The sequence below is a fragment of the Phocoena phocoena genome, chromosome 12 (genome assembly GCF_963924675.1).
Source record: "Phocoena phocoena chromosome 12, mPhoPho1.1, whole genome shotgun sequence".
Lineage (NCBI taxonomy): Eukaryota > Metazoa > Chordata > Mammalia > Artiodactyla > Phocoenidae > Phocoena > Phocoena phocoena.
In genome coordinates, this window is record NC_089230.1 from 30,010,795 (window position 1) to 30,082,288 (window position 71,494).

At 40.3% G+C, this 71,494-nt stretch overlaps 3 protein-coding genes and 3 non-coding genes across 7 annotated transcripts in view; 2 read left to right on the plus strand and 4 right to left on the minus strand.

Moving 5' to 3' along the window:
• Nucleotides 1–3,396: 3,396 nt before the first annotated feature.
• Nucleotides 3,397–6,004, minus strand: LOC136131982 (small ribosomal subunit protein eS12). The gene is made up of 6 exons (XM_065888764.1): nt 5,960–6,004; nt 5,784–5,834; nt 5,485–5,601; nt 4,442–4,544; nt 3,888–3,989; nt 3,397–3,480 (listed from the first exon to the last, which is right to left on the minus strand). Exons 2-6 carry the CDS (start codon nt 5,795–5,797, stop codon nt 3,418–3,420), a joined length of 399 nt encoding a protein of 132 aa, XP_065744836.1. The 5' UTR covers nt 5,798–5,834; nt 5,960–6,004; the 3' UTR covers nt 3,397–3,417.
• Nucleotides 3,602–3,731, minus strand: LOC136132401 (small nucleolar RNA SNORA33). Its single transcript, XR_010656477.1, has one exon. It is a non-coding gene; the product is annotated as a small nucleolar RNA SNORA33 (small nucleolar RNA).
• Nucleotides 4,072–4,148, minus strand: LOC136132404 (small nucleolar RNA SNORD100). Its single transcript, XR_010656478.1, has one exon. It is a non-coding gene; the product is annotated as a small nucleolar RNA SNORD100 (small nucleolar RNA).
• Nucleotides 5,187–5,260, minus strand: LOC136132394 (small nucleolar RNA SNORD101). Its single transcript, XR_010656470.1, has one exon. It is a non-coding gene; the product is annotated as a small nucleolar RNA SNORD101 (small nucleolar RNA).
• A 19,537-nt stretch (nt 6,005–25,541) lies between the features above and the next one.
• On the plus strand, nt 25,542–51,754 carry SLC18B1 (solute carrier family 18 member B1). The gene is made up of 14 exons (XM_065889134.1): nt 25,542–25,584; nt 26,772–26,911; nt 34,128–34,223; nt 34,540–34,613; nt 35,336–35,483; nt 37,402–37,558; nt 41,512–41,648; nt 44,766–44,867; nt 46,179–46,270; nt 48,677–48,772; nt 50,471–50,545; nt 51,222–51,315; nt 51,412–51,464; nt 51,688–51,754. Exons 1-14 carry the CDS (start codon nt 25,542–25,544, stop codon nt 51,752–51,754), a joined length of 1,374 nt encoding a protein of 457 aa, XP_065745206.1.
• A 10,509-nt stretch (nt 51,755–62,263) lies between these two features.
• Nucleotides 62,264–71,494, plus strand: part of LOC136132289 (pantetheine hydrolase VNN2-like) — an 18,158-nt gene continuing 8,927 nt past the window's right edge. The window contains exons 1-4 of one of the 2 annotated variants that reach the window (XM_065889182.1): nt 62,264–62,434; nt 63,124–63,355; nt 63,474–63,604; nt 70,188–70,380. In XM_065889182.1, coding sequence (XP_065745254.1) covers nt 63,143–63,355; nt 63,474–63,604; nt 70,188–70,380 — 537 coding nt within the window. In that variant the 5' untranslated portion in view covers nt 62,264–62,434; nt 63,124–63,142. Of the gene's footprint in view, nt 62,435–63,123; nt 63,356–63,473; nt 63,605–70,187; nt 70,381–71,494 lie in introns of those variants that run through there. The other variant, XM_065889183.1, reaches the window with a different exon arrangement.

Genomic DNA, 71,494 nt, shown 5'->3' on the forward strand with positions numbered 1-71,494 from the left:
AACCATTCTTTCACTTGTAATTGGTCAATGAATGGGTTAACTAAATTGATGCTTTATAATTTTTCTCACCCTTTATCAGAAAATGAAAGGTTAACAGAACCTCCCGGGTTGGTAGGGCCACAAAATAACCACCACTCTCCACCTTCACGTTTCATAACTGAGTTTAGTTCCCAAAGAGGAAACCCGAGACTCAGCTTCTACCTATAAAAGCACTTCCCTACTCTTGTTTATCCCATTCCCAAAGCCAATTTGCCACTGAAAACAAATTAGGAATGCGGTGATGAAAGTGGCCAGTGAACAAGGGGCAAAAGAAATGTCAAGAAACAACACTCTTAAGGCATGTTTCATACGAACTAAGAGAGCTTAAAAGATTGCCCCTTTAGTGCAGGTCTTAATAATTCCTAGGGTCACCCACCTCCCTCATTTCTAACCTTTTCAAGCAAAAGCCAGGTTGTAATGCAACTTTAACCAGCAGACTCGGCCCTGTTATGTTTTGGGTAAAAAAACTGGCTGAGACATCTCACTTGTGGTATGATAAAGTTTTAATTTAGGTGTGCTTATGCCATTTGAAGTGTAAGCCACTGTTGTTTAAAAAGGACTGATTTCTGCCTGGGGAGCACCAGTACCACCAATCCTTCTGAACACTGATGTGTTAATATTTATGTAGCCCAAGCCCTAAATACCTGATCACCCTCTGTACAATTATTCTTCAATTTTGACTGTGACCATCCCCCTCTGCCCCCAGCACCTGGCCACCGGCAACGAGTCAGACTTCATCCAAGTTTCTCTCTAGGAGGCTGGGGAAGCCTGGTGGCATCTCTTGGGTACCTGCATAGCCCAGCCATGCCTCCATTGCTCTTGCTAGAAATTACTCCTGCAAATGCCATATTGCCTTGTGGACTGGGCTTTATGAGGACCCCAGCTGGGAGGACAATGCCCTACCCCACTGAGCCATCACCCTGCCCCACCCTCAGCCTGGAATGAAGACTGTGATCTTACTTCCCCTCCTTGGTTAAATATCCTCTCCTTCCTCCTCTATGTAGAGGGCAGGAAGACACAAAGCTTGCCTGTGCTTAACATATTCCTTGAGCCCAACTTTTTGCACTCTCATCCATAAAGAAAAAAGAAATTCAAGCTCCATTTCAAGGGCTAGTCTTCAGTAAGACAGATGTTTCCCCATTTCTAGGGTTCATAACACCTCTGCCTATGTTTTCATTGCCTCAACAACCCAGTTTAAGATAGACAAATTCTTGTTTTTAATGGACACCTACCTAACACAGCCTTTTTACAATTTTTCTATGGATGTCCTGATTATTTTTAAAAGAATTTAAAGTGGTTTACCAAAAATACACGTAATAGAAATTTTAATAAAATCAGGACCAGGCAAAAATTTTTTAAGTATAAGAGTTAAGAACAAAGAAAATGGATTTGGCTTGGAGGTTTCCTTGCAACCCAGTGAAAGGGGAGTCTCACGAGGGATGCCCTCAAACTATTATTTTCCCCAGTAAGAGAATGAAGACATCTGCTTCTGCCCTGGCACCTTTGCATGGATGGCCTCCCTCATGAATCCCATAGAAGCTATAGACAAGTCACAATTTCAAGGCTAAAGCTATGTTCCTTTGAGCTGGGTTTTGAAGACTGCCAGGTAGACAAAAAAGAAAGGTACTTCAGGCAAAGGCAGAAAGACCTAACAGATTTAGTCATGAGAAAAAGGATTATCACTTCACGGCAACTGAGCAGTGCGGATGAAAAACTGGGGCCATTGCCACCTGGAGTCTACAGGCTATAAAAGGCAGAGGTGGGGCAGAGGACATCCGAGGGCTCTGGCTTGGGAAATCGACAGGAAGTAACACAAAAAAATGTTAAAACTTGGTGCAGAGCTTGGCATACATTAGCAGGTCAACAGCTCTTCCCCTTCCTCTCACAAAAAGCACCGACCTTAAGGGGACGATAAAATCACTGAGGCACACCAAACTTGAAGGTTTTCACAGGGTGCTGTCTAGTGTGCACCATTAGTGTAGTGCTGATAAAAGACAAACGAAGTGCAAACCGTCCCAGGCTGGCCTTAGAGAAGTGAACAGGACCAGCCTGACCTCTGGAACTATTACAATAGAAGGGGTGGGCAGAGGGAGAAACAAGGGACTGAGGTACAGCATGGCAAAGGCCAAAGTAGACCACAAATAAAATTTTCTAAGAAGTCAGGAAGAGGGCAAAAGAAAAAGGTCATCAAGAAGCTAGTTTGACCGTAAGTGTCTTGGTGACCGTAACATTCTAGCAGACAGAAGCCAGAAAACACACTGAAAGTTAATTTTCAACAATGGACTTAGCCAGGTAGTATCTACAGTAAGATAAGGTCAAGGGTAGAATATTTCTTTAAGTGTGTTTTGTAGCTCAGCTGACAGCAGATATGGAAATATCGAAAAACCAATGCTGATGTAATCCCAAATCAGAGTTAACATTCAGCAAACAGATTAGCTTCAAAAAGTCTTCCCAGCACTAATTTCAAAAAGGGGTGAATATGAAAATGCACTTTGCTGTAATCCAACAGTTTTCCCTAGCCTGAATTACACAATTTCCCATAAAGGATCAAACAAAACTATGGTTTTCCCACTGCATCAACAGACTCAAAGAGCACCAAATACAGCATAGGGACTCAAAATGTTAAGCAGACAGTGATATAAAGAAATCACAATTAAAAGCAAACTAAATTCATTTTCCCTTCACATGTGCCCTATAACTGTATAGTAGGACAAGCAAACCAGGGGAGAGAAACTCAAAAGTACCCCCAGTTGGCAATTTACGAGGGATTCCAATTTTAAGACTTCCATTAGTCCTACCTGGTTCAACGTTTCCTACTCACACAAACAAACCCAACTTGATCCAGGCTTGAAGTACATGGGTCACCATTACTTCTCCCTACTATTTTTAGAGGGACTAGAAATACATAGAAACACATCTTGTTTCTGTGGCTAATATTTAGGTAAATAAGACACTCTTGACCTTCCCTAACGGGCATGTGCATTAAGCACACCTGGACTTCATGTACCTTCTAGTGTCCCACAGCCTAAATCCAATCCAGCTTTAGGATTTTAAGTTATTGACACCCACACTTGACTAGCCTCAACCCATTTCTCTTGGTCCTAGGATGGTCACAGTCGTGATAAATGTCCACACCCAAGAAACCCTGTCACCAATACCTCACTGTAAGCCTATCTTCACTTGGGCTCTTCTACTTGCCAACACTGAAGTTACTTACTGGTTGGGAGAAAAGGCTTTCAGTTAGAACCAGGCGACAGAGAGCATGCTTCCAGTTATTTTGCAATGAATATCTTTTGTTCTTCATTAACAGGGACCTTACTTTACTGCCCCAAATAAAAAACCAGAGATAAGGAACAAGAGCCTAGTTTTTTTATTTGATCATTTCTTGCATTTGAAGTACTCCTCGATGACATCCTTGGCCTGAGACTCTTTGCCATAGTCCTAAAAAAAACATATGTGATTTTACTAATTTAGAAACTCAACTAAATTGTTAGCACTAGTTATAATGAAGCTTTTAAAAAAATCAGCACGCCTCGTGAAAATGCTTCCCACCATTAAAATGTCTTGTAGCCATTTTCAGGGACCTTAAAGACTTCAATGTCTTTAAGGCTCGTAACACGGCTTTCCTATTGCCAGCATTTTCTAAATTTCTGCAGAAACACATTCAGGTAAGCAGATTCATTGGCTGGCTTAACTATGTCTTATTTCCCTTTTCTGCAAGGCAGAAAGCTTTTTCTAAGTTTGCTGAGGATTACGCGTTTTTTGCTTCGAAGAGATTCTTGACTTAACTCACAGTGAAGCGCGTCTACCCAGCGCAGCCTTCACCCCGCACACCGGTACCGACTTACCTTAACCACCACACAGCTGCAGCCAACCACTTTACGGGGTTTCCCCTCTCTGTCAATTTTACAGAGGCCTACCCATTCCCCTAGTTTCTTGTTGTCATCAACCTATCAGGGGGGAATAAAAACAAAGATCACCACACTCCAAGACTTTAATGCTATTGGTAACACAGTACGTTATATGAAGGTAGCTGTAGTCAGAGAGGGTGACATGGCAGTTTCCTCATATCAGTTCAGTAGAGGGAGCCAGTTGTCATCATGCACAGCACCAAGACCCCCCTATCAACACCCTACCTGTCTTTTGTTCTGTACCAACATAAAATTAGCATTTAATTCTGCAGGAATAAAAATGTCTCTAGAACTAGTTTTATCGTATCCAACAATGCCAAATTTGTGACGCTTTTCACAGCTGCAGGAAACAAAGAGCTCGTTACAAAATTTGCTCTGCTATGACAAAAATCACTATGGATAGCATTTATGTGGACACATGTCCCTAACTGGCCCAATTTCCATTAAGCTACTTTCGCTTTCAGAAAAACCAAATTCAATGAGAAACTTACCTTAATCAGGTTGATTTGGTGCTCAGCACAAAGGGCCTCCACCAGCTTGACATACATAGGCTCATCACAGTTGGATGCAAGCACACAGAGATGGGCTTGGCGCCTGAAATGCAAATCCAACAGTAGATGTTAAAATTCAGATCTAAATCCACTACTGTGCTTTAGAAGAGTTATCTTTGCACTGGCTACACTGGCAAAACATAAGCAGCCACTGAAGAATACAACTTTAGTTTGACGTAGCTACCACCAGGCATATGTTCCTTAACTTCATCTACAGAATCACCCTGTCTTCAGTAACTCTTAAAACTTCAAATGTTATATATAGGAACTAGTTTACTAAGTTGTTACCTGTTACTAGCCCAGACCCTTAATATTGCAGTGTTTTCAAGTTACAATTAGTAGACTCGTATCAGGAACTTTCCAACAAGTGCTGTCTTCACTGGATTCAACTGGCCAACCTACACCAAATTGAATAGACTTAAATTTACCTAATAACCCTTTCACGACATTTAAGTTCAGCTCTAATAGTTAACAGCTGTTTTACCAATGTTACCCACCCAGAGACCTCACTGAGTAAATTTAGTTATCCCACACCCACATTGGTCTCCACAGCTACTATACAAAGTTCATACCAAAACCAGATGTTTCTGCCACTTGATTATAATGGTTTTAATTTGCAGAAGTACTAAATAAAAGTTCCCACCTATCCCCTAAATAACAGTGAAATTAGCCCCAAAAGCTACAGGTTTGTCAGACTATTAGTTTTCACTCATAAAAGGAGTGAAGGGGTATCCGACAATTTTAAGTCATCATTCAAACACTGTAGTTTCACTTTAGGAATCAAGTGCTCATCCCCATTCCAAACCCACACGCCTTAGGTGGGTCATTAGAGACCTGAGTTCTGATACCTTTTCCTAGGTTTCCTGTAGAACGGATGCCATTCAGAACCTCTGTGCTAACACCATGAACTTCACGCTTTCTTCCCTCGGCTGCAGTTTTGTTCCGGTTCCAACACCCCACCGTATTGAGACTGATACACGTACTTGTCTAAGGCTTTGGCAGCTTCGCGAATTCCACGTGCTAGGCCATCGTGGATGAGGGCGGTCTTCAGCACCTCTTGCAGAGCAGTATTAACGTCCATTACACCTCCAGCAGCAATGCTGAAAAATAAACAAATTAAGCTATTAATAAGTTCCCGCACACCATCTAACGCCTTGCACTTAGCAGTCATCAGCGAGGTAGGTCAGGCGCGCTTTAAGGCGCCACGGCCGACCCAGAGCCCCGCACTACCGGCTCGAAGCCCATGCCTGGGCCGCACCACCACCCCGGGCCCTGGGCTCACCCTTCCTCGGCCATGGCGGTGGGTTACGGGTGGAGCCGAATCTTGAATGCACTACAACACAAAAAGCAAAAAAGGGGTTGATAAATAGATTCAATTTAAGTGTATTCATTGTCAATTCCAGACAAAAAACAGCGAGCCACGCTTCGTAAACACCACCCTCGCTTCCCTCCACTCACCCCGCGCCTCGGCCTCCGCGCGGTTCCGCGGCGGCAGGGAAAGAGAACGAACGTAACCTCAAGACGGTATTTAAGGGTTTCCCAGGACCCCTAGGCGCATGTGCACTCCCTTCCGTGCAAGAGCTGGCTCTGGCAGTGCCGGTCTCGAGAATTTCTGTTTCCGGATTGAGGTGGCTCTGAGACAGGGGTCCTGCTAGCCTTCTAGCAGGACCGGTCACGACTCTGTTCGGCAGTCATTGGACCGCACAACAGGCACTAACGCGGGCAGCCTCCCAACGTCATTCCCAGCCGGGGCCCGCGGAGGCCCAGAGAACTCGTCCTACGGAGCGCGAGAAGGGCCAAGCTCTCCTGTCTGCGCGATCTTGTAAGTCCCGCGGAGCCCAGGCTCTGTCGGAACACCAGTTTTAACCCCTTCTGACACTATAATTGTAATTTCCTATCGACCCCACCAACTGGGCCTCCCTGAGCTGCACACTCTCTCCCTTCAATTTTAAGTCATTCTGAATGTTCATGAATTTTTCATTCTGTGGGTGGTCTTAGCCCGCGCGCGCGTCTGTCTGTTTTCATGAAACGAAAGCTCGCTACTTCTGAGCGCATTGCAAATTCCACTTTCCCGGCGACTGTTAGTTAAGTGGAACCTCTGGCCAGCCCGGTGGTTGGTTACGGTTTCCTAATATAGTTCGTTCTAAAAGAAGGTTGGTTTGTTTGTTTTCTTTTTCTTTTTAACACTAAATTGTCCCCTGGATTCGTAACCCCGTCCAAATCGGGATTTAACAGGTGCATTGAAACACCTGCAATGTACCATACGTAGGGACAGGGTCTGGAAATACAGAGATGAAAACGTAGTCTTTGAGAAATCCGGCGTTAATTTCGCCTTCCAGGACTGACGGAGTTAGTGCAATCTGAGAAGTCAGTTTTAACTCTGATTTTCCCGGGAAGCAGCATTCTGAATTTTGCATTCATTGGCCATTCCCCTACCAGCACTTGCAACGCAAATACATGAAATACAGCCAAATGTAATCAGTAACGTCCTTTTTCTAGTGTTTTGTCTTTCTCTTCTGACAAGTCGCCAAGACAGCAATTAAGCAGTTCATAGGTGCCAGCACTGTGCATACAGTGAGCAGCCAAGAGCAAACAGATAACGTTAGATTCTTGAGTGCTGTGAAGAAGGCAAAAATGTGTAACGTGGTAAGAGTGTGAGGTAGAGTTAGCCAGAATAGTGATATACTGGAATTTTAATAAATTAATATCTTTCATTTTTAACTATTAAGTTTTCATTTTAAAAGTGTTAAAACTGCTTCTTTCCATCCATGACTCATCCTAAAAAGTTGTTCACTTTACTTATTCATTTAACTATTGAACTTTTGCTTTAAAAAAAAAAAATACTGCAGGGGCTTCCCTGGTGGCACAGTGGTTAAGAATCCCCCTGCCAATGCAGGGGACATGGGTTCGAGCCCTGGTCCGGGAAGATCCCACATGCCGCGGAGCAACTAAGCCCGTGCGCCACAACTACTGAGCCTGTGCTCTACAGCCCATGAGCCACAACTACTGAGCCTGCGTGCCACAACTAATGAAGCCCAGGCACCTAGAGCCCGTGCTCCACAACAAGAGAAGCCACCACAATGAGAAGCCCGCACACCGCAACAACGAAGAGTAGTCCCCACTTGCCGCAACTAGAGAAAGCCCATGCGCAGCAACAAAGACCCAACGCAGCCGAAGATAATAAATAAATTAATTTTAAAAAATACTGCAGAGTTTATGAAGATGAGAATGTTTATTTCTGCTGCTCTCATGTTTGTGGTGGGATTAAGATTTGAGCCAAAGATGAGGATACCTAAAGGCCTCAGGGGATGTACAAAGTGGGAAGGTAAGAGAAGGCCTTTAGACTGTGGCAGCGTTAGAAACTGTCTAAAAAAAAAAGAAACAGAAAAAAGAGAAAGGATTTCAAACAGGAAGGGTAGAAGGAAAGAAATTATTCTAAGTGAAGAAAAGAGTAAGGCCAAAGGCATGGATACCCCCTTGTCTTTTTTACCTTAACATGTATCTTTGAAAGGAAATGTGATAGTGTTTCAGCAAATTTTTCATCTAAAGTTAATAAAAGTTAATATGCTAAGCATATTAGTAGATTTCTAACCCACCCACCCCCAAAAAAATCTTAAGGAGGGGGCACGGAATTTGGTAAAGACATGGGAAAATAATCATTGCCAAATAACGTATTTATATAGGGGAAAAATGATTAAATACCTTTTAGACTCAGGTATCATGGGCCTTAATATTTCACCTTAATAAATGCTTTTTCTATCAGTTTGAAACTTCCCTTCTTAGAACTGGAGCTGCATTTTTGTTTTGATGTCCTAGTCATATAACTGGTTCTAATCTCAGGGATAAAGTTAAAGGGCACACTAATGATTCAAGGATTCTCTAATATAGATTCTCCTACTTCACTATTTTAAGGTCACACCCTCTCCATTTTAGATATTGCCAAAGGTGAAAGGCAAACCAAATAGAACATAATAGGTAGAGTCGCTCTCATACCAGCAGATCATAATATTACTTACGTAATGATTACATACATAATCAAAAAAAACTTACATAATGTACACAAATGTGTATCTGAAATACACATGAAAAATAAATTCTAAAGTTTATTTTAGAAACAATAATGATAATAAGTAATTTTGTTTAGTACTTTCTACATGCCAGTTTATGTGCTAAATTATTATCATATATTTTCTCCCTTAATCACTGAAATTCCATGTGGTAGTGTGGTGTTAGCCCCCTTTAACAGGGAAAGAAACTCAGAGAGTTGCCCAAGATCATACAGCCAGTAAATGTGGAAACTGATATTTGAGCCCAATTGACTTCAAAGATCATGCTTCTAACCCTTCAGCCATTTGGATGATTGCCCAACTGTGGGAGGGAGATCATAGATTTCAAAGATAACTCTTTGCACCTTACATTTGGCAACGGTATGACTGGTTCTACCTTATTGTGCTAAAAAGTCACGCAATTGGAGAAAGGGAATATTGGAGTGTTAGAAAAAGAGAGAGCAGTAGAAATTTGGGTTTCTGAATCATCCAAGTGTAGATGTATAAGTTAGCTAGGGCTGCCAGAACAAAGTATCACAAACTGGTAGCGTAAACAACAAAGTTATCCTCTCACGGTTTTGAAGGCAGGAAGTTTGAAATTAAGGTATCTGCAGCATTGGTTACTTATAAGGCCATGAGGGGGAATCTGTTCCATGCATTCCTCTTTATTTTCTGAGGTTTGCCAGCAAACTTGGTGTTCCTTGGCTTGTAGCAGTGTAACTCCAATCTTCACATGATGTTCTCCCTGTGTACATATCTGTCTCTGTGTCCAAATTTTTTCCTTTTTATAAGGATACCATTATACTAGATTAGGGGCTCACCCTATGCCAGTATGACCTCATCTTAATTAATTACATCTAGAACAATTCTATTTCCAAATAAGGTCTTGATATGGGGTGCTGAGGTTGGGACTTTAAGCTTTGTATTTTGGGGGGACACAATTCAACCCACGACAGATGTGAAAGAAGAAGGGGATGTAGAACAGATTAAATGATAGGAAAGATCTTTGAGTTGAACTGCAAAAAGTTTTCTTGAAAGACTAGAGCTGGCACTATGGAAAACAGTATGGAGGTTCCTTAAAAAACTAAAAATAGAACTACCATATGACCCAGCAATCCCACTATTGGGCATATACCCTGAGAAAACCATAATTCAAAAAGACACATGTACCACAATGTTCATTGCAGCACTATTTACAATAACCAGGTCATGGAAGCAACCTAAATGTCCATCAACAGAGGAATGGATAAAGATGTGGTACGTATATACAATGGAATATCACTCAGCCATAAAAAGGAATGAGATTGGGTCATTTGTAGAGATGTGGATGGACTTAGTGTCAAACAAAGTGAAGTAAGTCAGAAAGAGAAAAACAAATACTGCATATTAATGCATATATGTGGAATCTAGAAAAATGTTATAGATGAACTTATTTGTAAAGCAGAAATAGAGACATAGACGTAGAGGACAAATGTATGGATACTAAGGGGGAAGAGGAGGGTGGGAGGAATTGGGAGATTGGGATTGACATATATACACTATTGATACTATGTCTAAAATAGATAACTAATGAGAACATACTGTATAACACAGGGAACTCTACTTAATGCACTGTGGTGACCTAGATGGGAAGGAAATCCAAAAAAGAGGGGATAGATGTATATGTACAGCTGATTCATTTTGCTGTACAGTTGAAACTAACACAACATTGTAAAGCAACTATACTCCTATAAAAACTAACTTAAAAAAAGAAAGAAAGAAAGACCAGCACTGGTAACAGAAGCTAAACCAGTACACACGAAAGATTTTATATCATGGGGTGGTGGGGTCCAGTTGAGCTGAGTTCCAATTCCAGCCCTCTCTGTGGCCTTTGGCAAATGACTTATTTTTCCGAATCAGTAAAGTGGTGATAATACTAGAATATCGTGAGGAGTAAAAAGAGATAGTTGTTGAAAGTGTTTGCCACTGTGCCTGTTAAGTAGTTACTTACCTTATAAAGAACTTCACATGAGAATATATGGAAAGGTTCTTAATATTACCTTCCTCCTGTCCTAAAGCATCTAGCATTTAGTACAGTGACTGACATTTTGGAGTCATTAAACCAACATGTACTGAATGAATTCATGGAATGAAATAAGATTAAGCATCTGTGTAGTCGGCACACCAACAATAAAACCATGTTGGCAACTATTGTCATAAATGAGTGCCTGTCGTGAGTTAGCTGGAGGCTTTGGGCATCCCAGGAAACCACTTTTAATTTGAAAACTTTTAAAATGTTCCTACCTTTGGGGGTAGAAATAAATATAATGGATGGAAATGGAAGTTAAGAAACATGAGAAAACTCAAAAATATTATCCTGCTGCAGCTCCAGAACATATAGGTCTAGCCTTGGCTTATGTAGCATATGGTTTTAAACATAGTGAAGAAAAATAGTTGTAGCTGAAAAAAGGTTTGGGCCAAAGAAAAAAGAATCCTATTATATCTAGGGATGAATCAAAGGAAAAGGAGAAAGTTGGTGAGAGGGAAGAGAATAAAAAATAAAGTAGACGAATAAGAGTGGAATAGATTAATAAAGGCTGTAAGTAGTAGTTTGGAAAATGACTATTTAAAGCCTTCCATTGAAAACCCAGTTTATTAAAGGAAAAAAAAAAGGCTGTGCGGGACAATGGGGCTAATTTATTGTATTGCCAAGTATGAAGCCTATACATTTTGAGGTTTTTGTGTAATTCTCACCTAAGTGTTCTTAAGTGTTACTAACATTGTTTCCTCAGCCCTTGTTTTTCCTGCTACCAGATGCTACGCAGAGCTCTCTGGGCACCATGGCTGCTCACTACAGGGCTGATTCGGGACGTGTAGGAACAAAACGTACCGAGGAAGATAATTAGAGGCAATACTTAAAGTTTATGAATAAACTAATTATAAACCAACAACACAGGCAATTTATAAATGAAGTAAATAGTGGCTAATAGAGAAAACCCTAAATTAACATTAAATTTATTCACTTGGGGTACAAGGAGGACCTGGGTGTGCAGGATTCCGGATCCCAATGCTACTTCCTATAGACCAGCTCTGCTGTTATCCGTGTAACTTTTTTTTGAAAAATGGGTCCTTATGATCTAACATGTGTTTGACAATCGAAGTTCTTATTGCAGAATCATTGAAATGAAGCCAGGACCACTGCTGTGCTTAAAACTAGAGCTATATTAAAGAAAAAAAAAAAGTCCTAGTTCCATAATCACTTCTCTACCGTTTTCTGACTCTCTAGTTCTGGTCAAAACACTTCTAGTCTCTGCCTCTCAAGTGCTTCATCTGTAAAATGAAGTAGAGAATTGAATGAGATGCTTTTAAACACTCTTTTGGTTTGGATATTCTGTGTCATCACTTTGAAACAATATTTTTTAAAATTAATTTATGTATTTATTTTTGGTTGTGTTGGGTCTTCGTTTCCGTGCGTGGGCTTTCTCTAGTTGCGGCGAGCGGGGGCACTTTTCATCGCGGTGCGCAGGCCTCTCACTGTCGCAGTCTCTCTTGTTGCGGAACACGGGCTCCAGACGCACAGGCTCAGCAGTTGTGGCTCACGGGCCTAGTTGCTACGTGGCATGTGGGATCTTCCCGGACCAGGGCCCGAACCCGTGTCCCCTGCATTGGCGGCATATTGTCGACTACTGCGCCACCAGGGAAGCCCTGAAACAATAATTTTAACTCTTAGTAAATGTTGAACATCTGTGTGGTCTGCCATAGTCATTTTCTGATATCATATGACTTCAGCCACAAGACACTGAGCTGTAGCTGATGCCAGCTTCCCTCCTGTGTCTCCAGGTTATAGGTGATTTCTTTATTTGTAAGTACAGCTGTACCTTTTTTTTGGCCGTGAGCGCATCATGGGGATCTTAGTTCCCTGACCAGGAACTGAACCTGCACCGCCTGCAGTGGAAGGGCAGAGTCTTAACCACTGGACACCAGGGAAGTCCCAGCTGTTGCTTTTTAATATTAGGACAAGTAAGCATGTTCATTATAGAAAACTTGGATAATATTGTATCAATTATAGTCCTTATGTATGGAACAGAATAACCTATGGTCAACATTAAACAACAACAAAAAAAAGTGGCTCAGGAAATAAAAGGGTTTACTGAGCAATCAGGTTCAGGGAATGGTAGAAACAGGATAGTTCCAGGGATCTTGGTTATAGGAACTTTTACAAAGTCTCTTAAGTTAGTGCTTCTCAAACTATCTGACTAACTGTTTGACTAAATGAAGATTTTTCACCCAGTCCGTCACAGCTAATTTAATAAAATACAATAAATATTAATTACTAGTGGTTCTGCAAGACTAACCCTCTTGCAGATAATAAATGTAAGCCTAAACATTTTAGAAACAACTACCTGAAGATACTGGAGATTGACCAAAAGCAGACAGAACTGGAGGGTGGGGAAAAGGAATGGCACTGGCTGAATTCCCATTTTTATGGCTTTTAGTATGAGGGGAGCCCCCAGTGCCACATGGAACAACTAATAGTCAGAGGTCCTCAGTTTTACTGCCCTGAAAACCAGAGGACAGAGTTTAGAGCAATCGCAGCTGCTGAAAATGGAGGGCAGGGGGGAAATCCCAGAAAGGAGAGAGCCAGAGAGAAGCAGACCGATATTCTGTGTATAGACCCAGCTAAATCTCTTGACTGGCCCCAAGCTACACATGCATGGGGTAAACTCAAAGCAGCACAATTAAAGCTAAGGAAAATACACAGAGATTTCAGCTACTTCCCATCACTGGAAACAGATTATAAAGTTTGAGTCAAGATGGATTACCGCTGCTGAAATTTAAAAAGAAAAAAAAAATCAATATTCTTTGAAAGAATAAAAGAGAATCCAGAGTCTCTGCAATGTATCATTCATGATACATTATTTTTCTTATTAATTAAAAAAAACATGTAAACATTTAAAGCAAAAATTATAACATTTTATTATGGACTTATATCATTTCTAGATATAATGCTTATGAAAACTAGAATATAAATGATTAGAAGCTGGCACAGCATAAGTGGACCTATATGGGAGTAAGGTTCTTATGTTTTGCATGAAGTGCTACAATATTAACTCAAAATAGATCAGAAACGTTAGGAATGTGTTTTGTAAACCCTAAGCAAACACTAAAATATAATTCAAAGAGACATACCTAAAAACACAACAGATAAATTAAAATGTAATTCCAAAACTTGTTTTCAATTAACTAAAAAGAAAAGAAAGAAGAAATTAATAAAAAAAAAACAGATGGGGAGATATAAAACAATAAAACAGTAGACTTAAATCCAGCCATGTCAATACTCATCTTAAATGTAAATAGACTATCTGCTCAAATTAAAAGACAGAGATCATTAGAATGGATTTTTAAAACATCAACTATATTCTGTCTATAAGAGATGCATATTTATTTATTTGGCCGCAAGTCTTGTGAGATCTTAGTTCCCCGACTAGGGATTGAAGATTGAACCCATGCTCTTGCAGTGAAAGCAGATGGCCAGGACTTTCCCTTTTTTTTTTTTTTGGAAGAGGTGCAATTTTTTAAAATTTAATTTAATGTTTTTATACAGCAGGTTCTTACTGGTTATCTATTTTATACATATTAGTGTATATATGTCAATCCCAATCTCCCAATTCATCCTACCACTTTCCCCCCTTGGTGTCCATACATTTGTTCTCTACATCTGTGTCTCTATTTCTGTGCTGCAAACCAGTTCACCTGTACCATTTTTCTACATTCCGCATATACGTGTTAATATACGATATTTGTTTTTCTCTTTCTGACTTACTTCATTCTGTATGACAGTCTCTAGGTCCATCCACGTCTCTACAAATGACACAATTTTGTTCCGTTTTATGGCTGAGTAATATTCCATTGTATATATGTACCACAACTTCTTTATCCATTCGTCTGTCGATGGACATTTAGGTTGCTTCCATGACCTGGCTATTGTGAATAGTGCTGCAGTGAACATTGGGGTGCATGTGTCTTTTTGAATTATGGTTTTCTCAGGGCATATGCCCAGGAGTGGGATTCGTGGGTCATATGGTAATTCTGTTTTTAGTTTTCTAAGGAACCTCCATACTGTTCTCCATAGTGGCTGTATCAATTTACATTCCCACCAACAGTGCAAGAGGGTTCCCTTTTCTCCACACCCTCTCCAGGATTTGTTGTTTGTATATTTTCTGATGATGCCCATTCTAACTGGTGTGAGGTGATACCTCATTGTAGTTTTGATTTGAATTTCTCTAATAATTAGTGATGTTGAGCAGCTTTTCATGTGCTTCTTGGCCATCTGTATGTCTTCTTTGGAGAAATGTCTATTTAGGTCTTCTGCCCATTTTTGGATTGGTTTGTTTTTTTTTTTAATATTGAGCTGCATGAACTGTTTATATATTTTGGAGATTAATCCTTTGTCCGTCGATTTGTTTGCAAATATTTTATCCCATTCTGAGGGTTCTCTTTTCACCTTGTTTGTAGTTTCCTTTGCTTTGCAAAAGCTTTTAAGTTTCGTTAGGTCCCACTTGTTTATTTTTGTTTTTATTTCCATTACTCTAGGAGGTAGATCAAAAAAGATCTTGCTGTGATTTATGTCAAAGAGTGTTCTTCCTATGTTTTCCTCTAAGAGTTTCATAGTGTCCGGTCTTACATTTAGGTCTCTAATCCACTTTGAGTTTATTTTTGTGTATGGTGTTAGGGAATGTTCTAATTTCATTCTTTTACATGTAGCTGTCCAGTTTTCCCAGCACCACTTATTGAAGAGACTGTCTTTTCTCCATTGTATATCCTTGCCTCTTTTGTCATAGATTACTTGACCATAGGTGCGTGGGTTTATCTCTGGGCTTTCTATCCTGTTCCATTGATCTATATTTCTGGTGTTGTGCCAGTACCATATTGTCATGATTACTGTAGCTTTGTAGTATAGTCTGAAGTCAGGGAGTCTGATTCCTCCAGCTCCGTTTTTTTCCCTCAAGACTGCTTTGGCTGTTCGGGGTCTTTTGTGCCTCTATACAAATTTTAAGATATTTTGTTCTAGTTCTGTAAAAAATGTCATTGGTAATTTGATAGGGGCTGCATTGAATCTGTAGATTGCTTTGGGTAGTATAGTCATTTTCACAATATTGATTCTTCCAATCCAAGAACATGATATATCTCTCCATCTGCTGGTATCATCTTTAATTTCTTTCATCAGTGTCTTATAGTTTTCTGCATACAGGTCTTTTGTCTCCCTAGGTAGGTTTATTCCTAGGTATTTTATTCTTTTTGTTGCAATGGTAAATGGGAGTGTTTCCTTAATTTCTCTTTCAGATTTTTTATTATTAGTGTATAGGAATGCAAGAGATATCTGTGCATTAATTTTGTATCCTGCAACTTTACCAAATTCATTGATTAGCTCTGGTAGTTTTCTGGCTTCTTTAGGAGTAGTGTGTAGTATCATGTTATCTGCAAACAGTGAGAGCTGTACTTCTTCTTTTCTGATTTGGATTCCTTTTATTTCTTTTTCTTCTCTGATTGCTGTGTCTAAACCTTACAAAACCATGTTGAATAATAGTGGTGAGAGTGGGCAACCTTATCTTGTTCCTGATCTTAGTGGAAATGGTTTCAGGTTTTCTCCATTGAGAATGATGTTGGCTGTGGGTTTGTCATATATGGCCTTTATTATATTGAGGTAGGTCCCCTCTATGCCTACTTTCTGGAGAGCTTTTATCATAAATGGGTGTGGAATTTTTTCAAAAGCTTTTCTGCGTCTATTGAGATTATCAAATAGTTTTTATCCTTCAATTTGTTAATATGGTGTATCACATTGATTGATTTGCGTATATTGAAGAATCCTTGCATCCCTGGGATAAATCCTACTTGATCATGGTGTATGATCCTTTTAATGTGTTGTTGGATTCTGTCTGCTAGTATTTTGTTGAGGATTTTTACATCTATATTCCTCAGTGATATTCATTTGTAATTTTCTTTTTTTTGTAGTATCCTTTTCATGTTTTGGTATCAGGGTGATGGTGACCTCATAGAATGAGTTTGGGAGTGTTCCTTCCTCTGCAATTTTTTGGAAGAGTTTGAGAAGGATAGGTGTTAGCTCTTCTCTAAATGTTTGATAGAATTCGCCTACGAAGCCATCTGGTCCTGGGTGTTTGTTTGTTGGAAGATTTTTTTTTTTTTTTTTTTTTGCGGTACGCGGGCCTCTCACTGTTGTGGCCTCTCCCATTGTGGAGCACAGACTCAGCGGCCATGGCTCACGGGCCCAGCCGCTCTGCGGCATGTGGGATCTTCCCAGACCGGGGCACGAACCCATGTCCCCTGCATCGGCAGGCGGACTCTCAACCACTGCGCCACCAGGGAAGCCCTGTTGGAAGATTTTTAATCACAGTTTCAATTTCATTACTTGTGATTGGTCTGTTCATATTCCCTATTTCTTCCTTGTTCAGTCTTGGAAGGTTATATCTTTCTAAGAATTTGTCCATTTCTTCCAGGTTGTCCATTTTATTGGCACAGAATTGCTTGTAGTAGTCTCTTTGGATGCTTTGTATTTCTGTGGTGTCCGTTGTAACTTCTCCTTTTTCACTTCTAATTTTATTGATTTGAGTCCTTTCCCTCTTTTTCTTGATGAGTCTGGCTAAAGGTTTATCAATTTTGTTTGTCTTCTCAAAGAACCAGCTTTTAGTTTTATTGATCTTTGCTATTGTTTTCTTTGTTTCTATTTCATTTATGTCTGCTCTGATCTTTATGATTTCTTTCCTTCTGCTAACTTTGGGTTTTGTTTGTTCTTCTTTCTCTAGTTCCTTTAGGTATAAGGTTAGATTGTTTATTTGAGATTTTTCTTGTTTCTTGAGGTAGGCTTGTATTGCTATAAACTTCCCTCTTAGAACTGCTTTTGCTCCATCCCATAGGTTTGGATTGTCATGTTTTCTTTGTCATTTGTCTCTAGGTACTTTTTTAATTTACTTTTTGATTTCTTCAGTGATCTCTTGGTTATTTAGTAACATATTGTTTAGCCTCCATATGTTTGTGTTTTTTACACTTTTTTCCCTGAAATTGATTTCTAATCTCATAGCGTTGTGATCAGAACAGATGTTTGATATGATTTCAGTTTTCCTAAATTTACTGAGGCTTTGTTTGTGACCCAAGATGTGTTCTATCCTGGAGAATGTTCCATGTGCACTTGAAAAGAAAGTGTAATGTGCTGGTTTTGGATGGAATGTCTTATAAATATCAATTAAATCTATCTGGTCTATTGTGTCATTTAAAGCTTGTGTTTCCTTATTAATTTTCTGTCTGGATGATCTGTCCATTGGTGTAAGTGAGGTGTTAAAGTCCCCCACTATTATTGTGTTACTGTCAATTTCCTCTTTTATAGCTGTTAGCATTTGCCTTGTGTATTGAGGTGCTCCTATGTTGGGTGCATATATATTTATAATTGTAACCTTTTTTATTTTAAAGTCTATTTTATCTGATATGAGTATTGCTACTCCAGCTTTCTTTTGATTTCCATTTGCATGGAATATCTTTTTCCATCCTCTCACTTTCAGTCTGTATGTGTCCCTAGGTCTGAAGTGGGTCTCTTGTAGACAGCATACATATGGGTCTTGTTTTTGTATCCTTTCAGTGAGCCTGTCTTTTGGTTGCAGCATTTAATCCATTCACATTTAAGGTAATTATCAATATGTATGTTCCTATAACCATTTTCTTAATAATTATAGGTTTGTTTTGTAGGTCCTTTTCTTCTCTTGTGTTTCTCACTTAGAGAAGTTCCTTTAGCATTTGTTGTAGAGGTGGTTTGGTGGTACAGAATTCTCTTAGCTTTTGCTTCTGTGTAAAGCTTTTGATTTCTCCATCGAATCTGAATGAGATCCTTGCCGAGTAGAGTAATCTTGGTTGTAGGTTCTTCCCTTTCATCACCTTAAGTATATTGTGCCACTCCCTTCTGGCTTGTAGAGTTTCTGCTGAGAAATCAGCTGTTAACCCTATGGGAGTTCCCTTGTGTGTTATTTGTCATTTGTCCCTTGTTGCTTTTAATACTTTTTCTTTGTCTTTAGTTTTTGTCAATTTGATTACTATGTGTCTGGGCATGTTTATCCTTGGGTTTATCCTGCCTGGGACTCTCTGCACTTCCTGGACTTAGGTGGCTATTTCCTTTCCCATGTTAGGGAAGTTTTTGACTATAATCTCTTCAAATATTTTCTGTGGTCCTTTTTCTCTCTCTTCTCCTTCTGGGACCCCTCTAATGCAAATCTTGTTGCATTTAATGTTGTCCCAGAGGTCTCTTAGGCTGTCTTCATTTCTTTTCATTCTTTTTTCTTTATTCTGTTCTGCAGCAGTGAATTCCACCGTTCTGTCTTCCAGATCACTTATCCATTCTTCTGCCTCAGTTATTCTGCTATTGATTCTTTCTAGTGTATTTTTCATTTCAGTTATTGTATTGTTCATCTCTGTTTGTTTGTTCTTTAATTCTTCTAGGTCTTTGTTAAACATTTTTTGCATCTTCTCGATCTTTGCCTCCATTCTTTTTCTGAGGTCCTGGATCATCTTCACTATCATTATTCTGAATTCTTTTTCTGGAAGATTGCATATCTCCACTTCATTTAGTTGTTTTTCTGGGTTTTTATATTGTTCCTTCATCTGATACAAAGTCCTCTGCCTTTTCATCTTGTCTGTCTTCCTGTGAATGTGGTTTTTGATCCACAGGCTGCAGAATTATAGTTCTTCTTGCTTTTGCTTTCTGCCCTCTGATGGATGAGGCTATCTCAGAGGCTTGTGCAAGCTTCCTGATGGGAAGGACTGGTGGTGGGTAGAGCTGTGTGTTGATCTGGTGGGCAGAGCTCAGTAAAACTTTAATCCACTTGTCAGCTGATGGGTGGGGCTGGGTTCCCTCCCTGTTGGTTGTTTGGCCTGAGGTGACCCAGCACTGGAGCCTACCCAGCTCTTTGGTGGGGCTAATGGTGGGCTCTGAGAGGGCTCACGCCAAGGTGTACTTCCCAAAGCTTCTGCTGTCAATGTCCTTGTCCTCACAGTGAGCCACAGCCACCCCCCGCCTCTGCAGGAGACCCTCCAACACTAGCAGGTAGGTCTGGTTCAGTCTCCCCGGGGTAACTACTCCTTCCCCTGGGTCCCGATGCACACACTACTTTGTGTGTGCCCTCCAAGAGTGGAGTCTCTGTTTCCCCCAGTCCTGTCAAAGTCCTGCAATGAAATCCCGCTAGACTTTAAAATCTGATTCTCTAGGAATTCCTCCTCCCGTTGCCGGACCCCCAGGTTGGGAAACCAGACGTGGGGCTCCGAACCTTCACTGCAGTGGGTAGACTTCTGTGGTATAAGTGTTCTCCAGTCTGTGAGTCATCCACCCAGCAGTTACGGGATTTGATTTTACTGTGATTGCGCCCCTCCTACCGTCTCACTGTGGCTTCTCCTTTGTCTTTGGATGTGGGGTATCTTTTTTGGTGAGTTCCAGTGTCTTCCTGTTGTTGATTGTTCAGCAGTTAGTTGTGGTTCCGGTGCTCTCACAAGACAGAGTGAGCACATGTCCTTCTAATCTGCCATCTTGAACCAATCTTGAAACTGGAAGAGATGCATTTTTAAATAGTTTAAGAGTAAAAGGATGAGAAAAGATATACCATGCAACCAATAATCAAAAAGGCTCTAGTGACTATGTTCATATCAGATAAAATATACTTCCAAACTATTACTAATGATAGAGGTATTTCACAATCATAAATGACAAATGAGCAAGTTCATTGGGGAGACATAACAAATTATATATATATATATATGCAGAAATTAAACGGTATGAGAAACAAACTCAAAATTATGGTTGGAGATTTGAACATCCCCCTCTTAGCAACTGACAGAAAAATTAGACAAAATAAGTAAGATCATAGAAGGTATGAAAAAATCTATCACTCTGACCTAATAACTTTTGTAAAATACTACATCCAACAACAGTAGAATATTATTATTTTCAGGTGCACATGATACTGTTTACAAAGATGGAATGCATGCCATGCTATAAGACAACTTTCAATAAATTTTAAGAGATTGAAATTTCCAAGATAGAAATATTCCACAATAAAATTAAATCAGAAATCAGTAATATAAAGATATCTGGAAAATCCCCCAATAATTGAAAATTAGAAACATACTTCTTATTAATCCATGGGATAAATAAATAAATAAGGAAAATTAGAAAATATTTCAAATTATATGATAATTTGCAGGATGTAGTTAAAGCAGTGCATGGAGAGAAATTTAAAACCTTTTGTGCTAATATTAGAAAAGAAGAAAGGGCTAACATCAATGATATGTTTCTAAAGTATAAAAAATAAGGGCAAAATAAGTCAAAAGAAAGTGAAAGAAGTGGTTTCACTGGTGAATTCTATCAGACATTTAAGGAAAAAATAACACTAATCTCATACAAACTCATCCAGAAAATATTGGCAGTAGGCAAAAGTCCAGGATTACCATGATACCAAAACCTGACAAAAGAAAAGAAAATTACAGGACAACATTACTCATAAGCATAGGTAGAAAAATCCTTATCCAATTTAGCAAATTGAACCCACCTTATATAAAAAAGATAATACTGTATGTCCTAAATTGGGTTTATCCCAAGAATGCAAGGTTGGATTAACAGTAGAAAATTGAGCAGTTTATCATATCAAAACAATAAATAAGAAAAATTATTTACAATAAATTCAAAAGACACTTCTGATAAAAATCCAACACCAATTCATGTTAATGTCCCTCAATACATTAGAAATATGAGAACTTCCTCAATCTGATAAAATATACATATGAAAAATCGACAGCTAACCTCATACTTAATGGTAGAAAACCTAGTGTTTTCTTCCTAAGATTGGGAACAAAGTGAGTATCTCCATTCTCAACCCTTCTATTCAACATTTTCCTGGTAATCCTAGTCAGTGCAATAAAGTAAGTGAAAAATGAAAGCATACACTTCAGAAAGGAAGAAGTAAAACTCATTCATACATGACATGATTATGCAGAAAATCTAAAAGAATCTATAAAAAACTGTTTGAACTAATGAGGAAATTTAGCAAGATTGCAGGATACAAAATTAATATAAAAATTAATTTACTTTTATATATCATCAAGTGATTGGAAGAGTTAGTGTAAAAAAATCCATTTTAATAACTTCTAAAACCAAAATATTCAGGAATAACTTGACGTAAGGCATGTCATAGATACCTCTACAATGACAACTGCAAAACATTTCTGAAAGAAATTAAAGAAGATTGATGTCAGTGGAGAGATATATCACGTTCGTGAATAAAAAGACAATATTAATTGGATGTCAGTTCTCTCTAAATTGATCTATAGAGTCAACAAAATCCCAATAAGAATCCCCCCCAGGTTTTTTTGGAGAAATTGAGAGCTGATTCTAACATTTCTATTGAAATTCAAAGGACCCAGAATATTTAGACTGCTCTTGAAAAAGAGCAAAGTTGGAGAATTTTCACTCCCTGACTTCAAACATACCAGATTTTGACAAGTGATGGAAGCAAGTAAGTGGAAGTAGATGGCCTCACCTGAAATCCCCGCAGTGCAGGGAGGGCAGCATTCCAGGGGAGTAGGGATGAGATTCTGACTGTAGTGTCTGGTGCCTACCTCCAGCAGTGCTGACGCAGTCTGGGTACTGGGCCGCTCCTGTGCTGTGATTTTAGGCACGTAGCCTCTAAGTGGTGTGCATAATCTTCCTGATAACCCTGTACCTTACCTAAAAACCTGTGATACATTCAGTGTCTGCTTAAATGAGCAAAAGTTGTTTCCCGTAACCCTTTGTCCCTTCATCCTTCTTTATTTTTCTTCCTAGCGTTTGTAGCAATCAGGGTTCCCTGTTGCTATTAAAAGAAACAAATTTTGCTCATTTAAGCAGAAAATGAAGGGTGGGATAGGGAGGGTGGGAGGGAGACACAAGGGGGAGGGGATATGGGGATATGTGTATGTATATGAATAGCTGATTCACTTTGTTATACAGCAGAAACTAACACACATTGTAAAGCAATTATACTATAATAAAGATGTTAAAAAAAAAGGGTTATGGGTCTGTGTTTTGATATGGGGTAAGAATGAACTCTGAAGAAGTGACATTTAAACAGAGACGATATTATTCCATTTTAGTTTGTAAAGAAAAAATGTTTCACATGTGTATATATGTCTACATGAACATATAAAAATATGAATAGATGATTGTGGTAGGCTGATAATTGATCCCAAAGATATGTCCACATCCTAATCCCTGCAAGTTATAAATGTTACCTTATTTGAAATAAAGGGTGATTAAGTTAAATATCTTGAGATGAAGAGATCATTTTGGATTTTCGCTCAGTGAAATTGATGTTGAACTGCTGGCCTGCAGAACTGCAGCTTATTTTAAGCTCCAAATTTGTGGTTATTTGTTATAGCAGCCACAGAAGATGAATGAGATAATATTTTCGACCATAACACTAAGGATCTGGAAGGAGGATGGGAAAGAAAGGTTAGATGTGAGAGGAGGATAGGAGTATGAATATGTGTACCACAAAATCTTATTGTAAATTAAAAGTAGATGGATGTGGGCTTTCCTGGTGGCGCAGTGGTTGAGAGTCCGTCTGCCGATACAGGGGACGCGGGTTCGTGCCCCGGTCCAGGAGGATCCCACATGCCGCGGAGCGGCTGGGCCCGTGAGCCACGGCCGCTGAGCATGCGCGTCCGGAGCCTGTGCTCCGCAACGGAAGGGGCCACAGCAGTGAGAGGCCCGCATACCGCAAAGAAAAAAAAAAAAAAAAAAGTGGATGGATGCAAAACAAGAACATGCATTTTATTAAAATACATAAAAACAAAAAATTTGTATTAAACATGCAAGAAGGATTGCTGATGGGGAGAGAATGGGAATGGGGATAGAGGGAAATACATGACAACAGAAATGAAAAATTCAGTTGAAGGATTGGAACATAAAGTTAAGGAAACTTCCAATAAGATGAAGCAAAGACAGAAAGAGATGAAAAGTAGAAGAGAAAAAGAGTAATAAGTAAGAGGACCCAATAGTCTAGCGACCCAATAGCTACATAAAGAGCAATCCAGAAAGAGAGAAAAAAAAAGGGGGCGTAGTCATCAAAGAAGTAATTCAAAAAAATTCTCCTCTATGACTTGATGTTAGACTGGAGCGAGAATGCAGAATAAAATAAGATTGGGGAAACAGGAAGGGATTAGATCATAAAGATTCTGGAGGCCGCTTCAAGGAACCTTTGCTAGAGCTAATCTTGTTTAGAATGGCTCTAAAAGCTCTTCTAACCTGCCTGCTCACCCAGGAATTTTTACATAATCTTCAAGACCCACTGTAACATCACTTCCTCAGGAAGCCAGCCTGGACTCATTTAGCCAAAGTAAACAGTTCTTCCAATATGTTTCTCTTATAGAACTCATTGCATTATAATAAATTGTTAATCAGTGTCTGTTTTATCTGCTAGAAGGAGGTATGTATGCTACTTAAGGGCAGAGGCTGGATGGGGCTCACTTATCTTTGAACTTGCAATGCTTGGCACTAGGTAGTAACTCAATGGTCTTGAGTTACTTTATTTTACCTTGGCCCCAAATTAAGAATTTCCCAGTCTTCAAACATTAACCCTTCCCAAATAGTAAATAAGTTGAAGATAAGTGAAGCCTCTTATTTTTTTGTGCCAGAAAATTGTGAGGGTGAGAGTAACAGAACAGCCGTCATGTTCGAGTGCCAGGCCCTTCACATAGTTTATCACCAGTGCTCACAGCCATCTTACAAGATAGGCATTATAATCCCAGTCATACAGATGGAGAAACTGACCTGTGGTCCAAAGTCACATACAGCTAGTACAGTCATCCCTTGGTATCAGAGGGTATCGGTTCCCCAGTGCATATTCTCAAGTCCCTTATACAAAATGGCATAGAATTTGCATATATCTTACAGCACACCCTTCCATTTGCTTTAAATCATTTCTAGATTACTTATAATACCCAATACAGTGTAAACGATGTATAAATAGTTGTAAACAGAATTTAAATGATGTGTAAATCGTTGCTACTGCTTGGCAAATTCAAGTTTTGTTTTTTGGAAATTTCCAAAAAAGTTAAAAAATATATTTTCAGTCCCCTCCCTCCTTGGTTGAATTCGAGAAATGCAGAAGCAGGATGCAGAGGGCCGACTAGTGCCTTGAATTGAACCTCAAGCCTCTGCCTCCAGGGGGATACTCCCAGCCACTCCGCCATGCGTCTTCAGCATTCACTATAATTCCCGCAAATATTTTTCTAATCCGGGTACTTCACATCAGTTAATTCATTGCCAGGTTACTAATGTCTGGCTTCAGTGATTACAAACACCACATCGTTTACCCACTACGAAGAATAACACACTTTAAATTAAAAATCTGGGCTGCTCTTGCCTTCTGAGACGGACTGCATTCTGCCTATGGAATGTGTATCTCTCTAAATAAACTTGCTTTCACTTTAAAAAAAAAAAGGGGGTCGTTATGAACCTAATTTTCTAATTCACATTTGTGTTTTTAAGTTTAGGTGTTCCCTATCTTTTCTGTGTCTACCTAGCTTCCTTTCTTACTCTTAGTATTCCTAAATTTTACTCATTTTAAAGTAGGGGGTTCAACTATATGAAATATAGACTCATCCTTTTTTTTTTTTTTTTTTCCCTCTCATACAGAGAGAAAAAGTACAGCACATCCTAAGTGGTGGACGTAAACAGCCTACGCCTTAAAAAAAAAAAGTCCTTGCTCCGCCCTCCGCCCGCCCCCGCCCCGCCCTCGCCCCGCCTCCCGGAGCTCCTCCCTATCCTCTAGGGCCGCGTGGAACTCCCGGGGGCGCTACCCGTAGGGAATCCGGGATGCCTGGGCCCGGATGAGCAATCGCCGCCCGCCTTTCAGCTCGTTCAAGGTCGAGTCCGAGGGTGCGGGCTTGGACCCGGGAGCTGCGGCGCAGGAGTCCGCGCACTGCCCATGGACTCGGCGGGGGACCCCGAAGGCCCACGCCCCCCAGGAGGTTACAGAGAGCAGCGAGGCCGGATGTACCTCTGTGGCTTGGGTCGTGTCTCTTTAACAGCAATTGAATTAGCTTTAGCGTGGTTTGTTTGCGAGAGATTCGAAAAGGAGGGGCCTGGCAGTGGGGCTCGGGTCAGCGTGTTTTTTCTCTCTGGAAAGGGTTAAAATTTGCGCCCTGGGGTGGCGCGGATGTGGCCTCTAATGACTTTCTCTCTGTAGCTCTACTTTTAAGTACTATGTGTTTAAGAATGCATTCAAATAAGTGTGCCTGTTAGACAAACGAAAACGAGCCCCACTGTTGTCCCTCTCGCCCCTTTAACTTTCTCTCAGTTCCCTTCCTCATCCACTACCAAAATTTTTACACAGATTCTTAAGACTTTCTCCTGTTGCACAGATTTCTTTTTCTAGACAGCAATAGCAACCTCTGAAAAAATAGAGCAATTCAAATATACTTTTCTTACTTAAATTTCTTTTATCTCAAAACCATTTAATTTAAAAATAGCAAATAGATTTACTGGATGTTTGGAACTGAGTAAATGACCTCGTGTCTTTAAATTAAATGGAAATTTAGCCCTGGGAATAAGTATTAAATTAATTGATGCAGAAGACCTGTAATTATTGTAAAACACTGATTTACAGATTTATGGCACTTGTCTTTCCAGGAGCTGCCATTGTAAGTATTAATTCTCCAGTTGAATGATTTAGCTTATTTTCTCCTACTTAAACTTCACTTGACTTCAACAGTACCCTCTTAATAAACCGCTAACATGACATGCTTAAAATGTGATTGAGTCCATGTAGCATATGAAGCTAGTAACCTGAGAAAGCACACTATACTTCAGAGAACAGTACTCTGGAGAGCACCCTGTGGCCTCATTCTTCTTGAAGGAATCTATTAAAGGTGAAAGAAATAGACCTTATGGTGAACGCAAAACAAAGCAGATGGTTTGATAAATTGTGCGCTGAAATCCTAATAGGGATTAGTATGTAAATGAAAGTGATATATTTTGAAAATTGCAGTGATATACAGGGATTGTGTTACATTTGATCAAATGTGCTGTATTCAAAATAGCCCTTAGCTCACCAAATGTTATCCTGAGTGCACTTCTGTGCACAGAAGTGACGTTTCTGTACTTTGATCAGTAGCCCCAATTACATGTCTGTAATTGCAGCATGTTTGCCTTCAAGGTGATGGCCCTCCAGGAGGTGCAAGGGAGACATCCAGGCAGCTTTCAAGAGAACAGATTTTTGTACTGATATCAGCAGCTTCCATTAACTTAGGTTCCATGATGTGCTATTCTATCCTTGGACCTTTCTTCCCCAAGGAGGTAAGACATTTTTATATCCTTATGAACTATTAGTGTTTTTAAAAAGCCTTTGAAATATTTCATTTGGGGGATGTAAAAATCTGCATATGGCAAAGATGATGTATAGAACTTCAGCCAACAGAAGACTTCTTAGAGAATATATGATACCAGAAAAAAAAATTCAGTAAAAGTAACATCATCTTGGGAAGTAATTCACCTAAGTATAATTGACCTTCTGAGGATTACTTTGCTTACCATGTAGTTTGATTCATCTGTTTGGTTTCTGCAACTGAAAAAAAAAAAAAAAAAGGAAGTGCACTGAATAACTGAGATTTTAACGTTATTGCAAAAGATCTACGTGAAGACAGTGTTTCCTGGAGTTTGGGTTTATTAATATTTTGGAATTAGAAAGGCATGGTCCACTAAATGCCCTTTTCTGACTTGAATTTCACATGGAATCTAGTGGCAGTGTTTGTGCCAAGGAGGAATTCTGATTAGTATTGATTAGGTCCTTCTAATTATAGTGTTTTATGTGGTGTTAGAGTCTATGGGTAATGGCACAGACTCGAAGGAATAACCCCTAGAGAATCCACCTGGAATCTGGAGGTTGGTGAGGTATAGTATGGAAGGAATGATACTGACTTGGCTGAGTGGAGATAACCTGCCCATGTGTTTTGCTTCATGCTCTTTGCCAAAGCCTCAAGATGCACGGGCCCCTCCCAGTCCTCTGACTTCTTTGATAACATGTGGTCCTTCCTTCTGTGTGCTACAAAAGACGAGAAACATGGCTTCTCTGCTAAAGAAGCAGTACAGCTCTGTAGCCATAAGTGCTTTTTAGTTTTCAGTGTACTTTCCCACACATTATCCCATTTGGTTTCCATAGCAACTCCATAAGATAGGCAGAATGGCCAGAATCTCATAATGTTGCAAATGAAGAAACAGATTCCGAAGTTAAGTGACTGGCCCAGTTCAATTCCGTTTACTGAACGGGAATGGGAGGTTTAACGACTTCCCACCCTAGAGTGTGCTAGGCGTTGGTTGTGTTAGGGCTGGAAAAAAGATGAGGAAAATGTCCCTCTCTCATCTGTCCATTGAGGGTGAAAAAGTATGACAACAAAAAGTTGCAGAGGGGCTTCCCTGGTGGCAGAGTGGTTGAGAGTCCGCCTGCCGATGCAGGGGACACAGGTTCGTGCCCTGGTCCGGGAGGATCCACATGCCGCAGAGCGGCTGGGCCGGTGAGCCATGACCACTGAGCCTGCACGTCCGGAGCCTGTGCTCCGCAACGGGAGAGGCCACAACAGTGAGAGGCCCGCGTACTGCAAAAAAATAAAAAAGTTGCAGAGTATTTGGATCTCCTTGAAGAGGATGTCCAAAATGTTAGGAGACTCTAGGGAAGGGAATGGTTAATTTTGCCACGGGAGAGGCTGGCTGGTGTGGAAGGGAAGGAGAGAAGGAGTAATACTGAAAGGGGCTTGGCCGAATAACCCTAAGGTGAGTCAAAGAGGTGTTCTAGGTTAGAAACACGCAGGGGATAGTCACGAGATTAGCAAAGTAAATAGCGTGTTCTTAGGGAAGCACAGACGAAGGTGGGGCTTGGGCCTGGGGTTCAGTGAGGTCCAATGGGAGCAGAGGATCTGAGAAGGCAGGTTGGTGCTCGAATGCAAGAGTCCTTCCACGCAGGGCAAAGATGTAGTCAGTAAGAAGTCATCAGAGGTGCTTGGGCAAGACAGAGTAAGTAGACTGAGTAGATATCGGTTTTGGAAAAAAATAGTGATGGATGGAGCCTGTAGAATTACGGTGGAGAAGAACGGGAGTAAGTGGGCCATCAAGTTAGAAGGGTATCCCGGTTCAGCTGGAACTCAGCAAGGGCACCTAGTGTTAGATTCCTCCTAGTGGAGTACAGACAAACGAAAAGGAAGCTGTTACTGTGTGCCTTTTTTGTTTTTTCTTTCTCTTGAAGTTTTTGATTCAGTTTTTGGCGTCCAAGAGGCAGGGGAGAGAGCGTTCTAACTTTAATAGGTGTAGATTTGAAGAGTGGGCTCTTCTTTTTAATTTTTAATAACAGCCTTAGGGTTGACAAACACACTGTCAAAACTTGCTCTTTCTCCTTCGTATTCTGTTAACCTTCCTATTAGCTAGAGCTAACTAGGTCAAGGGAGAGCAAGGCCCTTCTTCTTTTTTTTTTTTTCTTTTTTTTTTGTGGTACGCGGGCCTCTCACTGTTGCGGCCTCTCCCGTTGCGGAGCACAGGCTCTGGACGCGCAGGCTCAGCGGCCATGGCTCACGGGCCCAGCCACTCCGCGGCATGTGGGATCTTCCCGGACCGGGGCACGAACCCGCGTCCCCTGCATCGGCAGGCGGACTCTCAACCACTGCGCCACCAGGGAAGCCCAAGGCCCTTCTTAACTTCTGACACAGGATTCTTATTTCTACTCAGCCTTTTTCTGGCCCCCTCCTTCTTTGGCAGAGGATTAGAAGTGAACTAGAAATTGCTTTTAATAGCTGTTCTTGCTGTCCTAATGTGAAGCAGGATCCGCATGCCAAAAGTGGTATTCAGTTACTGCTGTGGTATGTGATTCTAGGACATCCTAAGTCACCATCCTGCTTCCACAGAGAATGTGGGAACCCGTGCAAGATGGAAGCTGACATGACTGCTGGGACCATGACACAAGTAACTTTTGCAAGTCTGTGTTCTCATCTGTAAAATGGGGCCAGCTAAAAATACATCCCTTATTTAATTGTTTAGAAACCATATAGAACAGCATGGCTCATAGTGAGGGTTCAATAAATGTTAGTTGCTGTGACTATTATATATTTTCTGCCAGACTCTAGAATTAAATACCTTTCAGAGCTATTAAGCAAAGAACATGGATGTGACTTGACCAATGAATGTTCTTTCTACATCTTAATTCACCCCTTTGTTGATACCTTCCCTTCAAGGTACCTGTTTTATGTTACTAGGGCTGCTGTAACAAAGTACCACAGACTGGGGACAACAGAAATTTATGGTCTCACAGCTCTGGTGGCTAGAAGTCCAAAATCAAGGTGTCATTGGCAAGGCTGGTTCCTTCTGAGGGCCGTGAGGGGAAGATCTGTCCCAGACCTTTCTCTCTGGCTTGTAGATGGCCAACTTCTCCGTGTGTCCTTTCATACCATCTTCCCTCTACGCGTGTCTCTGTGAAGAAATTTCCCCTTTTTACAGAGATACGAGTAATATTGGATTAGACTCCACCCTTAACGACCTCATTTCAACTGATTACCCCTGCAAAAACTATATCTCCAAATAAAGTTACGTTCTGAGGTACTGAGAGTTAGGACATCAACATAAGAAGTTTGAGAGACACAATGAACCCCATAACACCACCTGACCTTTGTGTAGTAGAAATGTGGACTCTGTGTTCCTGTCTACACACAGTGTAACCTTTTGCTAGGATACCAATGAAGGCATCGTTCATAGTGAGATCTCTCTTTTCTCCACACCATTATCTCATGTGATGATTAGTAATGGAAGGGGAATGGCTAATCCTGAGTCTCGTAGAATTATGGGCTGAAATCCTGCCCAAGCAGTTTCTACAATGCTCTGGGTTCAACTTCTCCACTGTCTCCCACCACCAGGCACTTAGGGACCACACTTCAGAGGTAGGGGGTGCTTCCTAGAGTGAGGGGACCTTTCCTGCCTATAGTTTAGCCATGAAAAGTAGAGTTCACCTATCTGATTTCCTCTGGTATGCTGCTTTGAGAACTGTAGGGTTTATTTAGAGACATAATAACATAAGAAGAACATTTTCTTTAAAAGACAAGGTTTGAATGATGATCATAACTTCGTATGGGAAGCAATAAAGTAAATTTTTATCTTAAAATTGTAGTTAGGGAGAAAAGGTAAAGAAATAGAATTATGGCTGTTGTCGAGGACGGATTTTAAAGGGAGTGTGTGTATGCATTTCTGTACTCAGAGTAAAGTGATTTGTGGAAGAGCTGAAGCTCTGGCAGAAGGATGAATCTAAGTCGGATCTTCTGACCATAGCTATTCACTGCTGGCTCCTGGGTACCACGCGTGATGCATAGAAGGTGCTCGGTAAATGATTCCTGACTGCCTGAGAGGACAGATGTGTGTTTCAGGCTTAGTGCTTCATGGTATGCCAAGTTGCCAATCTTATCTTTAAGAAATTAAACTCATATTTTAACCCCTTACATGGTTATAGCTAGAACCTGATCTAAGGATCTACCATAGTTCCAGGGTTTTAAAAAGGTTTTCAAACCTTTTGTCTATTCATTTGTACATCACAACTAATCGTAGCATTTGAAGTTCAAAAGAAGTAGATTTAGAATAAATACTATATCATTTGTAGCAAATTTAGGAGCTCACTGATAGAATAGGCTACAAATATTAATAGGGATCATTGATGGGCAATAAACTACTCCAAATGTTTCAGGAGAACAGAGAGAATGTCGGGAGCTGGGGGAGCTTCTTTCATCTGTGTTATTGATGTCAGGAAAGGAAACTTCATCTTCTCTGAACTGTCGGGTAGCTGAGAGTGGGTGTCAGAAACAGAGAACCACACTGAACAGTCCTTGGGATGACTCATGTGCCAGCTTAAGGAGCTTCCTGTTCTTGAGTTTTTTGACCAGCAAAGTGATTTTTTAATTGATTTGCATTCAAACCTTCCTCCTGTGTGTTTCTCCTTTTTTAAAATTTAATTTTATTTATTATAAGCAGGTTCTTATTAGTTATCTATTTTATACATATTAGTGTATATATGTCAATCCCAATCTCACAGTTCATGCCCCCATCCACTTTCCCCCCTTGGTGTCCATACGTTTGTTCTCTACATCTGTGTCTCTATTTCTGCCTTGGAAACTGGTTCATCTGTACCATTTTTCTAGATTCCACATACATGCATTAATATACGATATTTGTTTTTCTCTTTCTGGCTTACTTCTCTCTGTATGACAGTCTCTAGGTCCATCCACATCTCTACAAATGAGCTGATTTCATCCCATTTTATGGCTTTATATATTCATCTGTCAGTGGGCATTTAGGTTGCTTTCATGACCTGGCTATTGTAAATACTGCTGCAACGAACATTGGGGTGCATGTGTGTTTTTGAACTATTGTTTTTTCTGGGTATATGCCCAGTAGTGGGATTGCTGGATCATATGGTAATTCTGTTTTTAGTTAAGGAACCTCCATACTGTTCTCCATAGTGGCTGAATCAATTTACATTTCCACCAACAGTGCAAGAGGGTTCCCTTTTCTCCACACCCTCTCCAGGATTTGTTGTTTGTAGATTTTCTGATGATGCCCATTCTAACTGGTGTGAGGTGATACCTCATTGTAGTTTTGATTTGCATTTCTCTAATAATTAGTGATGTTGAGCAGCTTTTCATGTGCCTCTTGGCCATCTGTATGTCTTCTTTGGAGAAATGTCTATTTAGGTCTTCTGCCCATTTTTTTTTTTAAGAAGATGTTGGGGGTAGGAGTTTATTAATTTATTTATTTTGGCTGTGTTGGGTCTTCGTTTCTATGTGAGGGCTTTCTCTAGTTGTGGCAAGCGGGGGCCACTCTTCATCGCGGTGCGCGGGCCTCTCACTATCGCGGCCTCTCTTGTTGCGGAGCACAGGCTCCAGACGCACGGGCTCAGTAGTTGTGGCTTACGGGCCCAATTGCTCCATGGCATGTGGGATCCTCCCAGACCAGGGCTCGAACCCGTGTCCCCTGCATTAGCAGGCAGATTCTCAACCACTGCGCCACCAGGGAAGCCCCAAGGTACTTCATATAAATGGAATCATGTAGCATTTGTTCTTCTATGACTGGCTTACTCCGCTTAGCATAATTTCCTCAAGGTTCATCCATGTTGTTGCAAATGCCAAAATTTCCTTCTTTTTGAGGCTGAATAATATTCCATTTTATGTGTATACCACATTTTCTTTATCCATTCATCAATCAATGGACATTTGTGTTGTTTCTATATCATCTTGGTTATTTCAAATAATACTGCAGTGAACATGGGGGGTGCAAATATATCTGAGACCCTGCTTTCAATTCTTCTGGATATATACTCAGAAGAGGGATTGCTGAATTATATGGTAGTTCTATTTTTAATGTTTTCAGGATCCTCCATATTGTTTTCCATAGTGGCTGCACTATTCTGCATTCCCACCAACAGTGTATAAGGTTCCAATTTCTCCACATCTTCATCAACACTTGTTATCTTTTGTCTTTTTGCCATCCTAACTGGTGCGAGATGATATCTCATTATGATTTTAATCTGCATTTCCCTGACACTTAGCGATTTTGAGCAGCTTTTCATATATCTGGTGGCCATTTGTATCTCTTTTATAGAAATGTCTGTTCACGTTCTTTGCTCATTTTTAAATCAGGTTCTTTGTGGTGGTTTTTTGGACTATTGAGTTGTAGGAGATTCTTACATATTTTGGATATTAACCCCTTATATAGAGGTGGTTTACAAATACTTTCTTCCATTCTGTAGGTTGCCTTTTCAGTCTGTTGATTGTTTCCTTTGCTGTGAAGATTTTTAGTTTGATGTAGTTCCATTTGTCTGATTTGTTTTGTTGCCTAAGATTTTGGTGTCAAATCCAAGAAATCATTGCCAAGATCAATGCCAAGAAGCCCTCACCCCCTGTTTTCTTCCAGAAGTGTAACAGTTTCAGATTATATGTTTAAGTCTAATTTGTTTTGAGATTATTTTGTGAGTGGTGTAAGATAGGGGTCCAATTTCATTCTTTTGCATGTGGGTATCCAGTTTTCCCAACACCATTTGTCGAAGAGAATATCTCTTCCCCATCGTGTGTCCTTGGCACACTTGTGGAAGATCAATTGACCATATTTATGTGGGTTTATTTCTGAGCTTTCTATTTTGTTCCATTGTTCTATATGTCTGTCTTTATGCCAGTAACATACTGTTTTAATTACTGTACCTTTGTAACTTATTTTTGAAATCAAAAAGTGTGATTCCTCCAGCTTTGTTCTTTTTTCTCTCAAGATCGTAAAGCTAACAATTTTTTATAGGCTTGGTGAGTGAATTACTTTCATGTCAGAGACTAGGTTTAATAGTTTCCTTTCCTTCCTCACCCTGTTTATTTTAAAATAATAATCTTTGAAATTACTCTACAGATAAAGGTTACAAGAAGATGATGCTCTGATCTAATAGCTCCATTTTTCTATATTGGTGCTAATTTGCCTTTCAAACTTTGTTTTCTTTTCTGTTTCTTTAAAGGCTGAAAAGAAAGGAGCCAGCAATACAGTTATTGGTATGATCTTTGGATGTTATGCTTTGTTTAACTTGCTGGCATCTTTGGTATTTGGAAAATATGTAAGTAATTTTTTAAAATTGTGTAATGAGTTATTCTAATTTACTGGTCTAGAACTTCCACTGATACAGAAATAACCACCATTATATTTTATGAATCGTGCTTCAGTTGACAGTCCCATTCTTAAAGTTGATTGATTTTTAACTTCTTCCATGTTTGTAAGCAACGCATGTTGTCATTCCATTAAAGACTTATAATGTTTTGTTAACTGTACATATCTTCCCCAAATCTTTTGTTTCCTGATACAGTGGATTTGTTTATGTCACTATAGACTTGTAGCAGTCATCAATTTACACTTTTCTTTGACATTTATTATAGCTTGTACATATTGGAGCAAAATTTATGTTTGTAGCAGGAATGTTTGTCTCAGGAGGAGTTACAGTTCTCTTTGGGTAAGTCATGTTCTGATATATTTGGGAGCTTGAACAGATTTCATAATTTATCTTCAGTTTAAAATGTTAATGGTTTATGTAAATCAGTCAATACCATGTGACTAATGTTGAAGGGAGTTGAATGATACAGTGAATGGAATGAATGACATTGATCTTAAGAAAAGAGTCCTCTAGGGGATCACCATTAAGCCGGCTGCTGAATCTGTTCTTTAGGACTCCTGTGATCGTGAGAGACAGAAACTTAACTCCCTTTTCTGAGTCACAAAAACTTTTTGGCTTAAGCAGAAAGGTGAATTTCTTACCTAAAGAATCAGCTGAAGAACATAAGGATACAAATGTTAAGATAATGTCATCAGAAATCTTTCTCAGGTTCCTGGTTTATGCTTTCCTCTTCCTGTGTTTTTTTTTATGTTTAGGGGGAGACCTAAAACTAAGAAGGCTTTCTACATATGTTCTTATCAGAGTGACTCTACATTTTTCAAAAGGCCTATTTAGTATTATTATTTAGGGCATCAAATATATCAGTAAAAAAGCGCAATGAGGCTGTCATTATGACTCAGATTCCTCCTACTAAAAATATAACAAAGAAACTCTTAAAAAATTTGTATTCTAAAGAGATTTATTTTAATAACTGTGGTTGAGGTACTATTGTTTTCAGTGAGTACAGTTAAAAAGAATCAAAATCAATTTGGCACTTGAGAGTCATCTTATTCTTTTTTTAGTGTATTGGACCAAGTTCCAGAAGGACCCGTGTTTATTGCTATGTGTTTTCTAGTGAGAATAATCGACGCAATCAGTTTTGCTGCAGCAATAACCGCGTCTTCTTCTATCCTTGCAAAGGCTTTTCCAAATAACGTGGCCACAGTAATGGTAGGTATTTTATACACTTTTCCTATTTTCCTTTTAGTGTAGGCTAAAATATTTATTTGGCCTTTCAAGTTAAACCTAGGGCGCATTCTTCTAGACCTGCCTTTTTTCTACTTTCTGTTTGTGTTACCTTTTACCCCAATTTCTGCCTGTAGCAGCAGGCTGTCAATAAATATACCCTTAGTCTACTTAGGTGCTCTTCCTGGGCTTAGAAGCCCCTGAATGGGCAAAACCAAATGTTCTTTTTACCCCTTAAAAAATAAAAAACCCTCTCTAATAGTATTTTGTTGTCTCTCTATAGCCTAGATTGTAGCTAGGCCGCCTGAAGCAGATTTATACTAGAGTCCTTCCTCCACTTTTCCCAGGTTCACGGAAAGGACCTTAGAGATCATTCTGAAGTCCATAAATGCTTCTGTGCAGTCAGTCTGAGGAGCGCCCTCTCATTTTACCAAAAAAATCCAGAGCCTGGTAGCATCGTATTGGCGTACATTCTCATATATTGCTTCCGCGCCTCGACACCAGGTATTAGTGACATACCAGGTTCCTGTCCTAGCTCTTGGCTGCTGTCTCCCTGATCCCAACTAGCCTTTCCCATAGCTCACTCCTCTGGACCCAGACATCCCCGAAGGACTCCTGGTTTGCATCGCAGAGCAGGCACCACCCTCAGAGACCTCAGGGTCTAATCAGCTCAGTACCAAGGATTCTCCCATTTACCCATATTAATACTACAGTCTGAAAGTTTTGATACTCAGGTAAACTGTTTGCTGTATAAATATAAATCTTCACACTTTTATTAAATATATGTACACATATATTTATACACCCATGTAAGTATATATATATATATGTATGTATATATATCTGTATAGATTCACTTTAGGTTCTGTAGTCATTTGCCATGCAATGGTGGCCACTGTAACAGGTGTACTGTTTACATTTCTCAAGAAGGGTTCAGAAGGATGCTAATCCATTGACATGCTCTGTAAGACAAGGTTTTGTGGCAAAACATGTTTGGAGTGTGCCTTTGCTGTCCTGCAACTTAGAGATGGCCAGTTCACATTAGAGCTAGTTGTATTTCATTTTATGTGTCAACAGTCTATTTACAACATTTTCCCATAGGATTGTGTTTTTTCTTTTTTCTAAATTTTTTTTTAATATGTTTATTTATTTATTTGGCTGCATTGGGTCTTCGTTGCTGCACGCAGGCTTTCTCTAGTTGCGGCGAGCAATAGCTACTGCTTGTTGTGGTACACGGGCTTCTCATTGCAGTGGCTTCTCTTGTTGTGGAGCATGGGCTCTAGGTGCGTGGGCTTCAGTAGTTGTGGCATGCGGGCTCAGTAGTTGTGGCTCGTGGGCTCAGTAGTTGTGGCGTATGGGCTTACTTGCTCCACGGCATGTGGGATCTTCCCGGACCAGGGATCCAATCCGTGTCCCCAGCATTGGCAGGCAGATTCTTAACCACTGCACCACCAGGGAAGTTCCTCCCATAGGATTGTTGATTTTTCTCATTGATTAGTAGTTGCTCTTATGATGCATTTAGGAAATTAGTCCTTTGTCAATATTTTTTCCCCATCCTTCATTTGTCTTTTGATTTTTTTTTTGCCATTCATAGTCTTTCATATTTTCATGTAATCAGATTTATCAGTCTTTTCTTTTGTGTCTTCTAAGTTTTTATGTCATAATTAGAAAATTTACCTCACCATAAGGATTAGAAAACAAAAAACTCTCATTTTTAATTTTTCTAGTACTTATATGATTTTAATATGTATGTTTAAATTTTTGGTCCATCTTGGGTGTGTGTGTGGTATGTGTATAAATTGTAAAGTGGATAGAATTTTTTTCAGATCCTGCCCATTAAATCTTTGTTCATTTTTCAAACAAAATATATTAACTCAATTTTCTTTTGTTTTCCCATTTGTAGGGAAGTCTTGAGACTTTTTCTGGACTGGGTCTAGTACTAGGGCCTCCTTTGGGTGGCTTCTTGTATCAATCCTTTGGCTATGAGGTGCCTTTCATTCTTCTGGGATGCATAGTTCTGCTGATGGTTCCCCTCAACATGTGTATTTTACCTAATTATGGTAAGGCCTTATATATTACTCACTTTAAGAACCTTAAATTTAAGTATTTTTATGCTTTTGTAGGAAACCAATATCTCCTCCCTCTTGCCTTTCCCTCCCACCCTCCCTATCCCACCCCTCCAGGTGGTCACAAAGCACCGAGCTGATCTCCCTGTGCTATGCGGCTGCTTCCCACTAGCTATCTATTTTACGTTTGGTAGTGTATATATGTCAGTGCCACTCTTTCACTTTGTCCCATCCCAGCTTCCCCTTCCCCATACCCTGTGTCCTCAAGTCCATTCTCTACGTCTGCATCTTTATTCTTGTCCTGCTCCTAGGTTCATCAGAACCATTTTTTTTTTTTTAGATTCCATATATATGTGTTAGCATACAGTATTTGTTTTTCTCTTTCTGACTCACTTCACTCTGTATGACAGACTCTAGGTTCATCCACCTCACTACAAAAGACCCAATTTCGTTCCTTTTTATGGCCGAGTAATATTCCATTGTATATATGTACCACATCTTCTTTATCCATTCATCTGTCTATGGACACTTAGGTTGCTTCCATGACCTGGATATTGTAAATAGTGCTGCCATGAACATTGCGGTACATGACTCATTTTGAATTATGGTTTTCTCAGGGTATATGCCCAGGAATGGGATTGCTGGGTCATATGGTAATTCTGTTTTTAGTTTTTTAAGGAGCCTCCATACTGTTCTCCATAGTGGCTGTATCAATTTACATTCCCATAAGTAGTGCAAGAGGGTTCCCTTTTCTCCACACCCTCTCCAGCATTTGTTGTTTGTAGATTTTCTGATGATGCCTATTCTGACCGGTGTGAGGTAGTTCCTCATTGTGGTTTTGATTTGCATTTCTCTAATGATTAGTGATGTTGAGCATTCTTTCATGTGTTTGTTGGCAATCTGTATATCTTCTTTGGAGAAATGTCTATTTAGATCGTTTGCGCATTTAAAATGGTTTGGCAAACTTTCTGTTTATCTAAAGAAGGATCTTCTCTTTAGATTGAATGGAAAAATCTGGTATTTTTTTTAAATCTCAAAAATTGATAATGTTAAGGGTATAAATATTGATTTAGGGGTTCCCATTGAGTACCTTTAAATATTAATGTTTTAGGAAAGCTTATAGATAGAAGCTAGAAAATTAAATTTTCTTTTATTTTGATGATATTGGCAGAATTTTGTTCTATAAGTTCCACCTCACTCATTTAACTGCTTCTAGACCAATGAACAATGTAGCTTTAGGTTTGGGTGTCTAAGAGTCAACTTCGGTCCCTCCCTCTCTCTCATCCTTTATATCTGCTCACCAAGTCACCTCTTCCATACTGCACTAAAGAAATATTTTTAAAACACAGTCAAGTACATGACAATCCTCTTAATAAAAATCCCTAAATCCATGAAATGAGAGCTTTATCCTGAAAGCCGCTAGGAGCTGTTGTTAGGTGTCAGCAGGGGAGTCACATGAGCTGGACTATCTCCCACTTCTACTCTACCTAACTCCTACTCATCCTTCAAAACTTAATTTGTATGACCTCTTCTGGGAGGTTTTTCTGAACCTTCTCAATCAATGATCTAAATGCTAAGTCACTAGTGCCACAGTGCTCTGCATTTTTCCTGCCCCTTCACACCTGAGGGCCACACCACTTCCTCATCTCTAAGAGCAGTTTCCTGTGACAGGCATTGTCAACCATGGAGTCCTGTCCCTCCAAGAAGAATGTATCAGAATTGGAGGAAGCAGAGAGAATACCTGAGTAGCTTGGAAAAGCTTCCCAGGTGATTTTGTCACGTGCCTCTGGAAGTAGGTATCACCTACTTGGGCTTCATCAACAGCTTAGTTAAACTCATTATGTGTTCATTTTCATGTACGTTCCTGTATGTTCTTATTGCGATAATCCCCTTTCCCACTTTGGATTTAGAGAAAGGGACCATTTATGCCATAATAATTTGTCTTATACCATACATCCATAATACCTTCTATATGCATAATAAATGTAATTGATTACAGTTGATCTTTTATCATTTATATTTTAAAGGTGACTAATAAACATCTGTAATATACAGTCCAAAATCCACACCCAGTGAAGTCTCCCTGCTGGCACTGCCACACTGAGCCACATGGTGGTGCCTACCCCCGTGCTAAGTCAGATCTGTAGTTAAACATCCTAGGCTGGGCTCACAATTGGTTCATCATTGAATATTTGGCTAATAGTTAAGAAACTAACACCACAGTTTAACTTTATCCCTCATATCCTGACAAAGTCCAAGTGTAGTACTTAAAATAGTTGAACCACACTTTATGCTTTTTTGGTACTTTGCTCCCTACTGGATCATTATTCACCAAGAATTTATTGAGTAATGAACTGTGGTGGGTGCTTTTGGAGAAATGAGGATATGTCAGTGCTGATTTGGCCCTCAGAGAGCTTCCTGGCCTGGCTCAGTGTACAGTCTCCTAACTTGTCCCCCTGTCTGCATTTCCCAGGAGACCACAGAGGGGTCTCTTTAAACCACAAATCTGATTCTCAGTCTTTGTTTGCAGTATCTAGTGATTTCCCGGGCTTCTTAGCCTATTTTACAAGTGCTGCATAATCTTATCACTACATCCTTCTCCAATGTGATCTCTCTTCCCTACCCTCCAATTTCCATCCTCCACCTTTGCTTCTGCTCTTTCATTTCCTCAAACAGAATAGTTTTCCCTCACTTCTGAGTCTTGGAATGAGCCATTCCTGGATAATATGCCTGGATTATTCTTTCCTCCTTCTTTGCTTGTTCATCTCAAGCTCATCTTTTAGGCAGCAACTTAGATATTACTACTTTTGGAAATTCTTTCCTAAACAGCTTTCCCTGTTTTTTTAAGGCAACCCTCTCATATGCTCCAATCCATACCCTCCTAGCTCCATCCTAGCTCTCTCCACGCCTTACTGTATCTTCTCTGTGAGGTCAGGGTCTGGGTTTGTCTCCTTTGCCTTTGTCTGCCCAGCATTTTGCATGGTATCTGACTCAGCATAGATTTTGTTCAGTAAATTAGTTGGAAGACAGGAAGGTCATCAAACAGTAGTAAACCATGTAAAATGAAATACAGTTTAAGTGCTAAATTACATGGTATAGATTAGAAGTGCAGTAGGAAACAGAGGTAAAACTTGTGGCTTAATTAGAGTCACAGCCAGACTTTACAGAGTGAATAGAACTTGAAAAATTAGCAGGGGAAAAAGAAGGGAGTTGTAGGATATGATTGGCGGCTTGGAAACAACCATGCCTGGTGCTTGGGATGGTGCAGAAGTTGTGTTGCTGTTGGAATGGCAGGACATGAGGTTGCTGTTCAACTGACCTTTACTGCCAAATGGAATGTACACATGATTCAGTAGCATCTCATTCTTTTTTTTTTTTTTTTTGGCCGTACCACACGGCATGCAGGATCTTAGTTCCCTGACCAGGGATCGAACCCATGCTCCCTGCAGTGGAAGCAGGGAATCCTAACCACTGGACTGCCAGGGAAGTCCCGAGCATCCCTTTCAATCCAGTGTTTTTTTTCACGAGCAGAAAAAAGTTGTTTTGTATTCTTTGATTAACTCAGATTCCTCCTCAGCACACACACATTTTTCCCCGATAAAGCATCTGGCTTTTCCTATGCACCAAATCAAACTTTACATATTCTCTACCCCATCTGGGAAGGTCTCACTGACTTCTAGGTTATGACCCGTAACCAAGACTGCTTCTTCTCCTCACACTCTGATTCCAGTTGATTCTTTTTGAACTAGAGAAATTATTTTTAAGAACACTGAAATGGCCTCTAGGTTTGCATAACTTATATGCAAATTTTAGGCAAACTCAAAAGTGTGTTTATTTTGATTACTGGATAAAGGTGACCTTACCAATTTTACTGTTCAAAATAGATTGAAAGATAAAGTTAAGCAATTTTCATTACTCTAATTTCTTTTTTTATTTTTACCCCACAGAGTCTGATCCAGGGAAACACTCATTCTGGAAACTCATCATTTTACCCAAGGTTGCCTTTATATCCTTCGTCATTACCTCACTCAGCTCAGGTTTTGGCTTCCTTGATCCTACACTGTCCCTCTTTGTTTTGGAGAAGGTGAGTAGCCTGGTGATGCAGACCTCCACATTGTAGCGGGTGGACATAATTGCTTGCTCTTGGGCCCTGCTTGATGGAAAATCCTAGGAGTGGCTTCACGAAGGAGGCAGAATGAGAGCTACTCACCAAGACAGCCTGTACCTTCCCTCTGTGATGTCCCTATAACTAGGGGTCTGATTTGGTGTAAATGAAAGAAACCTTTCATCTGGTCTCCTTTTTCCAAGGCCTTGCTCGAGTCATCATAGGTCTGGCTTGGGCAACATCCTGGCTGCTTAATAAGGATACTTTCCTCTGTTTTGATTCCAGTGAGGCATTTGGGATACTTAGTGGCTCATTTAATGTGAGGTGTCCCTTCTTTTCTAACAGATCCCCTCTGGGTCCATTTACTTTTTAGTCTATTGCATACATATTCAAAAGACTGTGGGCTATATTAATCTGAGATGAGAGAAAGGAACCAAGAATCTCTCTCCATCTTTTTTGTTTTCGGTATGCGGGCCTCTCACCGTTGTGGCCTCTCCCACTGCGGAGCACAGGCTCCGGCCACGCAGGCTCAGCGGCCATGGCTCACGGGCTCAGCTGCTCCGCGGCATGTGGGGTCCTCCTGGACCGGGCCACGAACCCGCGTCCCCTGCATCGGCAGGTGAACTCTCAACCACTGCGCCACCAGGGAAGCCCTCCATCTTTTTAATGCTGAAAATTATATACTGAATTTTAAAGTTTGATGTTATAGCAATTTGTTCTTAGATATTTTTGAAAAAAGATTATTAATAAATAATGCAATAAATTACTAAGTCTGATAGTTAATTATCCTGGAGAATTAATCTGTGTTTATAAAGACAGAAATCTACTAGCTGCAGTCCATACTCACTTTATTTGAGGCCTTAGAATGAAAAAAGCACTGTGACCAGAAACACAACCCCTTCAAGTCAGTAAAGACAGTTTTGGGTATTTCACAGGTAAACTTGGGGACTGTTAATTTAGTGCCGGACCCAAGTTTTGGAAAATAATATAATATCACACTTAAGAAGTGAGCATCTATGAGGTAATGCATAAGAAAAATACTTTGTATTTATGGTGACACATCCCATTCACATTATCAACAACGTGTCTCTTTTTTTAAAATATAAATTTATTTATTTATTTATTTTTGGCTGCATTGGGTTCATTGCTGCACGCGGCTTTCTCTAGTTGCAGAGAGTGGAGGCTACTCTTCATTGCGGTGCGCAGGCTTCTCATTGCGGTGGCTTCTCTTGTTGTGGAGCTCAGGCTCTAGCTGTGTGGGCTTCAGTAGTTGTGGCACATGGGCTCAGTAGTTGTGGCTCGTGGGCTCTAGAGCACAGGCTCAGTAGTTGTGACACACAGGCTTACTTGCTCTGCAATATGTGGGATCTTCCTGGACCAAGGCTTGAACCTGTGTCCCCTGCACTGGCAGGCACTGAACAACCAGGGAAGCCAACAACGTGTTTCTTTAAGTCATTTTTCTGTTCTTTTAAGAAGTGTGTCCAAACAATGAAAAAAAATTTGTAACCAATCTCTCATAAACCCAAGTTGCTCATGTCTAACTTATAAAAAAATCCTTAGAAAGGTACTTTCTGGTTTTTCTATCCCATTTTTGTTCCTGTTGCCCTTCTTCTGCCTTCTTAACAGTTTTTTTGTATTGGCTGTTTGCTGTCCAGTTGCTCAGCCTTTTAGGGAAGGAGGGTTCCATCCTGTCTCCCCCGTTGTAAAATCAGAAGAGGACATTTCTGACTTTTGTATCTTGCAACTGTCTTTAAACGGCTGATTTTTAGCTTGAGTTATGTCATTAAAATTATTCAAACATATACTGATGTATAAGTAGATCTCATAGGCTTAATTAAGGATTAGTTAAGGAAATTAAGGAAAATGAGAGCAACTCAGATAATCAAGAAAGGCATTTATATCATGTTGGTAACAGTAACAGTAGCAGAGTTATGAGGTAGCTTACTACTTTAGAAGCCTTTTAAAATGTGTCATACCATCTAATTCTTTAATTAGAAATTTATATCTCTTTGAGATGGATAGAATAGATATTATTGTCAGGGTTTTTTACACCAGTGCACTTCAGTCTGCGAGCAGTGAGCATACCTGGGATTTTTGTTAGAAATGCACATTCTCAGGCCGCATCCCAGACTTTTTGAATCAGAAATTCAAGGGCTGGCGTCCAAGAACCTCTTATAAGAAGTTCTCCAGACTTCTCTGGTGGCTCAGTGGTTAAGAATCCGCCTGCCAATGCAGGGGACACGGGTTTGAGCCCTGGTCCGGGAAGATCCCACATGCCTCGGAGCAACTAAGCCCACACACCACAACTACTGAGCCTGTGCTCTAGAGCCTACAAGCCACAACTACTGAGACCGTGTGCCACAACTACTGAAGCCCACACACGTAGAGCCTGTGCTCCACAACAAGAGAAGCCACCACAATGAGAAGCCCACGCACCTCAAGGAAGAGTAGCCCCTGCTCGCCGCAACTAGAGAAAGCTCGTGCACAGCAATGAAGACCCGATGCAGCCAAATATAAATAAATTTATTTTTTAAAAAACCCACAAGTTCTCTAGGTAATTTTTTGTGCATACTAATGTTTGCAAAGCACTGATTGACATGTAAAAATGCTATGATTCATAGAAGGATAATTATACTATATTTAATGTCAAATGCTACAAATCAAAAACATCCAGGACTTCTGACCTGTGGTTAGGTTTTTTTCCCCTATAGAGAAAATGTAATCCGTTTATAAGAGTAAGACAGGGCTTCCCTGGTGGCGCAGTGGTTGGGAGTCCACCTGCCGATGCAGGGGACGCGGGTTCATGCCCCGGTCCGGGAGGATCCCACTTGCCGCGGAGCGGCTGGGCCCTTGAGCCATGGCTGCTGAGCCAGCGCGTCCGGGGCCTGTGCTCCGCAACAGGAGAGGCCACAACAGTGAGAGGCCCGCGTACCGCAAAAAAAAAAAAAAGTAAGACAAAAATTAGGAAGGTTGCTGACTGTTAGTAGTAGCCTCATGGCAGAGAGTAAGAGCTGAAGAAATGGTAGAAGGAAAAGATAGATTTTTATTGAAAAATTGACTTAACCATGTAACTTTAACACAGGATTTCTTTTACAGTTTAATTTACCAGCTGGATATGTGGGACTGGTATTCCTGGGTTTGGCACTATCCTACACCATTTCTTCACCACTGGTGGGCCTACTCAGTGATGAAATGCCAGTATGTATGCTTTATCGATATTTAAGAGTTACTTCTGTATGTCTAGACTGGTGATTGTCCAACTGTACTTCCTGAACTCTAGAGGTCCACTGATTAGAATTAAAATATTCAGTTTTTAAAAATTTTTATCTTTATTGAGGTATAGTTGACAAATAAAATTGTAAGATATTTAAAGTATACATCATGGTGATTTGGTATACATACACCCTGAGAAAGGATTCCCTCCACCTCGTGAATTAACATATCCATCACCACAGTTACCTTTTTTTGGGGGGGTGGAGAGCAGTGAGAACATTTAAATTTTAATATATTCAATTTTTTAAGCTGATGGAGAGGTTCCAGTGTGAGGTCTCAGTATGTGCCAACCTGCCATCACCCTGAACAGGTTCACTTTTTAATTGCTTCATCTGGGAAAAGAGGAGGAGTCTTATGCTAAAACTGTTGAAAAACTCTTGGATTAGACTTTCTAAAGGAAAAAGTTCCCTTGATGCAAAAAAGTGGTTTGACCTTAATAAGTAGGGCAGAGCCCCAAAAGTAATTAGGACTTGACCAAGTTGAGAGGATAGAATTTAGTTTTTCTGTGAGAGTGAAAGGATTGGTCGTGTAAATATGCCTCAGTTATCCCATAGCCATCCTGACAGAAAATCCTTTCTAGTCTCCTTTAACTAGGTCTAAACCATTCAGTCCAGATGACTAGTATACAGAGCTAGTACTGTTAGCCAGGTCTCAAGCTTCTATGACTTTAGTGCTTATTTTTGTGTTTCCCCTCTTAATTAGCTATGGGTATATATTTATGAAGACTTATTACATGGAGATTACTTGGTAATCCAGGTGGAAAAAAGCAAGTGTCTTAAACAGCGTTTGTAACTTAGTTTTAAGGCATAACCTTATATAACTGAACAGATACCGTACCCCTATAACTTTTAGCCTGTGTTTGAGTAGTTTATAAGGAAACATTTTATTTGGTACTTTTTAATAATGTGAATTTTCTAGATAGTGCATCTACTTGGTCATTCCTTGTGGTGACTGCTTTTTAAATTGTTATATTTGGAACAGTTTATCATGTGCAAAATCTACAATACAATCCCTTTCCAAGGAATACTTGTCCTTTGCTCAACCCCCGTCTTGGGGTATATTGCACTTGCTTTTGTGTTTACCACCTACCTGTTTTCTCTTACATGTAAAATTTTGTTTTCTCCAATGTATTTGGATTTTTTAATATCATGACTTGTGTTCTTCAATGATTTCTTTATTTTCCTGAACTATGGAAGATCTTTACCTCTAAGAGTTTCTGTGGTCTTTCTTTATCAGCATCTAAGGAAATGGCTTCTCGTTTTTGGAAACTTAATCACCGCAGGGTGCTACATGCTCTTAGGACCTGCCCCATTCTTGCACATTAAGAGGTAATTTTTTTTCTTCTTTTGAATTTGTGGCAAAATAACATTAGGAATTATTTTAAAAATTTTTGGTGTAACACTGATATGCTTAGTATCTTTGAATCTTATTTAAATAATTACCAGATTTAGGACTATATTGAATTGTTTGTTTTACTGACAGTATTACTGGATGCTAGCAGTGGTCTAGGCAAACAGGAATGCGTAAAATCTGAATCAAATGATGAAAATGCTTATTCTCCCTTTGTATTTCAATTGCACATTTGTACCTTATTTTAGTTAATTTTTTAAAAATTTATTATTTATTTTTGGCTGCGTTGGGTCTTTGTTGCTGCACGCGGGCTTTCTCTAGTTGTGGCGAGCATGGGCTACTCTCTGTTGTGGTGTGTGGGCTTCTCCTTGTGGTGGCTTCTCTTGTTGCGGAGCACAGGCTCTAGACGCGCGGGCTTCAGTAGTTGTGGCACACGGGCTCAGTAGTTGTGGCTCGTGGGCTCTAGAGCTCAGGCTCAGTAGTTGTGGCGCACGGGCTTAGTTTCTCCACGTCATGTGGGATCTTCCTGGACCAGGGCTCGAATCCGTGTCCCCTGCATTGGCAGGCGGATTCTTACCCACTGCTCCACCAGGGAAGTCCTGTACTTTATTTTAAAAGTAGCATTTGTTATCTACCTTTAGCTGATAGTTCTTAGAATATACTTTTGTTTTCTCTATTCCTTCTTGCCCCTTGAGGAGGGAACTAAATCATTTTAGTTTCTGTATCATCCTTAGCATATGGTAGCTACTTAATAAAGCTTGTTTATTTTTTATTTTTTTTAAGGAGATGGTGGGGGTAGGAGTTTATTAATTAATTAATTAATTTTTGCTATGTTGGGTCTTCGTTTCTGTGCGAGGGCTTCCTCTAGTTGTGGCAAGCGGGGGCCACTCTTCATCGCGGTTCGCAGGCCTCTCACTATCGCGGCCTCTCTTGTTGCGGAGCACAGGCTCCAGACGCACAGGCTCAGTAGTTGTGGCACACGGGCCTAACTGTTCCACGGCATGTGGGATCCTCCCAGACCGGGGCTCGAACCCGTGTGCCCTGCATTAGCAGGCAGATTCTCAACCACTGCGCCACCAGGGAAGCCCAAGCTTGTTTATTATCATTTATTTTCTAAAATAAAATGAGCTACTTAGACCTTTTTAGGTACGTCTGGGACAGAACATGATATGGATAAAGGAATGATTTCAGAGTCTTTCAGATTTGGGTTTGTATTTGGGCTTTGCCCCTTCCTTGGTATGTGAACTTGAGCAAATAATTTAACTTCCAAGAGCCTCAGTTTTCTTATCCACCAAAAAAGCAATAATAGTACCGTTGAAATAATTTTCTAGGCTCAAGATAGAGTGACTCCAGCCCAGGGTTCCATGTCAGCAAAGCAAAACTTAGAAAACGTTCATGTCCCTGTAAATGTTCCTCTTGACCAGAAAGCAGTCTATCCTGTCACCCAGTCACCCCCAAACGCCAAGCCACCGACTGTGGGCCGCTCACCCCAAACAAGATGGACTGCGTGGCCCCAGACAATCAGATATTACCTGTTGTTCTCTTCCTTGTTTTTTTTTTGTGTGTGTGGTACGCGGGCGTCTCACTGCTGTGGCCTCTCCCGTTGCGGAGCACAGGCTCCAGACGCGTAGGCTCAGCGGCCATGGCTCACGGGCCCAGCCGCTCCGCGGCATGCGGGATCTTCCCGGACCGGGACACGAACCCGTGTCCCCTGCATCGGCAGGCGGACTCTCAACCACTACGCCACCAGGGAAGCCCCTCTTCCTTGTATTTTTTTCCTTATCCTGTAAAAGCTTCCTGCCTTCTATCCCATTTTTCAGTTCTCCAAAATGAGACCATCCACTTCATGAAGTGTTAAATAAAGTTTGTTTGTATCACCTAGATTGTCTTCCTTAATCATTTTTAACAGACGTACATGGCAGTTGCTGCAAGCATTCAGTAGAATGGATATGAAGTAACTGACGTAGGGCCCGACATGGAACACGTAGCAGGTTCCTGTCACTTCCTTTACCATTTTTCTTCTGTGCCATTTTTCAGTCAGTGGAATTTCAAAGCCAAGTGCTTGAAGGAGCAACATTAACGTTGACATTTTAACCAACTTTGAAAGGCTTTTACATGATGATAAGAAGGCAGGTCGACTCTGGGCATGTGACACGTGTGACCAAAGATATTGGGATAGCAGGAGAAATTGATCGTTGGCCCCCCTCAAAAACGTAAGGAGTTAAAAGGTGCTTTCACTGAACAAAATGGGATCAGATGGGGGTAAGGACCAGACTAGTCATGTCATCCGTGAAACGAACTTGTCTCAGATCCTGCCCGCCCTCCTTGGCGTGAAGCTTTGCTGTCTCTTTAAATGTTAATTTTTCTCCCAAACTCTCTTGCAGTCAGCTCTGGTTGTTGGTGCTGATATTAGTCATAAATGGGATCTCTGCTGCAATGAGTTTAATTTCAACTTTCCCAGAGATTCTCAGCTGTGCACAGTAAGTTACTTCCATGGCTTGAAGAACTGTATCGTGATTAGCAATAAACATCACAAGCTTCCTTGAATTTCTCATTTTGTAGGATGTTGGATATTTTTTTACAATACTAAATCTTCATGATTTCATGTCATGCAATATTGTGATATAAATAGTATAAGCAAAACTACAATGATATAAATGATAATATATAGTAATATTAATACAATGATAGGTAAAATGGGTTGTGGATAGAGGCTTGGCTTAGTTTATACCTCGGTATAGGTATACTTCTAAAAAGCCAAAGCATATATATGTATAACTGAAGCACTTTGCCATACAGTAGAAATTAGCACAGTATTGTAAATCAACTATACTTCAATAAATTAAAAAAAAAAAAAAACAAAGCCAAAGCGCAGTGGGAAGCCCTCAGCATCATTTCCCTCTCATAGAGGAGGTCCACACAAGGGCACAGAGTGACCAGGTAAATGGATTCTAGTAGCAATTCCAATGTGTGGGTTTTTCCTCCCTCACACCACCAAGCTGGGTGTCCTGCAATTCAACTAATTCTGACACTATTTACCGGGAGATAACACCAGATCCCACAGGTTAAGGGCGCAGTCCCACAAGAGTGGCCTCTGCTTCAGATGCCAGTTTCAAATGCAGGTTGTTACCTATGTTTCTGACCGACTGGCTGTAAACCGGAGGTTCCAACGACCCGCTCCGTGGGTTCTCTTCATTTGCTAGAGCAGCTCATGGATCTCAGGAAACCAGTTCACTCACTAGCTACTGGCTTACTGCAAAGGATATTACAGGATACAGATCAGCAGCCAGATGACAAGATATATAGGGCGATAAGGTCCCAAGCAGCAGAGCCTCTGTGCTTGTGGAGTTTGTGGCCCAGCACAATGGCACATGGAAGCATTCTGGCTTCCCAAGCTGGAAGCTTTCTGAACTCAGTCCTTCTGGGGTTTTATGGAAGCATCACTGCATATGCATGGCTGATTAAATCATTGGCCATTGGTGGTTGATTCAACCTCCACCCCCTCTCTCTATGGGGGAGGGATGTGTGGGGCTTGAAGTTCCAGCCCTCTAATCATATGTTGGTTCTCCAGGCAACGTGGGTACTAGTCCCAAAGTCATCTCGTTAACATAACAAAAGACTTTTTTTTTATGGCTTTCATCACTTAAGAAATTCCACGGGTTTTAGGAGGTGTGTGCCAGAAATGGGGAAGAAGACCAAATGTATCTTTGTCACTTGGCCATCAGTCTTTTGTTTAATAAGCATAAAGATGAAGAACACAAAGTGAACTTGAGCAGGGAGAACACTGATGGCTCTGCTGTTGTCAGTTCAACAAGCCTCAAAGCAATGAGGAGCTGCCTCTGTATTTTCTAAAGGTTGCCCATCGTTCTCTCTACCTGTTCATCTCATTTGAAGAATTTCTTAGTTAATTATATACTTTAATAAACATTTAATGCAAGTGGGTCGCAATTCTTAATATTGTATCCTATATATGCAGTAGAAGTATTTTTAGAAAACCCTGGAGGAAATATTACTAGAGTAATATCTTCAAATGAGATTAGCTTTTTATTTTAGAAATGGAGTGTTCTTGCTGTTGGGTTTATCCAGATTATCCCTGGTTTATTTTTATACCATACACTATTCTTTTGTTTCACACAGGTTTCCCTTTTAACCACAGACACACTCGTTTCTCTTTGCAGTGAAAATGGATTTGAAGAAGGATTAAGTACCGTGGGACTTGTGTCAGGTCTCTTTGGTGCAATGTGGTCAGTTGGGTGAGTAGCTATTGAATTTCGTTCACACCTGCAAGTTGGAAAATGCTATCCCCATTTTACAGATGAAGAAATTGAGACACTGAGAGGTCAGATGAGTTGCCAGAAGGCACATAATTCACTTAGGGCAGAGCTACAGTTCTAATCCAGCTGTCTGACTTCAAGATCAATGGTTATACCAGCAGTTTTAATACATAATCAAAATGGTCTCATATACTTTGTCTTATTTAAGTGATATTTTAAAGTTCCTTTAACAGGAGCCTGTCTCAGTTTTGAAATGTATTCATTTATTCATTCATTTGTGTATTTATTTTTAACTCTCTACTATACCAGAGGGATAACTGTATGCTGGCCATGTAGCTATCATCAGTAAGTGTGTACTGAGTTGTTTTAAATACAAATATCTAGAAGAGTATAGAGAATAATATAAAGGTTCTTTTGAATGTATGTCATCTTTTAAAAATTTTCAGAAGGAGTTATAATTTTAGGATTGTTTAAAATTTTTAAACATCATCACTATCAGGTAGAATTATTTTCTTACACCTAATGCTCTGTCCAGGAATTGGCTTTTTTCGTTAGTGTTTATAGTTTCAGTATAATGAATTGAAGCAGTCATGCAGCCTATAAGGAGTAACTTTTTTTTTTGCACTATAATCCTCTTTCTTCCTTTCATCGTTAGTGCTTTTGTAGGACCAACGCTGGGAGGATTTCTGTATGAGAAAATTGGTTTTGAATGGGCAGCTGCTCTGCAGGGTCTCTGGGCTCTGACAAGTGTGAGTAATTAGTCTTTTACTTTCATTTTCCTTATGTTTATGGAGAAATGTGACTTGGATAATTGACATTAACCAGTACCTTTCATTGTGTTAAAGGGACTAGTGATGGGCTTGTTTTATCTACTGGAGCATTCAAGGAGAAGAAGGAGGTATGGTCAACTCTTGAGGTTTTTTTCTCCCTTTAAAAGTTGGCTTGTGGGAGTGGAAAAAAGACACCATTTTACATCCATTCTTCCACTCTGGAGATTTCTGGGCACTCTGAGCCTCATCACTTGATAGACACATTTACGGAAATAGTTGGATAGAGATGTAGGTACTGAGTTTTTTAAGGTGAGAAATACTGAGGTTGGCCTCTTCTTTCGTTCAACGTAGATCTAAACTTCAAAATAGCCTCGGCACAGAGGAGGAACGGACTGCTCTCTTGCCTGATGAAACGTAGCCTTACCTTAGGGATGCCTACTGATACGGGGCTGGGAGATGGATGCTCCTGGCCTTGAACTTCATCGCTGGAAGGAGTGTCCTAATTTTTACACACAAAACTCCATGGACTCCACACCAGCATCCTGAAATTGTTAACATAGTTTTGGATGATCCTGTGTTGGGCTGCACTTACTGTTGTCCTGAAGAGCTGGCCTGCTGAACCAGCCGTATTTGAAACCTTAAGTATGCAAAGAGTTGTTGAAAATCAACAAAAGTTTTTGGTTTTGAGTGACCAGATTTGGCCCTGAGGATGTTACTGACTCTAGGTGTCCTGTTTCCTCTGTTTACTTCTTATTCTGAGGGCACTGATTCTGTGACTGTACCCTTTTTATTAACAGGGAAAGAAATGAATTGATTTGAGATGCTTAAAAATAATATAAAGATAACTCAAAATATACAGAATAATTACTGTGAAATCAGTTTTTAAAATATTTGCTTTCCCTGTGTCCTAAGATTTTTTTGTTTTTGTTCAAAAGGCAAAATTCCAGCCTAAGATGGAAAAACTCTATTGCATACCCTGGCCATCAGTTCTTCTAAAACTTCTGTTTGTGTGAAAGATACAAGAATAATATTACTTAACACTTCCAATTTTGTAACATGCTGTGAATCAGGATCTGGATTTATAAATAATGCTTGGTATAATATTATTCATTTCCCTTAATGTCTCTGTTTTAGTTCTATCATTTAAAAAAAAAAAAAAACATACTCCCAATAGATGTATCCCATTCCCAGAGCAAGTGAGCCCCCAGGAATGCTTGTTCTATGTTAGGGAAGGGGTTCCTCTGACTTCAGGTAAAATCCATGCTGTCGTTTGAAGTGAGTGAATCTCTGCTGTGCAACTCTCATACCTCCTGATCCATTTTCATGCTGTAGTAGCCCCATTTACCCACCCACCCCTTTTTAGTAGAATAAATGTTTTTTATCTGTTTATTAATTCAAAAATATTTATTGAATGCCTTCTCTGAATTGACATTACACTTGATCTTACAGATTTAGCTGTGATCAAGATAAACAGAGTCTAGTCTTTATGGAACTAATATTCCAGTGGAAGGGACAAGCAAGAAATAAATACCAGAATCTCTAGTTATCTTGCGGAGATGCTATGATGGAAAACAAAAACAAAAACCTGGTGATATGAAAGAGTAATTGGCTGGAGCTGATCAGATGGGAGGATCCTCATTTAGATAAGGCCTTGAACTGAGCTCTGAAGGATGAGAATGAGGCAGCCGTTCTGAGGGGAGAGCCCTCCCTAGCACGTGCAAAACGGCTTGACGTGGTCAAAGAGAAGGCCGTGGCCCACATGGCTGGAGTCTAGTAAACTGAGGGATTTGGGTGGGGGAGAGGAGCTGGCTTTTGAATGGAGGATTCTAGAATTTGATTCATATTTCAGGAAGGTCATTGTGTTTGCATGGCCAAGGTGAGTGGGGATGCGGATTACCAGGGGTGGAGGGAAATCTTTGGAAGCTTTGAGAGAGACATTAATGGTTTGGATCAGGAAGGTGGTGCTGAAGTAGAGAAAAGGATGTGTTTGGAAGTAGAACCAACAGGGTTTGCTGATAATGGACAGAGAAGGGGAGAGAAATTCAGGAAGACTCCTAAGATTTGGCTCGAGGGCATGGGTGGTCAACTGGTGCCTCTTAGTGAAACGGGGAAGAATGGGAGAGAAACAGATCTGGAAGAGGCACATTAAACCATGCCCTTTCACGCCACCATGAGGAAAAAATAAATAAAATTTAAAGGATCACAATACTCAGGTTGGAGAAGATGAACAGCAACTGGACCACGGACTGTTTCGGAAGACTGTTTGGCATTAATTCCCCAAACTGAATATTCACAGTTCCCATGAACTCTTCACTCTCCTCCTCCCCCCAAGTCCCTTCGCCCTGAGAACTCCAGAGGCTGGTCCCTTGCCTGCCAAGCACAAGTGGCCTGTCACCTGCTTACCGGAGCGGCACCAGGACGAGTGTGATCCCAGCCCCCTGCACTCGTGTGCACTGCGGGAAGGGCCAGGCCTCGATCTCCCGGGTTAAATCGTCCTGGCCCCTCTCCAGGGCTTTAATTCCTTGGGCGCAGGATGCAGGCTAATGCGGGGCCGCCCCTCGTCCGCCCAGTGGCCGAGGATGCCGCCGAATGCCTGTAGTTCCCATTTGTACCACGTGGGGCCGCTATTAAAGCACCGCGGGGATCCAGCCGCTCAAAGCCGAGCCGCGGCGCCCGAGCTCGCACCGTTCCCACCCGGCGTCCCGGCGTCACTCAGGGCTGTCAGCCTATTACCGTTACCAGCGCTGTTGACTGTTGAGACTAGTTCAAGGTCAACGCAAAGATTCCAGGCTTACTGGCTAGAGAACTTTTTGTTCCCCCTCCGAACACGCCGCTGTCAGTACCTACTGTGGATACCAGTGTATTTAAAGCCGCTTTGTACAAAAACAACTTTGCCCCTTCCTCATTTTATGATTTTGAAGTATTAAGATAAATGACAAAAAAAGTTAAAAATATGAGAAACAATAGCAGAACTTTGAACCTTTTGAAACCAAAAGGTAGGTCAAAATTATCAAAGGAAACCTGTGTATGTGTTTATATTTATATATATTTATATTCATCTAAATGTAACAAAGTGCCCAATTTAAAAGCACTTTTTAAAAAATGAGACTGAATATAGAATACAATAAATTAAAAAGTATCTTTTATGTTAAGGTCACGTTGCAACCTATACATATATGACATACAGACTAATCCCAAGGAAAAATAAAAAGGACAAACTTTTTAAAATCACAAATCGTTTTTTCAATTAAAACTTTTTAAAAATGTTTGAGGTAATTGTTGATTCACATGCAGTTGTAAGAAATAATACCCAGAGATCATCTGTCCTCTTTACCCAGGTTCCCCCAATGGTAACATCTTGCAACACTTAACAGTACAATATTATAACTAGGATATATTGGTAGAGTCGAGATAAAGAAAGATTCCCAGTCTTCAGTTGCCCATGCCCATACTTTTCTCTCACCCTCACTCCCTCCTTACTCTCTGGCCATCACTAATCTGTTCTCCATTTCTGTAATTTTGTCATTTCAAGAATCCTGCATGAATGGAATCTATTGTATGTTATTTTCGGGGATTGCCTTTTTCATTCAGCAGAATACTCTTGAAATCCATCCACATTGTTGCATAGTTCATTTCTTACTGAGTAGTATTCCACGGCTTGGTTATTCATCCATTGAAGTGCATCTGGATTGTTTTCAGTTTGTGGATAAAACAAACTAAGATGCTATGAACATTCATGTACAGGTTTTTGTGTGAAGATGTCTTCATTTCTCTGGGATAAATGCCCAGGAATACAACTGCTGAGTTGTGTGGTAATTGCATGATTAGTTTTTTTCCCCAAATAACCCATATATTTTACAAGAGAAATTTGATTTGGACAATAAATATTAAATATCATCCATCAATGCAATATTCTATTGTTTATTAAGTTATCAAGATTTAAATATGTTAAACATACCTTCTCATATCTAGCTGGCAAAAGAGGTGGGTAATAAATACTGACATAGCCAACTAATTTTCATTAAGTACAATTAATAAGTGAGAAGTAAAACCTGTATCTTTTATTTATATATGATCATAGCAAAAGGGAATGATCCAAAGACTATGATAGTTAGCTTTCCTTTGGTCTCACTGTCATACGTCCTCAACTTGTGAAATAAACACGCAGGAGAGTAAGAAACAACATACTTAAGACAGAAACAATAAAATGTTATCCAAAGTACTAACAAATGAAATAAAAGCCTACTTATTCAGTTTTTCATTAGGAACAACTTGCAACTCTTAAAATATTTGCACTAGTTTCTTTCAGAAAATCCGCAGCTCCACTTCGAATCCCAGTTTATTTATAGGTGACAATCTGAGAAAGCAGGATGTTCACTAATAACTTCTGGTTTATAGTTTAGTGCAATTGCAACAACAGTACTAAAATAAGCCAAATGCATTTCTGGTTGATCATGGTCAATGGTAGCACAAGTACAAAAAGCAGTATATTATTATCATTTTTTAAGTTTTTGTCATTTAAGATAAATTTGAATACCATATCAGTTAAGTCACGTTATTATATGTTTCAGAAATGACAGCCGTGAGGGACTTTCCTGGCTGTCTAGGGGTTAAGACTCTGCGCTTCCACTGCAGGGGCACCAGTTCGATCCCTGGTCAGGGAACTAAGATCCCACATGCTGCCCATTGAGGCTAAAAAAAAAAAAAAAAAATGACAGCCATGAAATCAGTTGTTGGATGAATATGAATAGGGTTTTTTTCTTTTGAGAATTAACACCAGTGTAGGTATTTATTTCATTTGAACATATTGACCTGAAACAAATAGACAGCCAGATATTTCCTCAACAAATATGGGTTTATTTAGAATCAACAGAGAATTGCAATTCAGGGTTTGTACAAGTGCCCACACAGCAAGGGAAGGAGAACACTTTTATAGATGGAAAAAGGAAGTTGCCCACACAGCAAGGGAAGGAGAACACTTTTATAGATGGAAAAAGGAAGTTGGAAGTTGAGGGCTCTGGTAAACAAACAGCCCATGGTGTTTCGTTGGTTGAGTTCTTGCCAGGAAAGAAGATGAATTTTTCTTTTCCCTGTTGGGCTCTGCTATCCTCGCAGGGTGTGAGAGCTTCCTCTCTGGTCTCCCAACTTTATTGAGATTTCTGTTTATTAATTTTTTGCAAACATCACACTAATACTTTTCACTTCCAGAACTTAAGTGAAATGAATGGCTATATTCATCTCCTCTGTTGTTTTCTCTTGCTGTTACTGGTTTGCTTTTGCCTCTTTTATTTACTTATCTGATAAAGATCAGAGTTACCTGGTTGTCGATGTGTCCATTCCTAAGAGCTGGGTCCAACCTCTAGATCTGGAACACAAATAGTGTGAGGAGAGGGATGTGCATTAAGTGGCACTGCCATCTGGTAGTAAGGAAGCTGCAGGATTTAATTTAATGCGTGTCACTGAAAACTCTGAAAGAGCAAATATTCTTGAGGTGAAACAGCATTATTAATTGGAAAAAAAAACTGCATAAGAAAGGAAGATCTGCCCACACTTTTCCATTCCTGTACCTGGTGAATGTGTCTTAATGCAGCTCTCAGGACTTTGGTTAGTTGATTCAGAAGAGCAAGAAGTCCCAAACAGGGCTTCCCTGGTGGCACAGTGGTTGAGAGTCCGCCTGCCGATGCAGGGGACACGGGTTCGTGCCCCGGTCCACGAAGATCCCACATGCCACGGAGCAGCTGGGCCCATGAGCCATGGCCGCTGAGCCTGCGCGTCCGGAGCCTGTGCTCCACAACGGGAGAGGCCACAGCAGTGAGAGGCCCGCGTACCGCAAAAAAAAAAAAAAAAAAAGTCCCAAACAGATGCTGCACATGAATTGATCTTCCATATGAACAAATTCCATTTAGCAAAGCATAAGGTTTGGATTCTGGGTGGTCAACGCAGACAAACGCAGACTTTGGCTTTTCTTCTCTGTCTTTGAATATAGTCACTTTGGTTAATGGCCCAGCTTATAAGAACCTGAAGAAGCAGCTCATATAGAAATTCCCAAGCTGGTTTCCAGAGTGGCTGTATCATTTCACAATCTTCCCAACAGCAACGCAGAAGTAACCCAGTTTCTTGGTAAATTGTGTGTGTGTGTGTGTGTGTGTGTGGTGTGTGTGTGTGTGTGTGTGTGGTGTGTGTGTGTGTGTGAGGTTTAAAAAAATAGAATGATGTGTGAAATAGGGAGAGCTGTTGATCAGAGGGCGAACCTGTGGGACTGCTGGAGGAAAAGCCATCCAGATGAGCTCGTAGAAATGGACTTTAAGTTAATAATCCCTGGAGAAGTCGTTCAGGTCAGATTGACATAGAAGACAGGAAACATGAAAGACTTTGCGGAAAGCAACAGAACAATGAGAAAATAGAGAATGTGAACTAATTGACATTCTTTTAGTGAGTTAGTGGCCAAGAACAGGTGAGCATCTGACCAGAGAGATTTAAAGACGTGGGTCAACACTGCACTGGGCATTGCCCTCACAATAGGGCCTCCATCTTGTGGGCGTGAGATAATAATAACAGCGAAAACTATTCAGCACATTTTTTTTTTTTTTGGTACGCAGACCTCTCACTGTTGTGGCCTCTCCCGTTGCGGAGCACAGGCTCTGGACGCGCAGGCTCAGCGGCCATGGCTCACGGGCCCAGCCGTTCTGCGGCTCGTGGGATCCTCCCAGAGTGGGGCATGAACCCGTGTCCCCTGCATCGGCAGGCAGACTCTCAACCACTGCACCACCAGGGAAGCCCCTTCAGCACATTTTATCACCATTTTGCAGGTGAGGGAAACTGCAGCCCTGAGAGGACATATAACTTGCTCATGGCCACGCAGATAGGAAGTGTTTCAAACCCAGGCATTCTGGCTACAGGGTTCATACCCCTAACCATCACCCAATATCATCTTAGTTCAGGTCGCTACAACCGAATACCATCAACTGGGTGGCTTAAAAACCACAGAAATTTCTTTCTCACAGTTCTGGAGGTTGAGAAGTCCAAGAACAAGGTGTTGGCAGATTCAGATCTGGTAGGACCCAGTTCCTGGTTCATAGATGGTGGTCCTGTGTCCTCACATGGTGGAAGGGGCAGGTGGCTCTCTGGGATCTTCTGTATACAGGCAGAAATCGCATTCAGGAGGGCTTCACCCTGAGGATCTAATCACCTCTCAAGGACTTCACCTGCTAATGCCATCACACGGGGGATGTGATTTCATTATATGAATTTGTTGGGGGGGGTGGATGCAAACGGTCAGTTTATGACACCAACTAACAGACATTTCAGAAGCTCCTGTTGGTGAAGTCAATGAACTTTGGCAGAGTTGGATCAGAACAAAATAAAGGATTTGCAAGTGAAATCATCAGGAAGAGAGCTTGTTCCTATTTTTCCTTTGAGAAAGTGGGGACCTTCAGACAATGTGGGAGCATACTGCCAGTTCAAAGGGGCTTCTGCAGTCCGGCAAACCACGATCCTAAACTTCTAACAGCAGAAAGTAGAAGGGTAGTTTGAACCACATGAAATCACTGTTGCCACAGGTCCAAATCAGGTGGCGATTAGAAACTTCCTATGGCACAACCCTTTCCATCCATTTTGGGAGCAGCAGGCTGTGATGAACCATTACTCTCTCAGATTCTCTCTTGGTTTGAGTTGCACGAACTGTCTGAAGAGCTGAACACCAATCCAAGTCCAGAGCTGGAGGAGCACCTCACCTGGGCTGGGATGTGGCCCCAAAAGATGGTTAAAGCTCAGGCTGGTTCTGCTCAAGCAGCCATTTCCTTTCTCAAACGCTGACTCAGACAGGCTTGCTAAAGACCAGTGCAAGTCTCCGATGCGGACAGGGACAGAAATATTGTTCTTTACCACCAAGTACTTTTGGGGGTGGGGGAGGGGTACAGTATCATCCTATAGTTTGTATACAGTATTAAGAGAAAATAGTTTTAAAAGTAGCACCTGGGGCTTCCCTGGTGGCGCAGTGGTTGAGAGTCCACCTGCCAATGCGGGGGACACGGGTTCGTGCCCCGGTCCTGGAAGATCCCACATGCCATGGAGCGGCTGGGCGCGTGAGCCATGGCCACTGAGCCTGCGCATCCGGAGCCTGTGCTCCGCAACGGGAGAGGCCACAACAGTGAGAGGCCCGCGTACCGCAAAAAAAAAAAAAAAAAGTAGGGCCTGGTTTTTCTCTTTTGCTTACTTATTTTTTGATGTCATCTTTGCTGCTTATGAGGAAACGCCATCAGTGACTGTACATGCTATTTCCAACTCTTTGTTAATGTCATTTCACACCTGGGAGAGGGGCCAAACCAGGAAGTCCTGAGGCCTGAATCAGAGCCGGGAGCCACCCCTTGCCTTTCTGGGGCCTTGGTGCTCTTACGATGCCTTCACCATGCTGAGGATGTACATCTGCCAGGCCCAGCTGGGCATGGTCCAGGAGTAAGTGCCCAGGGGCTGTGTTCCCCATCCCATCCTCAGCACAGTGCCGCAGATAGACCAGATTTGTCCAGCCGAACAATAGTAGCTCTGTGGACCTAACGATGAATTATGGAGTCAGGATCATTACATTACTAAATTGTCTCCCCTTTTTGTTAATTATTGTCATCCCATCATAATCTTGCAGAGGACTTTCATATGTCTTTGACTCTCAGAATAACTTTGTGAAGGTGATGGAGCAGGTATGATTACCTGAACTTTTAGGTGAGAAATAGAGTTCCAGAGAAGTGGAGTGCAAAGCAGAAACTATACTTCTACTCTTCTTACTTATTACAGCCAGAAAACCAGGTCCAGTTGAATACTATTTTAAGAGATGATCAGATTCCCAGTTAGAAACAAATATTTGAACTATGTCTACTTTTTTTATAGTGACCCTTTGACCATATAATTTTGAATTGATTGGAATTTTCACCCTTGTAATCAAGTCCATTAATCACAAATTGGTGAATTAGTAAATAGGTCTTATTAGCAGTGACTAATACTTAATCAATGTACCCTGTGGCCAGGTAACATTATTTTATAACAGAGTTAAAGAAGTTAATTAAGCCTTACTTAATCAACCACCTTTATGAGCATAGAAATGTAAACTTTTAAAGTTCTATGTCCTGAATTTAGTCTTTTACCTCTGAAGATTTAAAACAATATCAACTGCTTCTATGACAAATGTATGTAAAAAATATTCAGTTTTTTCCTTATGTCTTATTCCATATTTAAATTATTGTTTCATTTACTAGCTTCTGACTCTTCCATGCCATTGTCTTTGTTACTCAGATTCTCAGTTTTTATGAGACAATTTCGAAACGCTGCAGAGAAAAAAAGGAGCTTAATCACCTTGCCTTTGCATCAGAAACCATTTCCTCTTTCGCCCTCCAGCCAAAAAACCTGAATAAACATGACACTATTTCTCTTGTTTATAGCCACAAAGAGAGAAAAATGTCCAGGAAATTTGGGGACACTGAGATGCGAGAGATGATTGTTTCTGTTCTTACCCTGCAAAAGTAAAGATGTTAGCTTATCTTCACCAGCTTACCTAACTACTTACGAGCAAAAGAGATAATGAAGTATTACTAACTGGTGAGATTAAATCACAAAGAAGTAGATCATGATCCAGATTACATTGATACTTGTAGAAATGAAAGAGCTTACAGTTCTCAGTTGCATCAAGTACTCACTCAGTATTTAGATTTATCTGTGGTCTTCCTAAGGTGGTCATTTTGAATGGGGTTCCTTAAAAGATACAAGTGAGGGACTTCCTTGGTGGCGCAGTGGTTAAGAATCCTCCTGCCAGTGCAGGAAACGCAGGTTCGAGCCCTGGTCCGGGAAGATCCCACATGCCGCGGAGCAACTAAGCCCGTGCACCACAACTACTGAGCCTGCGCCCGAGAGCCCGCGAGCCACAACAAGAGAAGTCACCGCAATGAGAAGCCCGCACACCGCAACGAAGAGTAGCGCCCCTTCTCCACAACTAGAGAAAGCCAGTGTGCAGCAACGAAGACCCAATGCAGCAAAAAATAAATTAAAAAAGAAAAAGATGAAAGTGAGTGTCCAGACACTTGGATGCAGACATTAAAGCAGAATGCAGACATTAAAGCAGAATACAGACTCGCGCATGATGTCTTGGGTATCGGGGAAGATTCTGGAATCAGGAGTGAAAAGTCCTGCGCCCCGCTCTAAGTCACTCTGCCTCTCTATGCCTCAGGTTCCTATCCTGTAAAGTGTGGGCGTTTGCGTTACATGCTCTGTAGACTCTAAAGGCACTCATAATCTACTATATAAAGCTAGATTATAAAAATCTTTTTCCCTTCACACTATCCACTAAAAGCCTTGGCCATTTTTCTAAAAATTATTTTCAGTTTTCTATTCTATAGAGGTAAGAAGTTATTTCTTTACTAAAAATTTCTATTCAAAGCAGAAATTTTGAGCAGACCTCGTTTATAGCCCTTAGATCTCACCTATATCAAGACTTTTATCTCAGTATGAGAGAAAACATAAAAGAATTTTATTCATTTCTTTCTACTCTTCTATGCCATCTAAAAGTATTTGAATGAAGAGACTCAGATTAAAAAACAAAATCAAAAACCGAAAAACCCCACTAAACTCTTGTGTGATAGGATTGGGACTGGGGAAGGGAGAATATGGATGTGCTAGGAGGTTATCAGAGGTCACATAACATATGCGGTTTTTTTTAAAGTTCATTTATGTGGTTATTTGCCTCTAACAAAAATGAAAATTACATTTTATCTGGGTTATAATAGAGATGCTCTTTATAATCACCAGCCGGAGTGAGATGTTTCCCTTCCCTTCCCTTCCATCTATCTCCAAAGAAAGGAAGGAAGGGGGGAAGGAGGGAAGAAAGGAAAGAAGGAAGGAAGGAGAGAGGGATGGGGTGGAAAGGAGTGGGGGAGGAAGGAGGCTTAGTCCCCGGAGGGCTAGGGCCCCCTTAGCAGAAGTACTTGATTTCTCCTCTGGCCAAACACCAGGGACCAGCACCCGGAGGATCAGTTCTTTGGGTACTAAGGATGCAGCAGTGAGCAAACCGGACACAAAATCTTGTTTTAATGGAGTGCAAGTTCAGAGTCTTTACCAGGTAAGTCAGAGTGTTGACTTGGGTGAATTTTGTTCCCAATATTGCCCTGTATTGCATTTTCCTAGTAGCAAATATTTTAAAATTTTTTCTTCTCTTCTAAAAATAAACATGATGTAGATCTGTCAACAGAACAGAAAAAAATTATTATCTAGTTTTTGTAATTTAATAAATGAGATTTGTTGTATTATGGTTTTTCACATGAGAGTTAATTTAGTTACTATTTTCTATTAATAAAAGGGTACAATTGTACTATATTTGAATTTTGTCTTTTTGAAATTTGACATTAAATCTTATCAATAGTACATGTACAGTCCTTGTAATACTTTTTTTTTTTTTTTGCGGTACGCAGGCCACTCACTGCTGTGGCCTCTCCCGTTGTGGAGCCCAGGCTCCAGACGCGCAGGCTCAGCGGCCATGGCTCACGGGCCTAGCCACTCCGCGGCATGTGGGATCTTCCCAGACCGGGGCACGAACCCGTGTCCCCTGCATCGGCAGGCGGATTCTCATCCACTGCGCCACCAGGGAAGCCCCTTGTAATACTTTTTGATTGTATTCAGGGAACTGAATTTTTTTTCCTCCAAAATGATCAAGCATAATATTCATGAGATTGTAAAATAAGAGCTGGCAGTCATGTTACCTAAATGTTCCTTCCTTTATAAATACTACATGAATGTTACTTTCACTTGCAGAACTCACTAGACCTTGACCATGATCATTTCCTCTTTTCAAACCTCCGTGGCAGTTTTTGCTCTAATTATTCTGCATGTCCGTGTTTTGGATACTTTCAAAGCTGCAGTATATGAACATGCTGTCATATTGCCAAATGACACAGAAACACCCGTTTCTCAGGATTATGCCTTGCTCCTCATGAACAGGAATATAGATATTCTGGAGAGAGCAATTAAGCAGGCTGCTGAACAGGTATTCTTTTATTTCTGCTAATCATAATTTACGAGGGGCATGAGAGCTGGTGAAGACTGGAGTGTTGAATTGTCTACATACATAGAGAAATAATTTTGATTTAACTTGTTTTGAACAGGGTGCTCAGATCATTGTGACTCCAGAAGACGCAATTTATGGATGGAAATTTACCAGGGAAGCCATTTTCCCTTATCTGGAGGATATTCCAGATCCTCTGGTGAATTGGATTCCATGTCAAGACCCACACAGGTATTTGAGTTATCCTAGTTGTTTGTACAAAAGTGCTGTGGTTCTCTAAAATGTACACGTTCACTTCAGCAAAATGATAAATTCTGAATGATCATGTATGTGGTGTATGTTATTGTTTTATATTTATATATATATCTTGGCATTCATTAGATTTTTAAAAATTGTACCTAGGTGCCATTTAACAATTATTTATAATCTAGTATCTTTATTAAATTTGGAGAAATATAAAAATATTTATTACTGGGATTAGAAACTAAGGGGAACACGATCTCATGAATATTAATTTCTCATGAAAATTAATTTCTGAAGTGGACACACGGGGTTGTGTTTGGAAAATATTCCAAGGTCTCTATTGAAGGTACTATATTTCAATTCATAGCCTCTCTGCTCTAGAATCTGTTTCCCAGGCAGAAAGACCTCACTATCTACTTTCTAATGAGACTTTATGTTTTGAAACTTTGCATTTTCCTAGGCTCATAAAGCTAACTTTCCTGGGAAAAAGTAACCTAGAAACTTTCTAATGTAAAATATTTAATATATGTGTGTATATTTAATATATAACTCCTACTATCTACTAAGGCTTAAATTATTGAGGCATGGATTGCACAATTCCATACTGGCAGTAAAAAGTCCCTCACTCTTTCACACTTGTTCTTGCACTTTCTTTCACCCTCTTGCACTTTCTCTCACTCTTGTACCTCAAATTAAGTTTCTTAAACATCCCTTTGCCATGTTCTTGCTGGAGGATTATGGATACCATGCTTTTTGAGGCACTCGTGTTTAGTGTAAATTTTATATAAGGGTTATCAGAAAACAGCTTTTCTCAGCTCTAAAGAGACTAACCGTGCAACGAGGAGAATATCGGGTTACATGACAATCAACCGCTCCACTTGCCAATCATTCCTGTTCTGAGCTTATGCTTCCTATGATGTTTGTAAGAAACACTTTTGTGGAAGAAGAGGAGCAATAGCTGGACAGTCTTTCTTTTTTTTTTTTTTAATAAATTTATTTATTTATTTTTGGGTGTGTTGGGTCTTCATTTCTGTGCGAGGGCTTTCTCTAGTTGTGGCGAGCAGGGACCACTCTTCATCACAGTGTGCGGGCCTCTCACTGTCTCGGCCTCTCTTGTTGTGGAGCACGGGCTCCAGATGCGCAGGCTCAGTAGTTGTGGCTCAGAGGCCTAGTTGCTCCTCAGCAGGTGGGATCTTCCCAGACCAGGGCTCGAACCCGTGTCCCCTGCACTGGCAGGCAGATTCTCAACCACTGTGCCACCAGGGAAGCCCTGGACAATCTTTCTGCCTAGAAGTTTTGAGAAGAGGGACAACACATTTGTTTTCATCTCACAGTAGGATTGTAAGATGGACTTCCTGTTAAAAACAACATATGTTGCAAATTTATGGACTAGTCAAATATCACAGTAGCTATGGAAACTGGTGAAGGTTGGGGGAGAGGTCTATTCCATATGGTTAGTAAATACCTCTTTCATAGCCCTACACTAGAAAAAAGAAATTTTGTCAGAAAATGGGCTTGCGTTGTCACCCAGTACAGTCACATTTAATTCATTTAACTATTACTTATTGAGCATCTACTGTGTGCCAGATACTATTTTAAGAATAGGAGATATAGCACTTATTAAAACAAAGTCTTTGCCCTCCCTGTGGCTTATGAATATTCTAGTAGGAGAAGATAGATGTAAACAAACACATTTATTATATAGAATGTCATTTGGAGATAAGAATAGGGATGCTGACTGAAAAAAAAAAGCACAACCTAATAGTTGACAATTATGTTTTCTTTGGGGCTTTACCAAGGACTTTAGCCTGGGATACAGCCCCTCAGATACCTCTTCGGACAGTTCCAAAGAGGTAAGGTAGGAGCCAAGATATATAGGAGTTTTTGCAGCCCTCCCAAAGGAAAAAACAAACAAGGTAGCCCAACATCAAAAGATTACTGCTAATGAGACGTCCCTGGCGGTCCAGTGGTTAGGACTCTGTGCTTCCACTGAAGGGGTGGCAGGTTCAATCCCTGGTCGGGGAACCAAGATCCCATAGGCCACTAGGCACAACCAGAAAACAAAAGAAAAACAAACAAACAAAGAGGGACTCCCAAGTGTTTGGCCTGAGCAGTTGGAGGCGTGGAATTGCCATTTACAGACATAGGGAGTGTTACTGAACCAAACTTGGGTCCACTTGCCCAGGCACAGCAAAGCCTATCTACTGACACCAGGCTGTGGTGAAGGAAAGTGCAGGGCCAAGCAAGGCCTACAGGCGGCTCATGCTCAAAAGACCGAAACTGCCCGATGGATTTTAGGGAAGGGTTTTTAAAGGCAAGGTGAGGGAGAGAGCGGCAGGGTGTGTGATCAGCTCTTGCACTGTTCTCTGATTGGTCGATGGTGAGGTAACAGGGTGATGTCACAGGGGTTAACATCATCTATCCTCAGGCTCCAGCCAGTCTGGGGGTTATGTGCTCATGGTCATCATGCAATTAGCTTCTTCCATCTGGTGGGGATTTTAGTATCTGCAAAACAATTGAGGAATGTGTGTCAGACTCTGTTGTTTATGTTCTTTGGGGAGGAACTAAAGATTCTGTGACTCTGCTGTATAGCTAATCTATTATTTAAATTGTTACCAGTTCTCCCCGCCCAACTGCTATTTTTTTGTTACTATGTGTTTACATCCTTCCAATCATTAATTCTTGAGCCAGTTTTTTGTGACTCAGGGGAGGCCTGGGAGACTAAAGCTTTTCCACAAAAAAAGAGGCAGGTAGAGGGCATGGAGGTTGGGGGCAGTCTGTCCTGGGAAGGTCCCATAGGGTCCTCTCGGTTACAGGAGCACTGAAGGAATAGAAAGTCTGGGATGGAACTCAGGAAATCAGTTTTGTGCATCTGAAGTTTGATCTGTGATTTAATAGATATCCAACTGGAGATGTAACCCTGGCAGTTGCATATTCGAGTCTGGCATGAAAGAGTCTGGCAAGGTCAGTGTTGGAGGGAGAAAGTCAGGGAGAAAAAATTTTTAAATCAGATTTACTAACCTGGATAAGAGTAACTATCAATCCATCCCTTTTCATGCATTCATTCACTCATTAACCCATGTAACCAGCAAATGTATAAAGAGCTGCAGTAAGGAAGCAGGAGGTGCAGTCATGATAAAGAAGCGTCTGAGGTTTGAATTCAGATTGCCTGTTAAATGCAAGCTCCAAAACACATAATTGTGCTGTAAAAATCAAAGGTGAATTTTACTAGATTCTCATTGGTGAGGTCGGGGATGTGCTTTAGCAGTGGCAGCTCAAATGAGGAACCATCTATAAATATCTCCTAAGTAAATCTAGGTCCACAGTAATCTTCTCACATACAGGTCTTTTTTTTAAATATAAATTTATCTATTTAAATTTATTTATTTTTGGCTGTGTTGGGTCTTTGTTGCTGCACGTGGGCTTTCTCTGGTTGCGGCGAGCGGGGGCTACTCTTCGTTGCGGTGCGCGGGCTTCTCACCGCGGTGGCTTCTCTTGCTGCGGAGCACGGGCTCTAGGTGCACAGGCTTCAGTAGTTGTGGCACCCGGGCTCAGTAGTTGTGGCACACGGGCTTAGTTGCTCAGTGGGACCTTCCCGGACCAGGGCTCGAACCCATGCCCTTACATTGGCAGGCGGATTCCTAACCACTGTGCCACCAGGGAAGCCCAATACAGGCCTTTTTTTCAAATCACATTGCTCTTAATGAAACTAATGTAATAATGTAGTTTATAGGATGGATAAGTTTATCATCATTCTATTCAGACACTCACGTTTATAAATTTCCTCTTATTTGCCTTCTATAAATAAACTCCATGTTCAAACCTATTAAGCTTTAGGAATAAAACACAGTATCTATCATCTATGCAAGAATAGTAAAGCTGCATTTTTAAATATTGATAATCATATTTAGTTTTAAAAAGATACCTTAACATGGCTCTCACTCTGTTCCTTTCACATTTAGTGTGACTATTCTCAAGTAAGGTTAATAACTTATCAATAAGTATATTGCCACCTCCACATTGGTCAGTAATGTCAAAGAGCAAAGAATCTTGGTCCTCAGTGGAAGCAGAAATGTCTCAAAGAGTTACCTATTCACAGATGAAACCACAAAAATAAAAAAACACTCTACATAGTCTTTATTCAGGGTAAAAATAGAGACCTTTCAAGCACATTTTAATTTTTATTTTTATTTAGAGATTACTTTGTTAGTTTTTGTAATCAAACCCATGTAGATAAGACCTTACATATTTAATACAGTGTGTTACCCCTGTACAAATGGAAAAAATTATGTGTTAACGTTTCTAGACCAATATAGCTGTTAATTTCTGTACAGTGCCAACCCAACACAGTACAACTGGGATACTTTTTCCAAAGTTGACAGCACAGCTAAAGTTTCCAAAAATTCCAATTTTATGTATATACATATATATGTATATATATATATTTATTTATTTATTTATATACAAAGACCAAGAGCAGTATTTTATACGTCAATACCAGCAACAGCTTTTCCAGGTTCTGCAGTCATCTGAACAAAATTATAGAGACATCCAGCGCACTCCATTAAAGAAAAAAAGGTGAAAAACAAAACCTCAGAAAACAGCAAAGTTCTGTTACTGTTGTGGTACCTGGCACCATTTTCTTTATTAGCTTCTCAATCATCATCTGGAAAGAAGACATTCTAGAATAACATCATTATAAATAGATCTGATAAAGCATGGTCACTACTATGTATCGTAAAGCAGGTACAAGATAGTTTACATTCACAGAGGTATGATACAGTACTGTCCTACAACTGTAATACTATAGGATATAATTAAAAAGACATTATTTGAGACTTGATTCTACTTTTCCAGCAGAGGGCCCAAAGGATGGTTACGACACAGCTCTGGTACAGAAATGTACCTTCTTAGATAGGATTTCCCTTTTTTAGTGTCACAGTTCTAGGCACTCACTGTCAAGCACATTTTTATGTCCTTAAACATAAACTTTTTAAAAGTATTTCTATAGTAGGAAAGTTAGTTTCATCATATAAAGTTATTCAATTCATTGTAAAGACACAGTAGTCAAATTTTCTATAAGACCTGCAAACATTTCTGTTCATACTCCTTTCATCTCCAAAGATAAGAATTATAGACCCCTTTGCATAACATAAGGCCACAGAGTTACAGCTAAAAAGAAAGTCACAAAGGTAAGATGTCCCTTCTGTTGTAGTCTGCTATTTATTTGTCAGTTATCTTGGTATCTTCAGAGTATGGGCTTCCAAAGTTCAGGGCACTCAGAGCTGGCCTTGGTCTAATGGCTCACAGCACTACCACTTCTAGGGGAGTTCCAGTGGTGTTCCATTCCTGCACTACCCAGGTAATACGTCTGCATTTCGGATTACCACAACTAACACGCTGAGGCTACTACCTCTGCCCTCACACCAGAAGGAAAGCTCATTTGGCTATTCCCTAACTACCAAGAAACAAATTCCCAAATGCATCTTAAACTTCAAGACTTTAGGAGCTGGATTATTTTTGGAAATAATAAAAGAATCAACTTCCTTTATAAAAAGAAAAGAAACTTACCGCTAAGAGGGAGAAAACAATTTTTAACACCGTGATGAGTTCACCTGTGGAGTGAGTTAGAGAAGCGATCTAATGCTTGAGCTATAAAAAACTACAGTGTTTAGACTCAGTGCAGGCAAGGAGGAACCAGAAAAGGAGATGGAGAAAAGCACCCAGTGAGTAGGAGAATGTGAGCGTGAGGTCCAATAAGCAAGGTGAAGTGTTTCCGGGAGGAAGGTGTAAGTAACTGTGTCAACTGCTGCAGGTAAGTAGCACAAGATCACAAGATGTCACATGAAGATGACATCACGTGGATGTCATCATCAGTATTAGTGAGAGTTGTCGGGTGGGATGATAGCGATGAAAGCTGATCTGAGCGCTTCTAAAGAGAACGGGAGAAGATGGGCTGAGGATTGCAAAATGTCCAGCTCTTCTAGGGAGTTTTGTTGTAAGATGGACCTAAGGTATGGAGCATAAAGTAGAGGGGCATGGGGGTCAAGAGAGGTTTTTATTTTATTTTGATTAAAGATGAGAGGTACTAGAGCATATTTGCATGCTGATGGAATGATCTAGTAGAGAGATGACAACTGTTGGTGCAGGAGAGTGAATAATAAATTGCTGGAGCAATAGATACAATGTGGAAAAAGATTCATCAAGGTTAGGCACAATTTGTGACTTCTACATATAATCTCTATCATATCACGTAATTATCATTTCTTTTTTGTATGAGAACAATTAAGATCCAGTTTCACAGCAACTTTGAAGTTTATCATGCAGGATTGTTGACTATAAGCGCTATGTTTTGCATTCAGTCTCCAGGACTTATTTATCTATTAGTTGCAAGTTCGTACCCTTAAACTTCATCTCCCCAGTTCCCCACAATCCAGCCCCTAGTAACCACCATTCTATCTTCTGTTTCTACAAGTTTGACTTTTAAAAATTCCACATACAAGTTATATCATACAGTATTTGTCTTTCTCTGTCTGACTTACTGAAATGTCTTAATTAAAACTGGATTTAGATTTGGTCATACACCAGTACAAGCAAGACTCAGCTGCCTGGCCAAGAACAACTCTATCTATGTCTTGGCAAATATTGGGGACAAAAAGCCATGTAATTCCCGTGACTCCGCGTGTCCTCCTAATGGCCATTATCAATACAACACCAACGTGGTATATGATGCAAATGGAAAGCTGGTGGCACGTTACCATAAGGTAAGAGGGGGTGGGTGTGTAATATGGAGCCTGCTATGAGGGGGTGGATGCTGTGTTTAAGAGTTAGAGCTTCATCCTCTTATAACACAATGTTACCAAGATTTTTTTAAAGCGAGCAATAAAGAAAATGACACTTTAGAAACGTGGAAAAAACTGTAGGCAGAGACCTCTAAGAAAGGTTTGGTAATAGTCCAGGATTGAGATAAAGTTTTTGCATATATAAAACAAGTAATTTTAATATTGATATAAAAGATACTGAGATGACTGTAGTCTGGATACCACTTAATTTTGAAATGATAAAAGATGTTTTCACATTGTATGAATCAGTTACATGGAAGTTAATTTCCCTGCTTTCTATCAAGTCACAAAAATGATCTTTCTCTTTTAGTTTCTATACCAGTTAATTTAATTATCCTCTTGTTGATTTAAGGTCAAATCATAAGATTTTTACTTTAAAATCTGAATTGAAAGAGTAAAATAACCTGAAGTCATAATTTTGTACTAAATTGGACTGGGAGAGAGGCTGACCTTTTAAATGGTTATGGGATATGCAGGTCAGTGTGAATGTCCCTTTTCCTCTCCCATATGTTTTCTAAGCATCTTAATTGTGGCTTCAAAATCTTCTGACTGGAGAAATTATCTCCTGGAACTCCTAGTGAAAAATAAAAATTACTCAAGAGGAGTGATATTGAGCCAATGACTTTCAAATGTTTTTGATCATATACCTCTATATGGAAAGAAATTTTAACGTGAGTCCTCAAAATAAAATATATTTATATTTACTTGTGTGTTTATTTGTGTATTTATAAATAAAACCCAAAACTTTCAAAAAGTTTTCTTCATAAACTTGTGGGTTTCACAACTTGTTTTTATATGTAATTAAACTTCTGTGTTCTCAAAAATGTGTCTCAGACTGGAAATAGAAATGTCAGTACTTCCATTTTCCTTGTTTCAGAGACTGTGTTTGCATTGTGAGTATCATTTTTAAAGGCTCTTTCTTTGCAGCTACTCTTCCATTCTGTAAGTGTTGACCTAGTTAGACTGGTAGCATAGTTGGTCAATCCGTTTATCCAGGCCCAGTAAACGGCAGGATGGCCCGGTGCACTGGATGTGG

Coding starts and splice junctions, on each gene's coding strand:
- LOC136131982 (XM_065888764.1), bottom strand. Junction 4,545..5,484: donor GCTGCCAAAGCCTTAGACAA/GTACGTGTATCA, acceptor TTTGCATTTCAG/GCGCCAAGCCCATCTCTGTG. Junction 3,481..3,887: donor GCAGCTGTGTGGTGGTTAAG/GTAAGTCGGTAC, acceptor TGTTTTTTTTAG/GACTATGGCAAAGAGTCTCA.
- SLC18B1 (XM_065889134.1), top strand. CDS start 25,542: ATGGACTCGGCGGGGGACCCCGAAGGCCCACGCCCCCCAGGAG. Junction 34,224..34,539: donor CTTTGGTATTTGGAAAATAT/GTAAGTAATTTT, acceptor CATTTATTATAG/CTTGTACATATTGGAGCAAA. Junction 50,546..51,221: donor GGTGCAATGTGGTCAGTTGG/GTGAGTAGCTAT, acceptor TTTCATCGTTAG/TGCTTTTGTAGGACCAACGC.